The sequence below is a fragment of the Peromyscus eremicus genome, unplaced genomic scaffold (genome assembly GCF_949786415.1).
Source record: "Peromyscus eremicus unplaced genomic scaffold, PerEre_H2_v1 PerEre#2#unplaced_176, whole genome shotgun sequence".
NCBI classification, from domain to species: domain Eukaryota; kingdom Metazoa; phylum Chordata; class Mammalia; order Rodentia; family Cricetidae; genus Peromyscus; species Peromyscus eremicus.
The window spans coordinates 223151-293520 of NW_026734413.1; the positions used below are offsets into that span (position 1 = coordinate 223151).

Below are 70370 nucleotides of genomic sequence, written 5' to 3' on the forward strand. Positions count from 1 at the left end.
GGGGATGTTCCTTTTTGGCAAGTTATTATCTGATTAAATGAAAAGACATGTGTTACTGGTATAAGTTAGTTTAAATTGGATGTCCATGTTGGTTGATGAGCTATCACCTCCTCTAATTAAGAGGTTTCTCTTGTTCAAATCGAACCTTTATCAATTTTGATGGTACCCACAACTTATCTTCTCCTGTAGAAACAAAAGCAAAACCTCGTCCCCAATGTAACACATACCCTGGTTTCCATTCTGAGGTCAGCACATCCTTAAAATATATAGGCTGATTTAATTCTGTAGTTTTTTCTATTATCCAATGTCTCTCTGCAGCTGTTGTTCCTTTCTCATTGGCATTAAGAAAATTCAAAGTTAATAGAGCATTATGCAGTCTATTTCTGGGGGTTTTTGTTGCCCCTTTCTGTTTATTTAGCATATCCTTTAGAGTTCTGTTTGATCTTTCTATAACTGCTTGACCTGTAGGATTATGTGGTATGCCTGTAATATGCTTTATATTGTAATAAGCAAAAAACTGTTTCATTTTAACAGAGACATATGACGGAGCATTATCAGTTTTGATTTGTGCAGGTATACCCATGATGGCCATAACTTCTAGCAAATGAGTGATTACAGAATCAGCTTTTTCAGAACTCAAAGCAGTTGCCCACTGAAATCCTGAATAAGTATCGATAGTGTGGTGTACATATTTCAGTTTTCCAAATTCTGCAAAGTGAAACACGTCCATCTGCCAGATTTCATTCCTTTGAGTACCCTTTGGGTTACATCCTGCTGGTAATGGTGTTTGATTGTAGAAGGAACAAGTAGGACATTTCTTTACTATTTCTTTGGCTTGTTGCCAGGTTATGGAAAAATCCTTTTTTAAACCTTTACTATTGACATGATGTTTTTTATGACATTCTGAGGCCTCCAGCACATTTCCTATTAATAACTTATCAATTTCATCATTGCCTTGTGCTAGAGGGCCTGGCAGACCAGTATGGGATCGAATGTGAGTTATATATAAAGGATGACTCCTTTTCCTGATTGTATCTTGTAATTGAATAAATAATGAAGTTAATTCTGAAGCATCAGGGATAAATTCTGCAGTCTCAATATGTAATACTACTCTTTCAGCATACTGAGAGTCAGTTACTATGTTGAGAGGTTCTGAAAAATCCATTAATACCAACAGAATAGCATATAATTCTGATTTTTGAACTGAATTATAAGGACTTTGAACCACTTTACTTAAATTTTCTGATTTGTAACCTGCTTTTCCTTGTTTGTTGGCATCTGTATAAAATGTACGAACTCCAGATATGGGCTTTACCCGTACAATTCGAGGCAAGATCCAATCAGCTCTCTTTATAAGATCAATTCTATCGCTTTTGGGATATTTGCTGTTAATTTCTCCCAAAAAATTACTGCAAGCTCTTTGCCAAGGTTCACTTTCTGTCCATAATTTTTCAATGTCCTCCTTAGTTAAAGGTACGACAATTTCTGCTGGGTCTATTCCTGCTAATTGACTAAGTCTCAATTTTCCTTTCCAAATCAAGTCAGAGATTTTTTCCACATAAGTTTCTAATTTTTTGTTTGGTTTATTTGGTAAAAATATCCACTCTAATATGATATCTTCCCTCTGCATTAATATTCCTGTAGGAGAATGCCTAGAAGGTAAAATAACCAAAATGCAATCCAGCTTTGGATCAATACGATCGATATGCCCTTCATGTACTTTCTTTTCTACCAAGGCCAATTCTTTCTCAGCTTCAGGTGATAACTCTCTTGGACTATTTAGGTCCTTGTCACCTTCTAAGGTTTTGAACAAATTATGCAGTTCATCATTTTTTACCCCAACAATAGTTCGTAGATGAGAAATATTTCCAAATAATCTTTGAAAGTCATTAAGAGTCTGTAGTCTATCTCTCCTAATTTGCACCTTTTGAGGTCTAATTTTTTGTAGCTCTATTTTATATCCTAAATAATTAATAGAATCTCCTCTTTGTATCTTTTCAGGAGCAATTTGTAATCCCCAGCAAGGCAAAATTTTCTTTACGTCTTCAAACATTCTTTCTAAAGTATCTGCATTTGAGTCAGCTAGTAAAATATCATCCATATAATGATAAATTATAGATTTAGGAAATTTTTTACGTATCACTTCCAATGGCTGTTGTACAAAATATTGGCACAGAGTTGGGCTATTCAACATTCCCTGTGGGAGGACCCTCCATTGAAATCTTTTAACCGGTTGAGAATTATTATAAGTAGGCACTGTGAAAGCAAATCTTTCTCTGTCTTTTTCTTGTAACGGTATTGAAAAGAAACAGTCTTTTAAATCAATAACTATGAGAGGCCATCCTTTTGGTAACAGAGTAGGCAGAGGAATTCCAGATTGTAGAGAGCCCATTGGCTGAATTACTTTGTTAATTGCTCTAAGGTCTGTTACCATTCTCCATTTACCAGATTTCTTTTTAATAACAAATACAGGAGAATTCCAAGGGCTGGTTGATTCCTCAATATGCTGAGCATTTAACTGTTCTTCTACCAGCTCTTCTAAAGCCTGGAGTTTCTCTGTTGTTAAAGGCCATTGCTGGACCCATACAGGCTTGTCTGTTAACCATTTTAAAGGTAGAGCTGTTGGTGTCTTTGGAAGATCATCAGTTGTTGTGCCCTGTTCTTGTATAATATGGATGGCTGGTGACCACTCAGAATAATGCCTTCTAATATTTCTCTCAGAAACATGTGCTAATTTATGATTTGTTTCTGAGATTGGAGGGATGTTAATCTGAGTATTCCATTGTTACAACAAGTCTCGACCCCACAAGTTCATAGCTATGTTAGCTACATATGGTTTCAATTTTCCTCTCTGTCCTTCTGGACCTATACACTCGAGCCATCTTGCACTCTGTTTCACCTGAGATAATGTCCCAATTCCTAACAGTTGAACATTTACCTCCTGAAGAGGCCAAGTTGGATGCCAAAATTCTGTTGCAATTATGGTAATGTCAGCACCTGTGTCTACCAGACCAGACAACAAAACACCATTTATTTTTATCGATAATTTTGGTCTTTGTTCATTAATAAAAGTTTGCCAAAAAATTTTCTTTATATTTGCTCCTGAATTTTCTATTCTGTCTGTTTCATCATCCTGACCAGCATGACTTATTCCAATAGGTATTTGGTTATTTAATTGCTCTGGGTAGGGGTTTCCTCTACGACTGCAGGAAAGGTTTGAACTGGATTTGCTATTGGGGCCTGCATGAGGCCCCTCTGGGAGTTTCCCGAAGACTGAGGCAAAGGATTACCCTGTCTGTCCCTTGTTGATCTACATTCGTTGGTCCAGTGTTTTCCCTTACCACACCTTCTGCATACTCCAGAAGGAAGGGGCTTTCTGTTGCCATTGTTCCTTGAAGAAACATTGTTTCTAGGAATGACCTGTTTACAGTCCCTTTTCAAATGTCCTTGCTTTCCACATCCAAAACACCTAACATTCCTCAAACCTTTTGAAATTGCTTCTCCTACCCATGTATCATCATGCTCATGAGCTTCAACATTAACCGTATCTCTAATCCAATCTTCCAAAGGTGCAGATCTTGCCTTTAACGGCCTGATTATTGTTTTGCATGCTGCATTCGCATTCTCAAAGGCCAAAGATTCAATTATTATCTTACTAGCTTCTGAATCCGGAACCATTCTCTTTACTGCTGAAGCCAGTCTTTGTAAAAAATCTGTGAAAGATTCTTTTGGGCCTTGTACAACCTTTGTAAATGACTCAGTTTTTTTTCCTGGTTCCTCACCTCTGTCCCATGCATTCAAGGCTGCTGTTCGACATAAAATTAGGGTTTGGACATCATATAAACATTGTGTTTGTGCTGAAGCATATTGACCTTCTCCAATAAGCTGATCCTGGCAGACTTGTATTCCTTTATCCCTCCACTGCTTTTCTATGTTTTTAGCTTCGTCCTTGAACCAAGTTAGCCACTGAAGCCTTTGACTGGGTTCAAGAACACCTTCTGCCAGCTCCTGCCAGTCCTGTGGTACAATCCTATTATATGTTGACCAAGAGTTTAACATTTGCTTTACATATGGGGAATGCATACCATAAGATACTATTGCTTCCTTAAACCTTCGTAAATCTATCATATCAATTGGAGCCCAAATATTTTGTGTAGTCATTTGATCAGGTGACTGCTGTACGGTTACTGGACAAACTAAGGGTGACTGTGTGAAAACAGGCTTTCTTTCTGTAACCCTATGATCCAATCTTGAAGCAGCTTCACTGTTAGTTTCTTCTGTCTGAGTTTTTACAGGTTTAATAGGTTTTTCTAAAGCTGTCATCCTGGCACTTAAATTGACTATCTTTTTAAATAGTAAAATGAGGATAAACATAGTAATAAAATGCATAATTCGATCAACAGTAATCTTCTCATATAGCTGTTCCATTGTCAGACTGTCTAAAAGTGCAAACAAATTTTCTTTCAATGTACACAGAAAACCCATTTTTTTTTAATGTGGAAAAAAATTTTTTTTTCTTTTAAATAATTTTCTTTAAAATATCTGATATGTTAAGTGACTTACCAAGTCCTTGTAGAACAGTACCAATCCGCGGGAATTTCAAACAGCCACCTAGTGTCCGAGGTGCGAGTCCAGAGAGAGAGAGAGAGAGAGAGAGAGAGAGAGAGAGAGAGAGAGAGAGAGCAAGCAAGCGTAGCCACAAGTTCTGCCTAAGAGCTTGAATCCAGCCACGTGTTCCCGCTTGAGCCTAGTCAAGCCTTGGCTCTGGCTACCTTAAGCTCCAACCACGTGCGTTGGTTTTACAGGCAGGGGCCCTGTTCGGCAGGGCAGGCCTGAGTTGTTTGTAACACTGGCTTTAAGCAAGTAGCTCAAGGTTGGTCCGGCCTGAGGCCAAGCCGACCTGGGCCCGGGCTAGGGAGCCGGCCGCCCTGGCAGGAAACCAGACCTGCCGGCCGCCCTGGCGGGAACCCGGACCTGCCGCCAAGCCAAGTTAAGCGGTTTTAATGGATTCTTATCACGTTGGGCGCCAAATGTAGATGTAACCAACCGTCTTATTAAATAAGAAACACAGAGCCGATTCAGAGAAGAAAGCCAAGAGGTCAGAACTAAGAGCCTTACCCTTCCTGCTTCAGCTATCCTGCTTCAGCCAAGAGAGCTCTCCGAAAAAGAGGCCTACTTCCTGTGTGTACGTCTTTAAATACTCTAGATGTTCTGCCTTCTCATTGGTTGTAAACTAAACACGTGACTGCCTTGTCATTGCCTGTATGTACCGCCCTCCAGGTCCTTAAAGGCGTGCGCCACCACCGCCACGCACTTGCTATGGCTCTATAACTCTGACCCCCAGGCAACTTTATTTATTAACATACAATTAAAATCACATTTCAGTACAAGTAAAATACCACCACATGGCCTGTGTGTGTAGGAAACAGAGTTGTTTTGTTCTGAGGAAGCTCACTGTTCTGGTCATATGGAAACACACTAGAGTAGAAGAGTGCTCTTATCTCAAAAGCAGAGTGTGTTTCTTGTAAGGCAAGCAAGCTTTTGTTTTCCATTCATAAACGGAATTGAATCCCATGTAGTTTCTGGTCCTATGAGCAAGTATTTTTTTTTTCTGGTTAGGAATGTCACCATTGTGCTCTCTTTGCATTAAAAGTGCAAATAGCACTAGTGTCTTTTCCCAGCAAGTACAGTGTATTGGATTGAAGAGAAGCTACTGTTCTTGTCTTTTTTTATGCATAGTTGAAATAGATATGACCCGTGTTTGTAAGAAGTACAGTTCTTTTGTTCTGAGCAAGCTCACTTTTCTGGCTCTATGGAAACAGAGTTGAGTAGAAGAGTGCTCTTTTCTCAAAAGCAGAGTGTGTTCCTTGTAAGGTGAGCTAGGGTTTGTTTCCCATTTGTAAACGGAGTTGAATCACATGCAGTTTCTGTTTTGTTTCTACAGGAGAAGATAAGTTGTGGGTACCATCAAAATTGGTAAAGGTTCGATTTGAACAGGAGAAACCTCTTAATTAGAGGAGGTGATAGTTCTTCAACCAGCACGAACATCCAATTTAAACTAACTTATACCAGTAACACATGTCTTTTCATTTAATCAGATAATAACTTGACAAAAAGGAACATCCCCAAAATTAGTCTTGGGGAAAGGTTTTTGTTTCTGTCTTTTAGGAGAATGAAGGTTAAGGAATCTGAAGAACACTGGACAAATGAGACAACTGAAGAAAAGGGACAAATCATCTATCCCAGGAAGCAGAGTGAAACAACGTATGGGTATATATTATCTAAAAAATTTTATGTCTTCCTAAATGTTTGTTTCTGCTTTTTTCTAAAGATTTAACACTATTGGTCTTCTAATAGTCCCAGTCCAATTAAAATTTAAAGCTGTCTTTGGAGTTGGAGAACGACTCTCTCCTTCTTTAAACTCAAGCATGTTGTTAAAAGGAAAATGCAAACTCCCTGTATCATGCCAGAATTAAAGAGCCATCTTCTGCTATGGGACAGGAGAAAAGCCTAATTAATTAAGGGACTATTCTATTACTAATCTCAACTCTTTGATTCTATTTTGATTCTTTAAACTTTTCTTAAAGTATAAATTTTATATCAAAATTTACAAGATTAATATATATATATATATATATATATATATATATATATATATATATATATACATTTTAAACTTTGTTAAGATATCAATGGTCATATAGAGTACTAATTAATTCTATAAAAAGGCTTCAATTAGCTGCATATATATGTCTTTGTGTTTGAATCTCTTATCTCTTTTCTGCAGGAAATCACGGCCAGGCCTAACATCAACTGAAGTCTCCAGGAAGAAGTTGGGGCCCCACAACAACAACAATTCCACGTGGACAATAATAATAATAATTCACTAAGCTGATAAACATCATCTACAGATCAGCTTTGAACTACAAGGTGCTCAGAGCAATTTTGAGATGACTAGCTGAGATGATCCAGTCTCAAAGACTACTTGAATAAGGACTTGAGATAAATCCTGAACTTTGGCATTATACACAGAATGGATAATGAAGGATATAGTTACCTTTCCTAGAATTTGAAAATTAACCTAAAATTTTTCTTTCAGGATAAAGATAACTTCGCCCATACCCAGCAGGAAGCAATTTTAAGAATACGACGCCCACATTCCCAAAGAGGTTGTGTGAGGTGGGTGGTTTTTTGGTCTTTTTAATGGGTTTTGGGTCTGGGATAATTTTCATTGTTTAGGGGGATTGGTTACAAGTTGTTGTCAAGGGTTACGAAAAAGACTAAGCAGATTAGATTTAAGGTTCTTGTTTTAAAAAAAGAGAAAGAAAGAAGAAGAAAAAGACAATTACTAGTTTTAAATACTTTACATTGGATTGGATTGTTTTATATTGTATACAAATTACGTATATATTGAAATTGATATTGTTAGAAAATGTTATATGTATATTTCTAATTGTATTTATACCATTCATTTAACAATGCAATTTTCTGATTCTTGAATGTTATTATTACCAACTATTAGGATATAAAGAAATGAAAGTTAGTAGTTAGACATTACAATAGAACTTGTGGTCATATTAGATATGTTTTAAAAATTGAGCAGATATATTTTGGACAGGTTATCTTCAAACCCTTCAGAGATCTACAGAATATGGCATTTAAAATGTTTTAATAACTTAGAAAATTTTTGTTTTTTGTTATGTCTATGAGACATGTCGGGCTCCTGGCAGCACCAATCTACTTCAGAGAAAATATGGGCATTGAAGAAACTGCATATGAGTTAACTTTCATTGTGGCAAAAGTTAGCCACTGGACAACAAAGTATCCTCGAATCAACAGGACAAAATGGACAGACAGGACATGAAACAAAGGACTACTGATTCTTGCCAAAGCAAGTGTGGCTATGGCTTTATCAAAAGGCATCTTCTGAGGCCAGAACAATATGGCCCCATCCCTGAAGTGGCCTTCGCAATCTGGAAAAGGTACAGTGCCCTTTTCTTCGAAGACAGCTGAACAGGCAGTGGGCCGATGGCTTCTGATGTGCAATGGAACAGCTGCTGAAACAGTTATTCTTGAAGAATAACTAAGCTCACGCCTCTCAATAGTAAACTGGCATTTGATAGAGGGATGTGGAGAAGAACGGGATGCTGAGATGAAGCCATATGTACACAGCCAAGAAGAATGGACAGCTGAATTCAAAAACCATCAACAATTTCCAGAATTTAAAATCCTGAATCATGACATGAAACTAGTGGAATTCAGGTATTTCTGGTATATAGACTGCTCTCACCCAATGTGAGGTTGAACTGTTGACCTTGTGTACATCCTACTTCACAAATGAGTCTGTCAGAAATGCTAAGCCTATAGACTGAAGATGATGCCCCAGCATTGCGGAGAAACCTCAGGTGACTGAATTATTATCTCTGAATTTGTCAAATACAAATGGACTAGACATTGTTTAGACATTTTTTATTTGTATATATTGTATATAGTTACTGTACTTTTGTATATAGTTTTTCTTTTGTTAGTTATAAACTTTTTCTTTTTTTTCTTTTTATTAAAATAGAAAAGGAGAAATGTGGTTGTATTTTACTTCTTCTTAAATGTGATGTTAATTGTATGTTAATAAATAAAGTTGCCTGGGGGTCAGAGTTTTAGACCATAGCAAGTGCGTGGCGGTGGTGGCGCACGCCTTTAAAGACCTGGAGGGCAGTACATACAGGCAGTGACAAGGCAGTCATGTGTTTAGGTTTACAACCAATGAGAAGGCAGAACAGCTAGACTATATAAAGACATACACACAGGAAGTAGGCTCCTTTTCGGAGAGCTCTCTTGGCTGAAGCTTGATCTCTGAAGCAGGAAGGGTAAGGCTCTTGGTTCTGACCTCTTGGCTTTCTTCTCTGAATCGGCTCTGTGTTTCTTATTTAATAAGACGGTTGGTTACATCTACATACTGGACTGAAGAGAAGCTACTGTTCTTGTCAGTTTCCTAAGCAGAGTTGAACTAGATATGGCCCGTGTATGTAGGAAGCACAGTTCATTTGTTCTGAGCAAGCTCACTTTTCTGGTCCTATAGGAAACAGAGTAGAGGAGAAGAGTGCTCTTTCTCAAAAGCAGAGTGTGTTTCTTGTAAGGCGAGCAAGTGTTTGTTTCCCATTCCTAAACGGAGTTGTATCACATGCAGTTTCTGACCCTAAGAGAAAGAGATTTTTTTCTTTTAAGGAAAGTCACTATTGTGCTCCCATTGCCATACACAGTGCAAATAGCACTCGTGTCTGTTCCCAGCAAGTACAGTGTATTGAACCGAAGAGAAGCTACTGTTCTTGTAAGTTTTCTACACAGAGTTGAACTAAACATGGCGCGTCTGTGTAGGAAGCACAGTACTTTTGTCCTGTGCAAGCTTACTGTTTTGGCCCTAGAGTAAAAATAGTAGAGTAGAAGAGTGCGCTTTTCTCAAAAGCAGAGTATGTTTTTCTAAAGAGAAGCTAGTGTTTGTTTCTCATTCATAAACGGAGTTGAATCACATGCAGTTTCTGGTCCTTCGAGGAAGAGTTGTTTTCTGGGAAGGAACGTCACTATTGTCCTCCCATTGCCATACACAGTGCAAATAGCACTCACATCTGTTCCCAGCAAGTACAGTGTATTGGACTGAAGAGAAGCTACTGTTCTTGTCAGTTTCCTAAGCAGAGTTGAACTAGATATGGCCATGTGTGTAGTAAGCACATATCTTTTGTTCTAAGCAAGCTCAATGTTCTCGACCTATGGAAACACAGTAGAGTAGAAGAGTGCTCTTTTCTCAAAAGCATTGTGTGTTTCTCTTAAGGCAAGCTAGTGTTTGTTTCCCATTCATAAACGGAGTTGAATCACATGCAGTTTCTGTTCCTATGAGCAAGAGTTGTTTTCTGATAAGGAAAGTAACTATTGCGCTCCCATTGCCATACACAGTGCAAATAGCACTCACGTCTGTTCCCAGCAAGTTCAATGTATTGGATTGAAGACAAGCTACTGTTCTTGTCATTTTCTATATCAGAGTTGAACTAGATATGGCCCGTGTGTTTAGGAAGCACAGTTCTTTTGTTCTGTGCAAGCTTACTGTTTAAGCCCTATAGTAAAAACAGTAGAGTAGAAGAGTGCTATTTTCTCAAAAGCAGAGCGTGTTTCTCTTAAGGCAAGCCAGTACTTGTTTCTCATTCATAAACAGAGTTGAATCACATGCAGATTCTGGTCCTATGAGCAAGAGTTGTTTTCTGGTAAGGAAAGTCACTACTGCGCTCCCATTGCCATACACAGTGCAAATAGCACTCGCATCTGTTCCCAGAAAGTACAGTGTATTGGACTGAAGAGAAGGTATTGTTCTTGTCAGTTTCCTAAGCAGAGATGAACTAGATATGGCCCTTGTGTGTAGAAAGCACATTTCTTTTTTTCTGAGCAAGCTCCCTTTTCTGGGCCTATGGAAACAGTGTTGAGGAGAAGAGTGCTCTTTTCTCAAAAGCAGAGTGTGTTTTTTGTAAGGGGAGATAGTGTTTGATTCCCATTTATAAACGGAGTTGAATCATATGCAGAATCTGGTCCTAAGAGCAAGAGTTGTTTTCTAGTAAGGAAAGTCACTATTGTGCTCCCATTGCCATACACAGTGCAAGGAGCACACGTGTCTGTTCCCAGGAAGTACCGTGTATTGGACTGAAGAGAAGCTACTGTTCTTGTCAGTTTCCTAAGCAGAGTTGAATTAGATATGGCTCGTGTGTAGGAAGAACAGTTTATTGATCGGAACAATCTCACTCTTCTGGCTCTATAGGAAACACAGTAGAGCAGAAGATTGCTCTTTTCTCAAAAGCAGAGTGAGTTTCTTGTAAGGCGAGCTAGCATTTGTTTCCCATTCATAAACGGAGTTGAATCACATGAAGTTTCTGATCCAACGAGAAAGAGTTGTTTTCTGGTAAGGAAAGACACTATTGTACTCCCATTGCCATACACAGTGCAAATAGCACTTGCTTCTTTTCCCAGCTAGTACAGTCTATTGGAGTGAAGAGAAGCTACTGTACTTGTCAGTTTCCTAATAGGAGTTGAACTAGATATGGCCCGTGAGGGTAGAAAGCACTGTTCTTTTTTTATGAGGAATCTCACTGTTCTGGCCATATGGAAACACAGTAGAGTAGAAGAGTGCTCTTTTCTCAAAAGCAGAGTGTGTTTCTTGTAAGGCTAGCTAGTTTTGTTTCCCGTTCATAAACGGCGTTCAATCACATGTAGTTTTTGGTTCTTCGAGCAAGAGTTGTTTTCTGGTTGGGAAAGTCACTATTGTGTTCCCATTGCCATACACAGTGCAAATAGCACTCACGCCTCTTCCCAGCAAGTACAGTGTATTAGACTGAAGAGAAGCTACTGTTCTTGTCAGTTTCCTAAGCAGAGATTAACTAGATATGGCCAGTGTGTGTAGAAAGCACAGTTCTTTTGTTCTGAGAAAGTTCACTGTTCTGGCCCTATAGAAAACAGAGTAGAGTAGAAGAGTGCTCTTTTCTCAAAAGCAGAGTGTGTTTCTTGTAAGGTGAACTTGTGTTTGTTTCCCATTCATAAACGGAGTTGAATCACATGCAGTTTCTGCTCCTACGATCAAGAGTTGTTTTCTGGTAAGGAATGTCACTATTGCGCTCCCATTGACAAAAAAAGTGCAAATAGCACTGGCATCTGTTCCCAGCAAGTACAGTGTATTGGACAGAAGGGAAGCTATTGTTATTGTCAGTTTCCTAAGCAGAGTTGAATGAAATATGACCATGTGTGTAGCAAGCACAGTTCTTTTTTTCTGAGTAAGCTCACTGTTCTGGCACAATTGAAACACTGTAGAGTAGAAGAGTGCTCTTTTCTCAAAAGCAGAGTGTGTTTTTTGTAAGGCAAGATAGGGTTTGTTTCCCATTCATAAACGGAATTGAATCACATGCAATTTCTGTTCCAACGAGCAAGATTTGTTTTCTGGTAAGAAAAGTCACTATTGCGCTCCCATCGCCATACACAGTGCAAATAGCTCTGTCTTCTGTTCCCAGCGAGTACAGATTATGGCACTGAAGAGAAGCTACCGTTCTTTTCAGTTTCCTAAGCAGAGTTGAACTAGATATGGCGATGTGTGTAGCAAGCACAGATCTTTTATTCTAAGCAAGCTCAATGTTCTAGACCTTGGAAACACAATAGAGTAGAAGAGTGCTCTTTTCTCAAAAGCATTGTGTGTTTCTCTTAGGGCAAGCTAGTATTTGTTTCCCATTCATAAATGGAGTTGAATCCCATGCAGTTTCTGGTCCTATGAGCAAGAGTTGTTTTCTGATAAGGAAAGTCACTAATGTACTCCCATTGACATACACAGTGCAAATAGCTCTCCCATCTGTTCCCAGCAAGTACAGTGTATTGTATTGAAGAGAAGCTACTGATCTTGTCATTTTTTAAGCAGAGTTGAAATAGATATGGCCCGTGTGTGTAGGAAGCACAGTTCTTTTGTTCTGAGCAAGCTCACTGTTCTGGCATTATGGAAACAGAGTTGAGGAGAAGAGTGCTCTTTTCTCAAAAGCAGAGTGTGTTTCTTGTAAGGCGAGCTAGTGTTTGTTTCCCAGTCGTAAACGGAGTTGAATCACATGCAGTTTCTGGTCCTACTATCAAGAGTTGTTTTCTGCTAAGAACAGTCACGATTGTGCTCCCATTGCCATACACAGTGCAAATAGCACTGGCATCTGTTCCCAGCAAGTACAGTGTATTGGACTGAAGAGAAACTACTGTTCTTGTCAGTTTCCTAAGAAGAGTTGAACTAGATATGGCCCGTGTGTAGGAAGCACAGTTTATTATTACTGAAGAAGCTCACTGTTCTGCCCATATGGAAACACAGTAGAGCAGATGAGTGCACTTTTCTCAAGCAGAGTGTGTTTCTTGTAAGGCGAGCTAGCTGTTGTTTCCCATTCATAAACGGAGTTCAATCACATGCAGTTTCTGGTCCTATGAGCAAGATTTGTTTTCTGGTTAGGAAAGTCACTATTGCAATCCCATTGCCATACAGAGCAAATAGCACAAAGTTTGTTCCCAGCAAGTACAGTGTATTGGAATGAAGAGAAGCTACTGTTCTTGTCAGTTTCCTAAGAAGAGTTGAACTAGATATGGCCGGTGTGTGTAGAAAGCACAATTCTTTTGTTCAGAGCAAGCACACTGTTCTGGCCCTTTAGGAAACACAGTAGAGTAGCAGCGTGCTCTTTTCTCAAAAGCAGAGCATGTTTCTGGAAAGGCAAACTAGCATTTATTTCCCATTCATAAATGGAGTTGAGTCACATGCAATTTCTTCTCCTATAAGGAAGAGTTGATTTCTGGTAAGGAAAATCACTATTGTGCTCCCATTGCCATACACAGTGCCATTACCAATCGGGTCTGTTCCCAGCAAATACAGCGTATTGGAATAAAAATACACTACTGTTCTTGTCAGTTTTCCAAGCAGAGATGAACTAGATATGGCCCATGTGTGTAGGAAGCACAGATCTTGTGTTCTGAGCAAGCTCACTGTTCTGTCCTTATAGGAAACAACGTACAGCAGAAGAGTGGTGTTTCCTCAAAAGCAGAGTGTGTTTCTTGTAAGGCAAGCTACTCTTTGTTACCCATTCATAAACTAACTTGAATCACATACAGTTTCTAATACAACGAGAAAGATTTGTTTTTTGCTAAGGACAGACACTATTGTACTCCCATTGCCATACACAGTGCAAAGCACTCGCGTCTGTTCCCAGCAAGTACAGTGTATTGGACTGAAGAGAAGCTACTGTTGTTGTTAGTTTCCTAAGCAGAGCACAACTAGATATGGCCCTTGTGTGTAGGAAGCACAATTCTTTTGTTCTGAGCAAGCTCACTCTTCTGGCCATATGGAAACACAGTAGAGTAGAAGAGTGCTCTTTACTCAAAAGCAGAATGTATTTCTTGTAAGGCGAACTAGTGTTTGTTTCCCTTTCATAAACAGATATAAATCCCATGCAGTTTCTGGTCCTACAAGCAAGAGTTGATTTCTCGTAAGAAAAATCACTATTGCGCTCACATTGCCGTACACAGTGAAAATAGCAATCACGGCTGTTCACAGCAAGTACACTGTATTGGACTGAAGAGAATCTACAGTTCTTGTCAGTTTCCTAAGCAGAGTTGAACTAGATATAGCCCATGTGTGTAGAAAGCACAGATATTTTATTCTGAGCCAGCTCCCTGTTTTGCCTCAATGAAATCACAGTAGAGTAGAATAGTGATCTTTTCTCAAAAATAGATTGTGTTTTTTGTAAGGCAAGTGAGTGATTGTTTCCCATTTATTAATGGAGTTGAATCACATGCAGTTTCTGTTCCTATAAGCTACAGTTGTTTTCTGTTATGAAAGTCACTCTTGCACTCCCATAGCCATACACAGTGTAAATAGCACTCGCATCTGTTGCAAGCAATTACAGTATATCAGACTGAACAGAAGCTACTGTTCCTGTCAGTTTCCTAAGCAGAGTTGAACTAGATATGTCCTGTGTGCTTTGGAAGCACAATTCTTTTGTTTTGAGCTAGCTATCCATTCTGGCCCTATAGGAAACACAGTATAGTAGAAAAGTGCTCTTTTCTCAAAAGCAGACTGTGTTTCTAGTAAGACGAGTTAGTGTTTGTTTTCCATTCATAAACGGAGGTGAATCACATGCAGTTTCTGGTCCTACGAGCAAGAGTTATTTTCTGGTAAGGAAAGTCACTATTGTGCTCCCAATGCCATACACAATGCAAATAGCACTCGTGTCTGTTACCAGCTACTACAGTTATTGGACTGAAGAGAAGTTACTGTTCTTGTCTATTTTCTAAGTAGAGTTGAACTAGATATGGCCCCTGTGTGTAGGAAGCACAGTTCTTTTGTTCTGAGAAAGCTCACTCTCTTAGTCATGTAAGAAACACAGAACAGTAGAAGAGTGCTCTTTCTCAAAAGCAGAGTGTGTTTCTTGTAAAGCGAGCTAGTGTTTATTTCCCATTCATAAACGGAGTTGAATCACATGCAGTTTCTGGTCCTACGAGCAAGAGTTGTTTTCTGGTAAGTAAAGTCACTATTGTGCTCCCATTGCCATAAACAGGGCAAATAGCACTCGCGTCTATTCCCAGCAAGTACAGTGTATAGGACTGAAGAGAAATTTCTGTTCTTTTCAGTTTTCTAAGCAGAGTTGAACTAGATATGGCCCGTGTGTGTAGGGAGCACAGTTCTTTTGTTCTGAGCATGCTCACTCTTTGGGCCCTGTAGGAAATACTGTAGAGAAGAAGAGTGCTCTTTTCTCAAAAGCAGAGTATGTTTCTTGTAAGGCGAGGTAGTGTTTGTTTACCATTCATAAATAGAGTGAATCACATGGAGTTTCTGGTCCTATGAGCAAGAGTTGTTTTCTGGTAAAGAAAGTCACTATTGTTCTCCCATTCCCATACACAGTGCAAAGAGCCCTCGCATCTGTTACCAGCAAGTACAGTATATGGCACCGAAGAGAAGCTACTGTTTTTGTCAGTTTCCTAAGCTGAGTTGAACTAGATATGGCCAGTGTGTTTAGGAAGCACAATTCTTTTGCTCTGAGCAAACTCACTGTTCTGGCCCTGTTGAAAAAACAGTGGAGTAGAGGAGTGCTCTTTTCTAAAAAGCAGAGTTTGTTTCCTGTAAGACGAGCTAGTGGTTGTTTCCAATTCATAAACACAGTTGAATCACATGCAGTTTCTGGTCCTACGAGCAAGAGTTGTTTTCTGTAAAGAAAGTTACTATTGTGTTTCCATTGCATTACACAGTGACAGTGGTCACTTGGGTCTGTTACCAGCAAGTACAGTGTATTGCACTAAAGAGAAGCTACTGTTCTTGTCAGTTTCCTAAGCTGAGTTTAACTATATGGCCCGTGTGTTTAGGAAGCACAGTTCTTTTGCTCTGAGCAAACTCACTGTTCTGGCCCTGTTGGAAACACAGTAGCGTAGAAGAGTGAAATATTCTTAAAATCAGAGTGTGTTACTTGCAAGCAAGCTAGTGTTTTTTTCCCATTCATAAACCGAGTTGATTCACATGCAGTTTCTGGTCTTATGAGCAAGAGTTATCTTCTGGTAAGGAAAGTCACTATTGCACTGCCATTGCCTTACATAGTGCAAATTGCACTCGCATCTGTTACCAGCAAGTACCGTGTATTGGACTTAAGAAAAGATACTGTTCTTGTCAGTTTCCTAAGCAGAGTTGAAGTAGATACGGCCCATGTGTGTAGGAAGCACCATTGTTTTGTTCTGAGCAAGCCTACTCCTCTGGCCCCATAGGAAATACAGTAGAGTAGAAGAGTGCTCTTTTCTGAAAAACAGAGTGTGTTTCTTGTAAGGCAAGCTTGTGTTTGTTTCCCATTCATAAACGGAGTTGAATCACATGCAGTTTCAGGTCCTACGAGCAAGAGTTATTTTCATGTAATGAAAGTCATGATTGTGCTCCCATTGCCATACACAGGGCAAAAAGCACTCGCGTCTGTTCCCAGCAAGTACAGTGTATTGGACTGAAGAGAAGCTACTGTTCTTGTCAGGTTGCTAAGCAGAGTTGAACTAGATATGGTCCGTGTGTGTAGGAAGCACAGTTCTTTAGTTCTGAGCAAGCTCACTGTTCTGGGTTTTTAGGAAAGACAGGAGAGTATAAGAGTGCACTTTTCTCAAAAGCAGAGTGTGTTTCTTGTAAGACGAGCTAGTGTTTGTTTCCCATTCTTAAACGGAGTTGAATCACATATAGATTCTGGACCTAGGAGCAAGAGTTGTTTTCTGGTAAGGAAAGTCACAATTGAGCTCCCATTGACATACATAGTGCAAACAGCACTCGTGTCTGTTCCCAGCAAGTACTGTGTATTGGACTGAAGAGAAGGTATTGTTTTTGTCAGTTTCCTAAGCAGAGTTGAACTATATATGGCCCTTGTATGCAGGAAGCACAGTTCTTTTGTTGTGAGCAAGCTCACTGTTCTTGCCCTACAGGAAACACAGTAGAGTAGAAGAGTGCTCTTTTATCAAAAGCAGATTGTGTTTCTTGTAAGGCGAGCTAGTGTTTGTTTCTCATTCCTAAATGGAATTGAATCACATGCAGTTTCTGGTCCTACTAACAAGAGTTGTTTTCTGGTAAGGAAAATCACTATTATGTTCCCATTGCCGTACACAGTGCAAATAGCACTCGCGAATGTTCCCAGCAAGTATAGTGTATTGGACTGAAGAGAAGCTACTGTTCTTGTCTGTTTTCTAAGCAGAGTTGAACTAGATATGGCCCATTTGTGTAGGAAGCACAGTTCTTTTGTTCTGAGCAAGCCTACTCCTCTGGCCACATAGTAAACACAGTAGAGTAGATGAGTGCTCTTTTCTCAAAAGTAGATTGTTTTTCTTGTAAAGCGAGCAAGTGATTGTTTCCCATTCATAAATAGAGTTGAATCACATGCAGTTTCTGGTCCTACGAACAAGAGTCGTTTTCTGGTAAGGAATGTCACTATTGTGCTCCCATTTCCGTACACAGTACAAATTTCACTCGCATCTGTTCCCTGCAATTACAGTGTATGGGACTGAAAAGAAGCTACTGTTCTTGTCAGTTTCCTAAGCAGAGTTGAAATAGATATGGCTCGTGTGTACGAAGCACAGTTCTTTTGTTTTGAGCAAGCTCACTGTTCTGGCACTAGAGGAAACACATTAGAGGAGAAGAGTGCTGTTTTGTCAAAGTAGAGTGTGTTTCTTGTAAGGCGAGCTAGTGTTTGTTTCCCATTCATAAACAGAGTTGAATCATGTACAATTTCTGGTACTATGAGTAAGAGTTGTTTTCTGGTAAGGAGAGTAACTATTGCTCTCCCATTGCCATATTCTGGGCAAATAGCACTCATGCCTGTTTCCAGCAGTACAGTGTATTTGACTGAAGAGAAGGTATTGTTCTTGTCAGTTTCCTAAGCAGAGTTGAACTAGCTATGGCTTTTGTGTGTAGGAAGCACAGTTCTTTTGTTCTGTGCAAGCTCACTGTTCTGGCCCTATAGTAAATACAGTAGAGTAGAACAGTGCTCTTTTCTCAACAGCAGAGTGTGTTTCCTTTAAGGAGAGCTAGTGTTTATTTCCCATTCATAAACGGAGTTGAATCATGTGCAGTTTCTAGTCCCATGAGCAAGAGTTGTTATTTGGTAATTAGAGTCACTATTGTGCTGCCATTGCCATACACAGTGCAAATAGCACTCGCGTCTATTCCCAGCAAGTACAGTGTATTGGACTGATTAGAAGCTACTGTTCTTGTCAGTTTCCTAAGCAGAGCAGAACTAGATATGGCCTGTGTGTGTAGGAAGCACAGTTCTTTTTTTCTGGGTAAGCTAACTCTTCTGGCACTATAGGAAACACAGTAGAGCAGAAGAGTGATCTTTTCTCAAAACCAGAGTGTGTTTCTTGTAAGGCGAGCTAGTGTTTGTTTCACATTCATAAACACAGTTGAATCACATGCAGTTTCTGGTCCTATGAGCAAGAGTTGTTTTCTGGTAATGAAAGTAACTATTGTATTCCCCTTGCCATACACAGTGCAAATACAAACTACGTCTCTACACAGCAAGTGCAGTTTATTGAACTGAAGAGAAGCTACTGTTCTTGTTAGTTTCCTAAGCAGAGTTGAACTAGATATGGCCCATGTGTAGGAAGCACAGCTCTTTTCCTCTGAACAAGCTGACTGTTCTGGCCCAATAGGAAACACTTGAGAGGAGAAGAGTGAGGTTTTCTCAAAGTAGAGGGTGTTTCTTGTAAGGCGAGTTAGTGTTTGTTTCCCATTCATAAACGAAGTTGAATTACGTGCAATTTCTGGTCCTATGAGCAAGAGTTGTTTTCTGGTAAGGAAAGTCTCTATTGTGCTCCCATTGCCATACACAGGGCATATAGCACTCGTGCCTGTTCCCAGCAAGTATAATGTATTTGACTGAAGAGAAGCTATTGTTCTTTTCAGTTTCCTAAGCAGATTTGAACTAGATATGGCCCGTGTGTAGGAAGTACATTTCTTTTGTTTTGTGCAAGCTCACTGTTCTGGCCCTATAGTAAATACAGTAGAATAGAAGAGTGCTCTTTTCTCAAAAGCAGAGTGTGTTACTTTTAAGGCGAGCTAGTGTTTGTTTCCCATTCATAAATGGATTTGAATCACGTGAAGTTTTTCATCCCACAACCAAAGTTGTTATATGGTAATGAAAGTAACTATTGTGCTCCCTTTGCCGTACACAGTGCAAAAAGCACTCGCTTCTTTTCCCTGTAAGTACAGTGCACTGGACTGAGAGAAGTTACTGTTCTTGTCAGTTTCCTAAGCAGAGTTGAAATAGATATGGCCCGTGTGTGTAGGAAGCATGGTTCTCTGGTTCTGAGCAAGCTCACTCTTCTGGCCCAAAAGGAAAAACAGTAGAGTAGAAAAGTACTCTTTTCTCAAAAGCAGAGTGTGTTTCTTGTAAGGCGAGCTAATGTTTGTTTCCCATTCATAAACGAAGTTGAATCACGTGTGTTTTCTGTTCCTAGGAGCAAGAGTTGTATTTTGTTAAGGAAAGTCACTATTGTGCTCCCATTGCCATACACAGTGCAAATCGCCCTTCCGTATGTTCCCAGCAAGTACAGTGTATTGTACTGAAGAGAAGCTACTGTTCTTGCCAGTTTTCTAAGCAGAGTTGAACTAGATATGGTCATTGTTTGTAGGTAGCAAAGTTCTTTTCTTCTGAGCAAGCTCACTCTTCTGGCCTATAGGAAACACTTTGGAGTAGCAGAGTCATTTTTCTCAAAAGCAGAGTGTGTTTTTTTTAAGGCGAGCTAGTATTTGTTTCCCATTCATAAACGGAGTTGAATCACCAGCAGTTTATGGTCCTATGACCAAGAGTTGTTTTCTGGTAAGGAAAGCCACTATTGCGCTCCCATTGCCATATACAGTGCAAATAGCACTCACGCCTCTTCCCAGCAACTACAGTGTATTGGACTGAAGAGAAGCTACTTTTTTGTGAGTTTCCTCAGCAGAGTTGAACTAGATATGGCCCGTGTGTAGGAAGCACAATTCTTTTGTTCTGAGAAAGCTCACTCTTCTGGTCCTATAGGAAACACAGTAGAGTAGAAGAGTGTTCTTTTCTCAAAAGCAGAGTGTGTTTCTTGTAAGCCAAGCTAGTGTTTATTTCCCAATCATAAACGGAGTTGAATCACATGCAGTTTCTGGTCTTATTAGCAAGAGTTGTTTTCTGGTAAGAAAAGTCACTATTGTGCTCTCATTGCTTTACACATGTCAAATTGCACTCATGTCTGTTCCCAGCAAGTACAATGTATTGAACTGAAGAGAAGTTACTGTTCTTGTCAGTTTCCTAAGCAGAGTTGAACTAGATGTGGCCTGTGTGTGTAGGAAGCCCAGTTCTTTTGTTCTGAGCAAGTTCACTGTTCTGGCCCTATATCAAACACAGTAGAGTAAAAGAGTGCTCTTTTCACAAAAGCAGAGTGTGTTTCTTGTAAGGCGATCTAGTGTTTGTTTCCCATTCATAAACGGAGTTAATTCAGGTGCGGTTTCTGGTCCTATGCGCAAGAGTTGTTTTCTGCTAAGGAAAGTCACTAGTGCGCTCTCTTTGCCATACACAGTGCAAATAGCACTCTTCCAAGCAAGTACAGTATATTGGACTGAAGAGAAGCTACTGTTCTTGTCAGTTTCCTAAGCAGCGTTGAATTAGATATGACCTGTGTGTGTAGGAAGCACAATTCTTTTGTTCTGAGGAAGCTCACTCTTTTGGCACTATGGGAAACACAATAGCGTAGAAGAGTGCTCTTTTCTCAAAAGCAGATTATGTTTCTTGAAAGGCGAGCAAGTGTTGCTGGAGAATTTCTCTCCAGCTCCCGCCACCAAGTCCCGCCAGTCCCAGAGCCCACTTATAAAATAAACACACGAACTCTTACATTATATAAACTGCTTGGCCATTAGCTCAGGCCTGTCATTGTCTAGCTCTTACTCTTATATTTAGCCCATTTCTATTAATCTTTACTTTGCCACATGGCTTGTGGCTTACCGGTACTTTACATCTTCCTTGTCCTCATGGCGGCTCGCAGTGTCTCTCTCTCAGCCTTCCATTTCCCAGAATTCTTTTTCTTGTCCCGCCTATACTTCCTGCCTAGCCAATGGCCAATCAGTGATTTATTTACTGACCAATCAGCAACACACTTGACATACAGACCATCCCACAGCAAGCAAGTGTTTGCTTCCCATTTATATATGGAGTTGAATCACATGCAGTTTCTGATCCTAGGAGGAAGAGTTTTTTTCTGGTAAAGAAAGTCACTTTTGTGCTCCCAGTGCCGTACACAGTGCAAATAGCTCTCGCGTCTGTTCCCAGCAAGTACAGTGTGCTGTACTGAAGAGTAGCTACTGTTCTAGTCAGTTTCCTAAGAAGAGTTAAACTAGATATGGCCCGTGTGTGTAGGAAGCACAGTTCTTTTTTTCTGAGCAAGCTCACTCTTCTAGCCCCATACGAAACACAGTAGAGTAGAAGAGAGCTCTCTTCTCAAAGCATAGTATGTTTCTTGTAAGGTGAGCTGGTGTTTGTTTCCCATTTATAAATGGAGTTAAATCAGGTGTAGATTCTGGTCCTACAAGCACGAGTTGTTTTCTGTTAAAAAAAAGTCACTGTTGTGCTCCCATTTCCATAAACAGTGTAAATAGCACTCGTGTCTGTTCCCAGCAAGTACAGTGTATTGGACGGAAGAAAAACTGCTGTTCTTCTCAGTTTCCTCTGCACAGTTGAACAAGATATGGCCCGTGTTTGTAGGAAGCACAGTTCTTTTGTTGGGAGCAAGCTCTCTCTTCTGTCCGTATAGGAAACACAGTAGCGTAGAAGAGTGCTCTTTTCTAAAAACCAGATTGTGTTTCTTGAAAGGCGAGCTTGTGTTCTTTTCCCAATTCATAAACGGAGTTGAATCACATGCAGTTACAGGTCCTACGAGCAAGAGTTGTTTTCTGGTAAGGAAAGTCACTGGTGCAATCCTATTGCCAAACACAGTGCAAATAGCACTCGTGTCTGTTCCAAGGAATTACAGTGTATTGGACTGAAGAGAAGCTACTGTTCTTGTCAGTATCCTAAGCAGAATTTAACTAGGTATGGCACGTGTGTGCAGGAAGCACAGTTCTTTTGTTCTGAGCAAGCTCACTGTTCTGCCCCTTTAGGAAACAAAGTATAGAAGAAGAGTGCTCTTTCTCAAAAGCAGAGTGTGTTTCTTGTAAGGCGAGCTCGTGTTTGTTTCCCATTCATAAACAGAGTTGAATCACATACAGTTTCTGGTCCTAAGAGCAAGAGTTGTTTTGTGGTAAGGAGTGTCACTATTGAGCACTCATTGCTATGCACAGGTCAAATCGCACTCGCGTCTGTTCCCATCCAGTACAGTGTATTGGACTGAAGAGAATCTAATGTTCTTTTCAGTTTCATAAGCAGAGTTGAACTAGATATGGCCCTTGTGTGTAGGAAGCACTGTAGCTGGAGTTTTCCTGCCTGGCCCACAGTCAGGATAAATCTCTCTCACCTGCCAGTCCCACAGCTGCTCAGACCTGACCAAGTAAACACAGAGACTTATACTGGTTACAAACTGTATGGCCTCAGCAGGCTCCTTTCTAACTGTTCTTACAGCTTAAATTAATCCATTTCCATTAATCTATACCTTGACACATGGCTCGTGGCTTACCGGCATCTTCACATGCTGTTTCTCATCGTGGCAGCTGGCAGTGTCTCTCTGACTCAGCCTTCCACTTCCCAGCTTTATTCTCCTCCTTTTCCCACCTACACTTCCTGCCTAGCCAATGGCCAATCAGTGTTTTATTTATTTATTGACTAATTCGCAACACATTTTCCACACAGAACATCCCACAGCAAAGCACAGCTCTTCTGTTCTGAGCATGCTCACTCCCTGGCCCTATAGGAAACACAGTAGGGTAAAAGAGTGTTCTTTCTCAAAAGTAGAGTGTGTTACTTGTAAGGCGAGCTAGTGATTGTTTCCTCAGTTTCCTCAGGAGAGTTGAACAAAATATGGCCCGTGGGTGTAGGAAGCACAGTTATTTATTCTAAGCAAGCTCACTATACTGGCCCTATAGGAAACACAGTAGACTACAAGAGTGCTCTTTTCGCAAAAAAAAGAGTGTGTGTCTCATTAGGAGAGCTAGTGTTTCCTCAGTTTCCTCAGGAGAGTTGAACAAGATATGGCCCGTGGGTGTAGGAAGCACAGTTCTTTGCAAGCTAACTGTTCTGGGCCTATAGGAAACACAGTAGAGTAGAGCAGTGCTCTTTTCTCAAAAGCAGAGTGTGTTTCTTGTAAGGCGAGCTAGTGTTTGTTTCCCAATCAGAAAAGTATTTGAATCACATGCAGTTTCTGGTCCTATGAGCAAGAGTTGTTTTCTGGTATAGAAAGACACTATTGCACTCCCATTGACATACACAGTGCAAATATCATTCGCATCTGTTCCCAGCATGTACAGTGTATTGGACTGAAGAGAAGATACTGTTCTTGTCATTTTCCTCAGCAGAGTTGAACTAGATATGGCCCGTGTGTAGGAAGCACCATTCTTTTTTTCTGAGCAAGTTCACTGTTCTAGCCCTATAGCAAACACTCTAGAGTAAAAGAGTGCTGTTTTCTCAAAAGCAGAGTGCGTTTCTTGTAAAGAAAACTAATGTTTGTTTGCCATTCATAAACGGAGTTGAATAATATTCAGTTTCTGGTCCTATGAGCAAGAGTTTTTTTCTGGTAAGGAAAGTCACTATTGCGTTCCCATTGCCATACACAGGGCAAATAGCACTCGCGTCTGTTTCCAGCAAATACAGTGTATTGGACTGAAAAGAAGCTACTGTTCTCCTCAGTTTCCTCAGGAGAGTTGAACAAGATATGGCCCGTGAGTGTAGGAAGCACAGTTATTTATTCTGAGCAAGCTCACTATTCTGGCCCTATAGGAAATAGAGTAGACTAGAAGAGTGCTCTGTTCGCAAAAGAAGAGTGTATGTCTCATTAGGACAGCTAGTGTTTGTTTCTCATTCATAAACGTAGTTGAATCACATGCAGTTTCTGGTCCTATGAGCAAGAGTTGTTTTCTGGTAATGAAAGTCACTATTGTGCTCCCATTGCCATACACAGTGCAAATAGCACTCGCTTCTTTTTCCACCAAGTACAGTGTATTGTACTGAAGAAAAACTACTGTTCTTGTCAGTTTCCTAAGCATAGCTGAACTAGATATAGTCTGTGTGTGTAGGAAGCACAGTTCTTTGTTCTGAGCAAGCTCACTGTTCTGGCCATATAGGAAACACAGTAGAGTAAAGGAGTGCTCTTTCTCAAAAGCAGAGTGTGTGTCTTGTAAGGCGAGCTAGTGTTTGTTTCCCATTCATAAAGGGAGTTTAATCACATACAGTTTCTGGTCCTACGAGCAAGAGTAGTTTTCTGGTAAGGAAAGTCACTATTGTGCTCCTATTGCTATACACAGGTAAATTCGCACTCGCATCTGTTCCCAGCAAGTGCAGTGTATTGGACTGAAGAGAAGCTACTGTTCTTGTCAGTTTCCTATGCAGAGTTTAACTAGATAAGGCACATGGGTGTAGGAAGCAGAGTACTTTTGTTCTGAGCACACTCACTGTTCTTGCTCTGTAGGAAACACATTAGAGAAGAAGAGTGCTCTTTTCTCAAAAGCAGAGTGTGTTTCTTGTAAGGAGAGCTAGTGTTTGTTTCCCATTCATAAATGGTGTTGAATCAAATGCAGTTTCTGGTCCTACAAGCAAGTGTTGTTTTCTGTTAAGGAAAGTCACTGTTGTGCTTCCATTGCCATAAACAGTGCAAAAAGCACTCGCGTCTGTTCCCAGCAAGTACAGTGTATTGGACTGAAGAGAAGCTACTGTTCTTGAAAGTTTCCTCAGCAAAGTTGAGCTAGATATGGACCGTGTATGTGGGAAGCACAATTCTTTTGTTCTGAGCAAGCAAACTCTTCTGGCCATTTAGGAAACACACTAGAGTAGAAGTGTGCTCTTTTCTCAAAAGCAAAGTTTGATTATTGTAAGGCGAGCTAGTGTTTGTTTCCCATTCACAAACGGAGTTGAATCACATGCAGTTTCTGGTCCTACGAGGAAGTGTTGTTTTCTGGTAAGGAAAGTCACTATTGTGCTTTCATTGCCATACATAGTGCAAATAGCACTCGCGTCAATCCCCAGCAAGTATAGTGTATAGTACTGAAGAGAAGCTGCTGTTTTAGTCAGTTTCCTAAGCAGAGTTGAACCAGATATGGCCCGTGTGTGTAGGAAGCACAGTACTTTTGTTCTGAGCAAGCGCACTGTTCAGGCCCTATGGGAAACACAGTAGAGTAGAAGAGTGCTCTTTTCTCAAAAGCAGAATGTGTTACTTTTATCATGATCTAGTGTTTGTTTCCCATTCCTAAATGGAGTTGAATCACATGAAGTTTCTGGTCCTAAGTGCAAGAGTTGTTTTCTGGTAAGGAAAGTCAGTATTGCACTCCCATTGCCATACACAGTGCAAATAGCCCTCGCGTCTGTTCCCAGCAAGTACAGTGTATTGGACTGAAGAGAAGCTACAGTTCTTGTCAGTTTCCTAAGCAGAGTGAACTAAATATGGCCCGTGTGTGTAGGAAGCACATTCCTTTGTTCTGAGCAAGCTCATTCTTCTGGCCTTATAGGAAACACAGTAGAGTAGAAGAGTGCTCTTTTCTCAAAAGCAAAGTGTGATTCTTGTAATGCGAGCTAGTGTTTATTTCCATTCATAAAAGGAGTTGAATCTCATACAGTTTCTGGTCATACAAGCAAGACGTGTTTTCTGGTAAGTAAAGTCACTGTTGCTCTCCCATTGCCATACACAGTTCAAATAGCCCTCAAGTCTGTTCCAGCAAGTACAATGTATTGGACTGAAGAGAAGCTACAGTTCTTGTCAGTTTCCTAAGCAGAGTTGAACTAGATATGGCCCGTGTGTGTAGGAAGCACATTCCTTTTGTTTTGAGCAAGCTCATTGTTCTGGCCTTACAGGAAACACAGAATAGTAGATGAGTGCTATTTTCTCAAAAGCAGAGTGTGTTTCTTGAAAGGCGACCTAGTGTTTTTTTCCCATTCATAAACTGAGTTGAATCACATGCAGTTTCTGGTCCTACGAGCAAGAGTTGCTTTCTAGTAAAGAAAGTCAGTATTTTGTTCCCATTCTCTAATATAGTGCAAATAGCACTCACGTCAGTTCCCAGCAAGTACAGTGTATTGGACTGAAGAGAAGCTACTGTTCTTGTCAGTTTCCTTAGCAGAGTTAAAATAAATAGGGCCGGGTGTATAGTAAGCACAGTTCTTTTGTTCTGACCAAGCTCGCTGTTCTGGCCCTATAGGAAACACAGTAGAGTAAAAGAGTGCTCTTTTCTCAAAAGCAGAGTGTGTTTCTTGTAAGGCTAGCTAGTGTTTGTTTCCCATTCATAATCAGTGTAAAATCACATGCAGTTTCTGTTCCTATTAGCAAGAGTTGTTTTCTGGTAAGGAAAGTCTCCATTGTGCTCACTTTGCCATACACAGTGCAAATAGCACTCGTGTCTGTTCCCAGCAAGTACAGTGTATTGGACTGAAGAGAATCTTCTGTTCTTGACAGTTCCCGAAGCAGAGTTGAGCTACATATGGACCGTGTGTGTAGGAAGCACAGTTCTTTTGTTTTGAGCAAGCTTACTCTTCCTGCCCTTTAGGAAACACAGTAGAGCAGAAGAGTGCTCGTTTCTCAAAAAAAAAAGTTTGATTATTGTAAGGCGAGCTAGTGTTTGTTTCCCATTCACAAACAGAGTTGAATCACATGCAGTTTTTGGTCCTACGGGGAAGGGTTGTTTTCTAGTAAGGAAAGTCACTATCGTGCTTTCATTGCCACACATAGTGCAAATAGCACTCGCGTCAATTCCCAGCAAGTACAGTGTATTGGACTGAAGAGAAGGTACTGTTTTTGTCAGTTTCCTAAGCAAAGTTGGACCAGATATGGCCCGTGTGTGTAGGAAGCAAAGTTCTTTTGTTCTGAGCAAGCTCACTGTTCTGGGCCTATAGGAAAAACTGTGAGGTAGAAGAGTGCTCTTTCCTCAACTGCAGAGTGTGTTTCTCTTAAGGCGAGCTAGTGTTTGTTTCCCAGTTTATACGTATTTAAATCACATGCCGTTTCTGGTCCTACTTGCAAGAGTTGTTTTCTGGTAAGGAAAGTCACTATTGTGCTCCCATTGCCATACATAGTGCAAATAGCACTCGCGTCAGTTCCCAACAAGTACACTGTATTGGACTGAAGAGAAGATACTGTTCTTGTCAGTTTCTAAGCAGAGTTTTACTACATATGGCCCTTGTGAGTAGGAAGCACAGGTCTTTTGTTCTGAGCAAGCTCACTCTTCTGGCACTATATGAAACACAGTAGAATACAAGAGTGCTCTTTTCTCAAAAGCAGAGTGTTTTTCTTGTAAAGAGTGCTAGTGTGTGTTTCCCATTCATATATGGAGTTGAATCACAAGCAGTTTCCGGTCCTATGAACAAGAGTTGTTATCTGGTAAGGAAAGACACTATTGTGCTCCCATTGCCATAGACAGAGCAAATAGCACTGACATCTGTTCCAAGCAAGTTCAGTGTATTGGACTGAAGAGAAGCTACTGTTCTTGGCAGTTTCCTAAGCAGAGTTGAACTCGGTATGGCCCCTGTGTGTAGGAAGCACAGTTCATTTGTTCTGAGCAAGCTCACTGTTCTGGCCCTATAGGGAACACAGTAGAGTAGAAGAGTGCTCTTTTCTCAAAAGCAGAGTGTGTTTCTTGTTAGGCGAGCAAGTGTTTGTTTCCCATTCATAAATAAAGTTGTATCACATGCAGTTTCTGGTCTCAGGATCAAGAGTTGTTTTCTGGTAAGGGAATTTACTATTTTTCTCTCTTTGCCATACACAGTGCAAATAGCACTCGCGTCTGTTTCCAGCAAGTACAGTTTATTGGACTGAAGAGAAGCGACTGTACTTGTCAGTTTCCTATGCAGAGTTGAACTAAATATGGCCAGTGTATGTAGTAAGCACAATTCTTTTGTTCTGAGCAAGCTCACTCTTCTGGCCCTATAGGAAACACAGTAGAGTAGAAGAATGCTCTTTTCTCAAAAGCAAAGTGTGATTATTCTAAGGCGAGCTAGTGTTTGTTTCCCATTCACAAACGGAGTTGAATAACATGCAGTTTCTGGTCCTACGAGAAAGTGTTTTTTTCTGATAAGGAAAGTCACTATTGGGCTTTCATTGCCATACATAGTGCAAATAGCACTCAAATCCATCCCCAGCAAGTATAGTGTATTGGACTGAAGAGAAGCTACTGTTTTTGTCAGTTTCCTAAGCAGAGTAGAACCAAATATGGCCCGTGTGTGTAGGAAGCACAGTTCTTTGTTCTGAGCAAGCGCACTGTTCAAGCCCTATGGGAAACACAGTAGAGTAGAAGAGTGCTCTTTTCTCAAAAGCAGAATGTGTTACTTTTATCGTGATCTAGTGTTTGTTTCCCATTGCTAAAGGGAGTTGAATCGCATGAAATTCCTGGTCCTACATCATGCAGAGTAGGCAAGCACTCTACCAACTGAGCGACATCCCTGCACTGGCTGCTTTTGTGTGTCAACTTGGCCAAGCTAGAGTCATCAGAGAGGAAGGACCCTCAGTTGAGGAAATGCCTCCATGAGACCCAGCTGTAAGGCATTTTCTCAGTTAGTGATGAACGAGGGAGGGCCCAACCCATGGTGGGTGGTGCCATCCCTGGGCTGGTGGTACTGGGTTCTGTAAGAAAGCAGGCTGAGAAAACCAGGGGAAGCAAGCCAGTAAGCAGCTCTCCCCCATGGCCTCTGCATCAGCTCCTGCCTCCAGGTTCTGGCCACGTTTCAGTTCCTGTCCTGACTTTCTTCAGTGATGAACAGCAATGCTGAAGTGTAAGCCTAATAAATCCTTTCCTCTCCACCTTAGTTTTTGATCATGGTGTTTTGTTGCAGCAATGGAAACTCTTAACAGACAATCTCCAGCTGCAGATGACTTTTAAGTGTATGATTTAAATGATTCATCATAATTTGGTATACTGTCAACATTAAATTACAGTTACTTTGGAGTATATTTATTCATGCCAATTACTTCTTCATGTACAGGTGTCTTAGTGACTTTTCTATTGCTGTGCAGCCACTACGACCAAGGCAACTTATAGAAGGGGTTATCAGGGTCTTCGTTTCAGAAGGTGAGTCCATGACCATCATAGTGGGGAGCATGGCATCCGACAGGCAGGCAAGGCCCTGAGGCAGTAGCTGGTAGCTTACACCTTGATCCATAAGCATGACGTAGTGATGGGGTGCAGGGAGGGGGGGTGCACCAGCCCCCAGTGACACATCTCCTCCTACAAGGCCACACCTCCTAATCCTTCCCAAATAGTCCCACCAACCGAGGACCAAGTATTCAAATGTATGAGCCTATGGGTTCATTTTCATTCAAACCACTAAAAGGTTTCTTCACTGTAATTTTAAGTTATTCAGATCTGAATTCACTACTTCAGAGCTTATCATGGCCCGAGAAGATAAAAAGAATGCAACCAGATGCTTCAACGACATACAGATAGATAGATAGATAGATAGATAGATAGATAGACAGACAGATAGATAGATAGATAGAAATAGAGATATAGATGACACTGCATGGAATGTAACTGTAAAAGTGTCAGCCTTTCTGCAGTGGCATAGTGTAAGAAACCCTGCTTTAGGAAGGTGTCATTCCTCTTACTCATGCTGCAAGCTAAGAATTTTGACACTGCCAGGGGCTGGGGAGATGGTTTAGTGGGTAAAAGACCTGCTGAGCAAGCGCAAGTTCAACTCCCAACACCCTTTTCTTTTCCATTCTCCAGTTGTAGACTGTTGCTGTGGTTTACAGCTTGTCTGTGGGGTGGGGCTTCTTTTAAGCTCTAATAAAATTGTCCTTGTGCTTCCATGTGAGTTCATTCTTAAATTATTTTATGAATGAGGCTAAGAAGGGAAGCTGGATTTCCGCTGTATGGTTCTCCTGCAGTCCCCAGGGTGGAGGACAACAGTCCGGCCAGCGTCCGGCCTCCAGCGGCCTGAGTCCGCGCACACTCCGTGCAGGCCGGACCCGCTTCTTTAAAACACCGGGATGCAGAGGTCAGGGCGTGCACCTCCGAGGTCAGGTCCCTACCGGAGCCCAGCGAGCCCCAGCTCCACCCCACTCCCCGCGCTCCGACCGAGCGCGTCCAGCAGCCTCTGGAGGGGAGGGGCGGGTCTTACCGAGCGTGACGCACGGCGCGGAGAGCCCACACTTACCGGAGGGGCGGGGCGCATGCGTCATCCCCGCCGGAGATTGACGTAGGGGGCGGGGCTCGCCGGAGCGTCCGGGAGAGGCGGACTGGGGGGCGGCGGGCGGCCGGGCTATGGACCGCTACGCGGGCGCCGGGGACGAGGCTGCGGACCGGGCCAGGCAGCAGGAGCGGCACTACCAGCTGCTGTCAGCGCTGCAGAGCCTGGTCAAGGAACTGCCCAGGTTCGGGGCCGGGCCGGGGGCCGTCGGCCAGGGGCGGGGGCCGTGGACCAGGGGCCGGGCGGCTGGGGTTATCGGGGACCGGGGAGCGGAGGCCGGGGACCGAAGGGAGGTGGGCGGGGGGCGGGGAGCGGAGGCCGAGGGGGGAGCCCGGGGGGCGGGGACCGGGGAGAGGAGGCCGGGGGTATCGGGGGCCGGGGAGCGGAGGCCGGGGACTGAAGGGAGGTGGGCGGGGGAGCGGGGAACGGGGGCCGGGAGGAGGGGACCGGGGTGGGAGGCGGGGACGGAGGGTTAGGGGCCGTGAGCCGGAGCAGGAGCCGGGGTCCGGGTTGGGGGTCGGAGCGAGGGACAAGGGGCTGGGGGCTGGAACGGGCACGAGGGTCCGGGTTGGGGGCCGGAACGTAGGCGGGGGTCCGGGTTGGGGGTCGGAGCGTAGGCGGGGGTCCGAGTTGGGGGTCGGAGCGGAGGCGAGGGTCCGGGTTGGGGGCCGGAACGTAGGCGGGGGTCCGGGTTGGGGGTCGGAGCGGAGGCGGGGGTCCGAGTTGGGGGTCGGAGCGGAGGCGGGGTCCGAGTTGGGGGTCGGAGCGGAGGCGGGGGTCCGGGTTGGGGGCCGGAGCGGAGGCGGGGGTCCGGGTTGGGGGCCGGAGCGGAGGCGGGGGTCCGGGTTGGGGGCCGGAGCGTAGGCGGGGGTCCGGGTTGGGGGCCGGAGCGGGGGCGGGGGTCCGGGTTGGGGGCCGGAGCGGGGGCGGGGGTCCGGGTTGGGGGCCGGAGCGGGGGCGGGGGTCCGGGTTGGGGGCCGGAGCGGGGGCGGGGGTCCGGGTTGGGGGCCGGAGCGGGGGCGGGGGTCCGGGTTGGGGGCCGGAGCAGGGGGCGGGGGTCCGGGTTAGGGGCCGGAGCGGGGGCGGGGGCCGCGCTCACCCGGCGGTCTGCCCGCAGCTCCTTTCAGCAGCGCCTGTCCTACACCACGCTCAGCGACTTGGCCCTGGCACTGCTCGACGGCACTGTGTTCGAGATCGTGCAGGGGCTTCTGGAGATCCAGCACCTCACCGAGAAGAGCCTGTATAACCAGCGACTGCGGCTGCAGAACGAACACCGAGGTGTGTGTGTGGGGGGGACCTTCCCAGGGCGTCTCTGGTCGCAGGAGCATTGGGTGGTGCAGAGCCTGTCTATGCTTGCCCTTTTAGCCCGCTGCTCAGAAACTTCTTACTTGGGTCCCCAGGTCCCCGCATTCTCCTAGACAGGATGGGCCTTGCTGCTTGTAGGTCTGTTGACAGGTCTGTGGTACCGGTTAGATAGCCGGTTATTCGTAGCTCCTTCCTATAAATTATACTAGGCTGCTCCCGTTGTACCTTCAGGTCTCCCTCCCATTTTATTTGATCCGAGCTTGACTCGGTTCACACAGTGTAGGAAAGATGAAGTCCTAGTGTGACAGTGTCCCCGTGCTCTCCACTAATACTTCGCTCTAGATCTTTGGGCTTTGTTATTACTTTGGATTTTGATACTGAGGACTGAACCCAGGGCCTCTCAACATGCTAATCAAGTTTTCTGTATTGAGTTACATTTACATGCAAACATTCCCAGCCTTTCTGGGACAGGTCGTGTCTGTGTGCTGCCAGACAGGAGTTCCCCCATTAGAAATGTGTGTTGCGGGCGGCGGTGGTGGTGCACGCCTTTAATCCCAGCACTCGGGAGGCAGAGGCAGGCGGATCTCTGTGAGTTCGAGGCCAGCCTGGGCTACCAAGTGAGTTCCAGGAAAGGCACAAAGCTACACAGAGAAACCCTGTCTCGAAAAACCAAAAAAAAAAAAAAAAAAAAAAAAAAGAAAAAGAAAGAAAAAGAAATGTGTGTTGCATTTTGTTAAAACCTTTGCAGTTCCTATGGAGATGATCAGGTGGCTTTTCTGTTACTACAGTGAGTGGCAATGATTTTTCTAAATTCCTGACATGAACTGCATCCTGGAAATCCGTTCTGTATAGCCATGATGTATTTTTCTTTTCTGTATGTTGTTTTTTAAATTGTGTGTAGGTCTGTGTGTAGTGTTCATGTGGGTGTGTCCACGTATATGTGTACTCATGCATGTGGAGGCCAGAGGTAGGCATGATGTCCTAGGTAGGGTTACTATTGCTGTGATGAAACACCAGGACCAAAAGCCACTTGAGGAAAGGGTTTATCTTACACTTCAGCATCACTGTTCATCATCGAAGGAAGTCAGGGCAGGTCTTGGGGACAGGAGCAGATGCAGAGGCCATGGAGGGGTGCTGCTTATTGGCTTGCTCCTCATGGGTTGTTTGGTCTGCTTTCTTATAGAACCCAGAACCACCAGGTTCTGGTGGCACCAGAGGTGGCACCATCCACAATGGGGTTCGCCCTCCCCCATCAATCACCAATTAAGAAAATGCCCTACAGGCTTGTCCACAGCCCAGTCCTATGAAGACATTGTCTTAATCAAGGCTTCCTTCTCTCAGATGACTTTAGCTTGTGTCAAATTGACATAAAAGTAAAGCCGGGTAGTGGTGCACGCCTTTGATCCCAGCACTCAGGAGGCAGAGGCAGGTGGATCTCTGTAAGTTCGAGGCCAGCCTGGGCTACAGAGTGAGTTCCAGGAAAGGCACAAAGCTACACAGAGAAACCCTGTCTTGGAACTAACCACACAGCAACAAATGTCTTCCTCTGTTTCTCGCCGCCTTATTTTTTTACACCAAACCTGGAGCTCACAGATTTGATCCTGTGGCTGGCCATTGAACTATAGGGAGCAGCCTGTCCCTGCCTCCCCAGTGCTGAGCCTACAGAGCACGCTGCTGTGCCCAGCTCTTGACATGGGGGCTCATTTATTGACTGAGTCACTTCCCATCTTGGTCTGTTGAATTTGATTCATGAGAATCTTAGGCGTTTTGCCTTATTCCTGATAGACAACAACATTTCCAATTTTTTTGTAATATTTTTGTGGGTATGAAGATAATGCTTGCCTCAGAATGATTTAGAAGTCTCTTCAGTTTTCCAAGAGTTTTATTTCTTCACCAAATGTTGGAGTGGCTGTGTCTTTTTGTTAATGTTTTGATAGAGGTATATGGTGTATCTAGTTCATAAGTACATGACTCAGTTCATTATTTTCTTTGCTTTCTTGGTTTACTAAGACAGTGTAGTCTAGAATTGGCAGTCCTCCTGCCTCAGCGTCTCCAGTGCTGGGATGCCAAGTCTGGGCTAGGCCCTGCTTTGCTCACTGTTTTCAGTGTCCTGACTGCCTTGTGTGACCAGTAGGAGGCTTTGCCTGGCTCCTTCTCTTACATCCATCATTCTTCCAGCACTTTCCTTCTGGTACCAGAAAGGAAAGACCTCCACTCTTACTTTTAATTGTTCTCCCCCGACTTGATCTGGAATTGGCCATTACTCTGCGGAGCCCCTTTATCTGGAATGTTTTGGTACCTGCCTCAGGCCTTCGCCATTTGTCTTTCAGAAGGCTTGGCCCAGGCGCAGGTGCACCTGGCAGTGCGAGCCTCCGCGGCCTTCAGCCAGATCCAGAAGGTGGTGATGGGATGGGCACCTTGATTCCCTTGGTCATTACCATGCCCAGGCCCCTCCTGAGCGAGTGGCCAGAATGGACTCTGGGGATTGGCCTGGGACTTGTAGCAGTGTTGGCTGAGTGACTGAGGGACGTGTCATGCACGTGCCCGTTGCCACAAGCCGTGTGTCTACCTCTTGTTCGCTGCAACCAGATAATCAGGCGGCCTCTTTCCTGTCCTTGTGTTGGTACTTATATTGAGGTGCCCCTCATTTTCAAACAACAACGATGCGTGGTGTCACTGAAGTACGTACAAAACGTACAGAACGAGGGCACTGTAGAGGCTCAGACTCAAGGCGCCTACCTGAAGAGAGCTGTCCTGTGAATCTCCTCTAGGAGTAGGAGTGTTAGGTTTTGAGTTTTCTCAGGGCCAGCCAGCCACACTCCCATTTTATGTGCAGACTGGTGTGGTACGTTCCACTTTGTGATGGCAATTCCATGTCTGTCTGTCACTGTTCCCATCAGGGCATGTAGTTTGTACATGTCCATACGTGTGGCACAGTTGATCAGGGACCAGGTACTTTGCCTGCTGGTAGAGGGTAAAACAACAGACTTCCCAGTGCAGGACCCTGCTGGCTCACAGTATGAGCCTGTGCACACCCTTCACCTCTGCTGGCTGCTGGGCAGTGGCTGCTCTGCTCACCTATAGGGCAGCACCAAGCTTGATTTGACACAGCGGCACCACTGGCAGACAGAGCCCCTTCCTTCTCTTATGGGCTTCTTTCTGGCTCTTTAATACTTCCGTAGGTGTCCTTGGGTGATGTCCTGTGGATGGTGTTCAGGATAGCACAGCTAGAACTGTGCCGCCTGAATCCAGCGACTGGCTGCCTCAGGCACCTGTGTGCCTCCTGTCCCTGCCCTGGGTGTACTGAGCTCTGCGGTCATTGCCATCCCTGCCTAACGTGCAGCCCTCTCTTAGCACCCTGGAGGCGAAGGACTTCTTAGACTAGGCCTCTAACCCTGCCCCCTCTTCCCACCGCCTCTCTTGCTGACAACTCTCTTTCCCTCCTAGTGCTCAGGCAGGCTCTGAGGCAGAAGCATCTGGAAGCCCAGCAGACCTGCCGGCCCCACAACTTGCCAGTTCTCCAGGCAGCTCAGCAGCGCGAGCTGGAGGTAGGAGCTGGGGCGGGAGAGCTGGGCCTGGCTCCGTGGAGGGGCTGAGGGGGGTTCAGGAGCGGAGCTCATGGCTTGCTGGAGGCTTGGTGAGGTCCAGCTCATGGCTTCTCCCCATGGGGACTGAGATACCCTAGCTGAGAGGAGTCACAGCCCATCTGTCACTCCTGTTCCTCCCAACAAGCATCTCTGTGGACTGGAGCCTACATAAGCAGTCACTGAGTCAGGGTGCTGAAGTGCAGTGGCTGGATGGCCAGAGCAGTCGGGGAAGATCTGGGGTCAGCTGTAGACCCACAGGCCAACAGGCCATGGCGTTAGAGTGGTGGCCCCAAGGGGCTGGGACTGTTGGGTAGCCTTATGGAGCCCCTCTGCTGGGCCACAAGCAAGGATGCCATGGCCCTGGAACCAGAACCACCTTGGGTGGGCAGGGTAGCCAGGAAGAAGGAGCAGGCAGGGATGTTTGAGGCATCCCTGGGCAGAAGCCCTAGCAGGAGCCACCCTCACTCAAGACATGGCAGGCCATGGAGCATCGAATCCGGGAGGAGCAGCAGGCCATGGACCGCAAGATTGTCCTGGAACTGGACCGGAAGGTTGCTGACCAGCAGAGCACACTGGAGAAGGCAGGGGTAGCTGGTTTCTACGTGACCACGAATCCTCAGGTCAGCACCTAGGCCGGCCCTACTGAAGCCTGTGTCCCTGGCCCCTGAAGGTTCGGTTCTACCTGGAGCTTGTTTTGTTGGTGTATTGCTTGTTTTGTTTGTATTTATTTACACTTTTGGGGGACAAGGTCTGCTGTACTGCTCACGCTGGCCTTGAACCTGAAGTCCTCCTGCCCTGGCTTCTAAGCATGGGATTACAGGCATATGTTAATACACCAAGTCCCTGGAGTCTTGGCACATTGGTTCTTCATGAAGCTTAGTTAGTGGTGGGCAGAGGTGAGGTGGAAGGCCCTGGGAAGGGCGTGGAGGTAATGCCCACCTGTCCAGCCTTGCAGAGGCTTCCACCTACCTCCTGCATGCTAGCCTCCTGTGGCCACTCTAAGGAAGCCAGTCAGAGACTGCTGCCCTAGGTGCCAAGGGCCAGATTCTCCCTCTGCCTGGCCATAGCCACCTTCCCCTTAGCCTTACTGCCTGACATCTTCTAGGCTCTTGTATGTCTCAGGCCAAGACGAAAGGGCATGGGGTGTCGGGTTGGCCCTTACAGGGCCTCTCTTACATCCCAGGAGCTGACGCTGCAGATGAACCTGTTGGAACTCATCAGGAAGCTGCAGCAGAGGGACTGCCAGGTGGGGAAGGCAGCCCTGTGACCAGGAGGGCCCTGCTGTCCTCCACTGCCTGGGACAGCTGGCAACACTGCCTTGTCACAGTTGCCAGGACGCTTCCAGCTGTCAACAGGTCTGTCTTGGTGAGGAGACGCTGGTTAGATGCTGGCTGCACCTGCAGCTGTCCTCGGTCCAGATTTGGAGGAGGGGTCCAAGCAACAGGAATGGTATCGCGAGGTCCCATGACTGAATGTTGAGCCTTCCCCTCTGGGCATACCCACATTCCCTCCAGGCTTGGCTTTTGCTTGTTCTGGTGTGGCCCCAGCTCTGGGTAGAAGCTCCGGAGCCCAAGTCGTGTGTGGCCTAAAAAAATAAAGACTCCAGCACATGCTTTGTGTCCACGCTAGCTAGGATCCTCTCCTAGTGGCTCTGGCCATGCTGGAGCCAGCAAAGAGGCAGAAACCATGGGCAGTGGCCTTCTGAGATACCCAGTCAAGCCCTTATGCCTTTCACTGTCAAGAACCCACCTCCAAGCTGCTGCGTGAAACTGGAGAGCTTTAGCAGGAGGTGGGGGACCTGCCACAGAGCCAGCTAGGGCTTGAGTTTCTGGAGTGAAGGGCAGAGGGACAGGAGGAGAGGGGAGCTGGGCCTCGGCCTTTGTGTGCTGCCTACACTCATCCACAGCCTGGAATGCAGGTGGTCGGGTGTCCCCAGTGTCTGGATTAGAGTGGCCTCTGGAACTACAGGTAATAAATGTTCCGTCCAGGCCAGCCCCTCTGCTGCTCAGAGCTGACTTCATGTGCAGTCACTAACGGAAGGCAATGTTCTCAGTTACAGCATGATTTATTGACTAAACAGGTTTCTGCCCTCCACCCACCGCGGGGTCTTGGAAGATGGGTTAGACCCTGGCAGGTATTCTGGACTGGGGCTCTGTGGCCTGCGGAGGTGATCAGTGCCCACTTAGAATAGTGGGGTGGCTCCCAGTGGCTCTGGCCAACCCCATACCTGAGTGTCTGCTCCTGGAGGTGCAGGATGTCCCGGGGGCAGCCCCCACCTCAGCACCTCAAAGACTTGGATATAAGGTGAACCCTGTTGGGGTAGGTTAGGCTAAGGAATCCCAGCCCACCCAAAGCCGTGCCCTGCCTGAGGCCCCAGAGCTAACAGGTTGAGTGGAGGAGGTGTGGGCATGGTTCCTGCAGTGACTAGGCCGGGTGGTGGAAGAGGTGGCCAGTGCGCAGCCGCCTGCGGAGTTCCTGCCACAGCAGCTGCCTCTCTCGCTGGGCGCCTTTCATGATGCTGCTGTTCTCCAGGGCACGGCGGGACAGGTAGGGCAGCACCTCCATCACGGGACCATAGGGTACATACTTGTACACGGGAAATCCTGCCTGGCCTGCACACACACAGCTATGAACGCCCACGCTCACGATGCCTCCCACCCCCCTGCACACACCCAGGACAACCCAGCTCACCTAGTGGGAAGCTAATTTGGTCGCACATCCCCAGCAGCTGTCCGAAGCTCACCTGGCCATCATCAGGATGCAGGCCTAACTCCTCCATCCTGTGAAGGGGGCCATGCTCGTGAGGACCCACCCCAGGACACAGGCACCCTGATGTAGCTCTGAGGCCCTCTTCACCGACATTCTAGCCTGTCTCCAGTGGGCTGGGGCAGGGATGTGGGCTCTGCTCTACCTATCTAGGTCTTTCCCACAGGGAGAGCCATCCCACCCCACCCACCCACCTCCGACACCCCTTCTCCACCTCCAGTGCCCCCTGTAGTGCTTTGAGCCTTGCTCTAGTGACTGGCACTTCATTCTCCCCTGCTGGGTGCACAGCTCTCGTTTGGTCTGAATGGAAAGCAGAGATGTACTACGGCTATCACATGCTATCAACATGTTGACTCAAAAAATAAAATCATTTTTAACTTGCCTACTAGAAAATCCAGTTATGACTATGGATTACATTGCATTACATGTACGTGTGCTTAGTGTTCATGCGTGTACATGCATGTGACTAGAGGACCACTTGGGTAATGTTCCTCAGGAGCCATCCATTGATTTTTGAGACAGTCTCATCATCCCAGGGCTCACCACTTTGACTGTTCCTCCTGTGTCTGGCTCCCAGTGCTGAGGTTACAAGTTCTTACCCCACACCCGGCTTTCTTACGTGGGCTCTGTGAATCAAGCCACAGTCCTCATGCTCACACGTCAAGCCCTGGGAAGTCACTTGTGCTCGACTGGAAGGTGGGGCAGTTGTCTCCACAGGATCTGACTGCATATTCCTAGTTTAAATATCTGCACGGTGATAACTACCTCATCTCATCTCCAGCTTCCTAGCTCCAGGCAGCACATTGAGCACATTCCTGAACTCAGGGCCCCACCTCAGGACATAGGACCCTGGGTCTCCCCGCACCTATTCATGGCAAGGTCTGGGATTTCCATCCCTTCCCCTAACACTGAGTTGGTTCACATCATCTCAGTCCTGACCCTGTCCCAGGCTGGCTGGAGCATGGCAGAGCTCTGCAGGGGACTGCTCTCCCAGGTCTTTCTCCCCAAACCAGGCTCCACTGTCCACATCTTAGGTGGCCGTGGAGTGTGTGCAGAGGCCTGCTGACCTCTCCCTCACCGCTATCTCCGGACAGCTGAGGGGCTTTGTGATGTCAGGCTGTGAGAAGCACCATCCTGAGCAGACTGCATACAAGGCCCCCAGATGACGTTAGAGCTGGCAGGTAGGAGTCTCCCCGACCCACTGCCCAGCCCAGCCTTTCAGCTTCATTGCTCCTTTAGGAAGCCCCACAGGGTGGCCCAGCCCGGGTGTAGGCTAGCCCACTGTGCCGTGGAGCCTGAGCCTGATTCCTGGGCTGACTCAGCAAGACCACTGTACAGGGTCTACCAGATTTTATGCATTCAAATCCAGAAACATGGAGATGGGGAATGGGGGTTATTGGGGCCCTGGTAATTACAGGAAATGTACTAGACTCTCCAAGACTTTACTTATTTCTGTATTTGACTTGTTAGAACTCTACCAAAGTTGCACTCCTTGGGATAAGTATTCAAAGAGAAAAAAAAGATTACATTAAATTCCAATGCAGTTTAAAATGCTACAGGAAACTTGGTAAACAGGAAGGCCACACTTGGCAAGGCTTCCCAGGGCCCTGGGACCTACCCCTGGATCTGTCTCTTAGCCATTTTTTTGTCACCTAACAAAATTTATTTTTGAACTTGATAATTGGTATTTCAAAAACTAGAGTAGGAACCTCATAGAGGGAAAGGTCAAGAATGACGGACAAGCCTGGTGCCTATCGGCATCTATAGGCTTCAGCTGTGTCCGCTCATTCCACACGTTACCACCCCCCAGACACTCGGCACACTTAACAGGTCGCGTGTGTTCCCTCAGCCTGGTACCACCTGCCACCCACAAGCCACCGAGAAGCCCCCAAGTCCAGCTGGCAGAACCCACCTACGGAGTGTGAAGCGTACTGTGTCTTCATTGTGGGAAGCCACCATCACCTCTGCCCTGGGGCTGCGCTTCAGCTCCTCCAGGATGTAGTTCAGGCACCTGGGACAGGGACGGCCCCACCTAAGCTTGGCTCCAGGCCAACCACCCCCTGAACCCCTCGTGGCTCTGCAGGCCATGGTTGCAGCTGTGGCCAGGGCCAGAGCCTCAGAAAGGAGGGCCTCCCTAGGTGGTGATTGTGAAACCTTCCTGCCTGGAAGGAGGGAGGCTCCTAAGGTTCAAGAAGATAAGGACATCTGCATAGGAACTCACTGCTCAGTGTAGGAAACCCAGACCGTTAGATTGACAAGCCCCTCCCACAGATAGAAAAACATAAAAGCGGTAAGGTAAGCAACTGCTGGGGCAGAGACTCCGTGGAACTGCCTGCAGGGTGGTTAGGGAGCTCCAGGGATGCAGCTTCTATTGAACTGTCCTCTCTGCTGGGGTGAGCTTTTCACTGATGCCACTGCGTGAGTCGCCCCCATCATGTAACGCCCATATATTCCATCGGTTAACTACACTAGATTTGGATGGTACCAATCCGTCCTGGGTGTTCTATCGGGAATCATTAGTTCACATCTCCGCAGCAGTAGTGCTCTGAAAAGGAAGGACTGATAGGATCCTACCTATCAGTGGCTTGGCTTCTGGGCAGGGGCCTATAGCACACTCGTGGAGGCCTCAGGTAGGGTGGGTATCCCTGAGCACCAGACACGTGCTCTCTGACCAGAGGTCAGTTTCTAGGATCATCCCCCAGCTGTGCCCTATGACTGCACGTGCTTACAGCAGGAGGGCAGGATGGTCAATGAGTCCAGTACGATACCCAGAAAAGGCCATGGGCCTGAACATAGCCTTGGGTGTCCTGTCCTGGTGTCTGTGCTGAAATAGGAGATGGAGTCATTAAGAGGCAAGGGGCAGAGGGCAGCGTGTGCAGCGTAAACATTGGCATGTGGCACTGCCTGGATGTGCAGCAGACTCTTGAAATGGAACAGGAAGGAGCTGGAACCCAAGGTTTGCAATAAGCAAGCAGAGCCTGGGGGAGGGGCGTGAAGCTGGACTGCATGCACCGGCAGTATAGGTTATGTGGGTAAGCGGTCACATGCTGTTTGAGTTCCTTGAGACGCTGGCCCTAGAAGTGGGGTTGCCCCCACACTCCAGATCACAGCGTATTCTGTCTGAAGTCCACACTCACCCACACCCATTACGTCAGGCTAGCCCCTTGGTTCTGTCACCATGAGAGCGACGAGCAGTGGGGACATCTTTAACAGCTAGATGTCAAAAATCCAAAAGTTGACATTGTTTATGTCACAAAATGTTTCCAGTAGGAAAGGCAAAAAGCTGGTCCTGCGGAGCAGACGGCTGTCCCCGGACTCCCCATCAGGAGCTCCGGCATGACTGTCTGTCTGGGTGGGGCTACCCCGACACTCCAGCTATCTGCTTGACCTTATGGGCCCATGACTCGGTAATGTTCACTATCTGCTGCTTCTCTCCGTTAATCCTTTTACTTTTGCTTGCTGTACACTTAATAAACCCATCCAGAACTGAAGGCACAGCTAGCCTAGATCATTCTTCATAACGTCCAGAACAACTGCACAAGAGACCCCAGTCAGAACCGGCAGAAAGAATGGGTGTGCCACCGTCCCTGACTGCCATGCTGAGCTGAAAAGCTGACAGGTTGAGCCTGCCACGTGGGGCAAGCCAGGCACCTAGGATGGATCTCTTTCTCCTTACCCCCTCCCCTCTCTCATTCAAGCATGACTTTGAACTACTGATCTTCCTGCCTCCTCCTCCTCCCAAGTGCTGGGATTAAAGGTGTCCACAATCAATCAGGCCTGGTTTATGTGGTGCTGGGGTTCAAACCCAGGGCTTCAGGCATGTTAGGCAAGCACCCTGCTACATGAGCTGTATCAGTTGTTTCAAGTGTCAGCAGAAGCCAACTGGAGGCACAGAGGCCAGTACTTACTTATCCATATTCAAAAGAGGAAAAATCTGATGTTCTGGAAAAATGGTGACAGTAGCAGAAATAGCACCTTTGCCCTCCGGAAACTGGCTCTGCCTGAATGGGGCCATCACACTCGGGGCCAAGGTTCTCTTGCATCATTCCAAGAAGGCACAGAAGGCCCTCTCACCTGTGGTACATGGCATTGGTGGCCTCATATGTAGGGTTGACGGGGTCCTCATAGCCGATCTCCACAGCCCTGGCACGCTCTTGGGCCATGTATGCACCGCGTACCAGCTTGGCCCCAAAACACCAGCCCTCACGGCGAGCCAGTTCCATATCCATGGTCACATTGTCATAGGCATCCTGCAAGGCCAAGCTCAAAAGTCACAGGGAGCCCCACTGGTCAGAGCACTGGGACTGCCTGCTTCGTGTGTGCCTCAGCTTAAAGCACCCAGGCCAGCCAGGGGTTACCTGAGGGACGCACCCCTCAAAGCATCTGGGAGACAGATGTGGATGAAGCTGGGCCTCCAACCTCCAACCCCAAGGAAAGGTGACGGACAGTGGGGCCATCTAAGCCTCCTCTGTGTAGCCTGAGATGGCTCTTGTGGGTGCCAACCCAGATGCCTGGAGTTACCGTGTATTTCAGAGTCACCTTGGTCAGTTAGGAGCAAATTGCCACCTGTCTGGGACTGCCCCCACATACACTATGTCCTCTTGGTGCCCAGCAACTTAGGAACCTCAGGCTGCCAGGCTCGACTTGGGGTTTTTCTGGGCTCCCAGATCTACTTCAGCCCTGTCAATCTTCCAGGGGAGTCTGGTGATTTTTTCAGATTCTTAAGAGGATCCTGTGCTAATAATGGCAGTCAGCTATGAGTCTTCCAAGGAGCCCAGGAACATCCTTGTCCTCTGTCCTCATGCACTTTTGTTTGCATTTTGTGTTAGTACTGTGGGAAGGTGGTCTGCAGGGCACTGTCATGCACATGTGGAAATCAAGGGAAACTTAGAAACTGGCTCTCTCCATTCACCATGGATCTAGGGTTCAAACTCAGGCTGGCAGGCTTGCATAGCAAACGTTTTCATTGAGTCATCTTGCCAGACCACATGTACACTCTTGACTGGGTCCTGGACAGGGTCCCAGGTAGTCTTGTTTCCTCCTTTGCAACTGGCACCAACCCAACCTCTCCTGCAAGCCTGGGTGTGGCCACTGGGCAGGGCCTGTTTCCTACACAGCTGAACTCAGTCTAGGGTTAGCAGCCTGCGCATTCCTTTACCTCTGCTTCTCTGGCCTCTGCACAAAGCAGGGCCAATCAGATACTGCATGGCGCCATAGAAAGGCAGATCCCTGCGAGGTGGTGGGTCGCACCACCTGAGAGAGTCTCAGCACCGCAGTCAGACACTGGAAACAGGCAGGGAGATAGGAGGCAGGAGGCGAATGGCTGTACCTTGAGGTAGCACTGGAATGTGTTGAAGATGAGCGGCTTATCCACATTGAACCTGCGCTGCATCTCCAGGGTCAGGCGGCTGATGGCCGGCTGGAAGTAGCTCTGCTCAGCATCTATCATTAGCCGCACGCCTGAATCTCTGGCTTTCTGAGAGGCACATAGGGAGGAAGAATCTATGGTTGAAGGTTGGTGATGCCTTCCCTCTGCTCGGGTGCTGGGGCCCCTAATGCTCTGTATCCCCCACCACTACCACACACACACACTGGTAGGGCTGCTCACACCTTGGCCAGCACATCCATCGTCCCCATCCTCCCCTACGCCCCCTCCCATACACACACAGGGAGTTGATCACACCTTGGCCAGCACGTCCATCCTCACCCGTTACACACAGCTGCTCACACCTTGGCCAGCACATCCATCCTCCACCACCACCACACACACACACACACACACACACACACACACACAGCTGCTCACACCTTGGCCAGCACGTCCATCCTCCACACACACACACACACACACACACACACACACACAGAACTGCTCACACCTTGGCCAGCACGTCCATCCTACACACACACACACACACACACACACACACACACACAGCTGCTCACACCTTGGCCAGCACGTCCATCCTCTGCAGCATCCTCTTCATCTGCTGCTCCTCCTCCTCGGTGAAACGTGACAGCAGAGGCTCTAGCTGGCCTGTCTGAGAGTTACAGCAGAAGTCAGGCCACTGTGGGCCACAATGCTCCACCTGAGGCGAGTCACATTGGAGCAATGCTGTCTTCTGCCCACCCTCCTGCCCTGTCAGGGACCAGAGTACCTCTCAGTACCTTGCCTTAAACCAGTTAGATACAATGACAAAATGGCCCAAACTGAGAGCCAGCCCACTCACTGTCCTATGTGAGGAAAGCTGTGCCTGTGTAAGCTGCACCAGGCCTAGGCCTGTATCCCCAGGAGTTTATTTCTATGGCTCCCTTCAATCCTGAGATCAGTAGGGAACCATGCAAAAAAAAAAGGCAGAGGAAGAGAATCTTGACCCCAGTCAACCAGAAGGCTCCATGGGGATAGAAAAGTCTCGAGGGGAGGAGCCATTGGCTATGGGTTACTACTAACTTGCCGCCTGGGACCAAAATGTGGCTTTCAAGGAGCCGAACAGGTCATTGGTGGACTGGTGAGAACTGGCAGGATGCACCAGAAACTCTAGGTCTGCCCCTCCTCCTACAGCCCCAGCCCAGGATGCTCCTGCAATGCTAATAAGCCATCCGTTCACTGATCCCAGCAGCACACTGAGCACAAACAGCATGTGCCAAAGTCTGTCGGTGACCTTGGAACGGAGACGTCATGAACATGCTGCACCCTGAGGTTCCAGGACAGTGGCTCAAAGTTTGGGGTGGACCCTCAGTCTCAGGGGCTGGGAACACAACAGAAGAAACAACCGCAGGTCCCTTGGCTGCTACTGCCGTTCCTCCTTCAGAACCCAGAGCAGGGGTATTCCACACAACACTTTCCCCCTGAATTCAGGCCACACTAGCAACTTACTTTGCCAAGCTGAACTTGGCGTGACTTCTAAGGCCAGGTTGCAAAAGTCAATGCAGCTTCTGCCTGGTCTTCATCTCAGGGGACACTCATTCTGGGAACCCAGCCACCATGTTTGGAAGAAAGCCCAGGTGGCGGTCAGCACCACCTTCCACACGTGTGCAGGGTACCTCCATGACCTGTCCCTGCCTGCCACCCTCTGAGTACAAGTGACTAGGAGACCCCAGATGAGAGCTACCCAGCTGGACCCTGTTCAGCCCTAAAGACTTGTGGTGACCCAACACACAAGACTAGGTGGGCTGGGGAAGACCTTCTCAAGACACCCATCCTCTCCTTGTGTGTAGAGGTCCACTAAGCACTGTGGACCCTGGGTTTGTCTTTGTGGTAGGGTGAGAAAGAATGGCACCTCAATCACAGTGAGTCCCCTGGGTGGGCAGACACATGGAACTGGGGGATACCTGCACATTGGGGACCACCAGGTGCCTGGAGAGCTGGGTCCTGCTGTCAATGAGGCTGTTCCAGTTCAGCAAGTCCACAGTGCTGAGGGATGAGGTACATCAGCAGAGCAAGCAGCCAGAAATTCTGGGTCCAACCACCTGGCTATACTCCCAAGTACTAGGGTTGTTTGGGGGTCTGACACACACCAGCCCATTCCTCAAATGACTACTTCCAAACTCAGCCTTCACAAAGCCCACCCCAGTGTTTGATTTTAAAGATTAAATACTTCTCTCGATTTAAAAAAAATTAAAACCAAATCATGACCATTTTTCCAATGTGTCAGTATCAGTAAAAACACAAAGTATACAGAGAATTCCACAGCCAGGTCAGGCTTAAGAGCCAACAGTGTAAGGCTAGGCAGGATGCAGATGTCACTTCAGGGGGCTGGAGATGCCAATGGGCAGGGCTAGCCAAGGGCACCTGAGAGCCAGTAGCTCTACCTCAAGCCAGCATTCTGACTTGACTTGGGACTCCTGGTGACATTAGTCCCAGCCTCTGTCCCTAGGGATGGGACATGAGGTGCTGACTTCACCCGCCAGTGTGGCTCTTAGGAAGATGCTCTGGGACCAGGGTTGTTTTCTAAGAGTCTTGTGCCCATGCTGCCTGTCCCCCAGGACTCCCAGCTCACTATCAGTTCCTGTCAGTAGTACCCCTGACACTGTCATTCCCATGGCTCATCCTTTCCTGGAAGGTGACCAGGAATAGAAGCCACTGGGGCTCGGCTGAGACCATGACTGTACCGGGGTGGATGTCAGCTCTTACCCAGACACTCCCAGCGTCTCTGGTGTGAACCACCCCTTGATCTCAGCCCTGGACGCGATGCCCATCTTTGCGATGCTTTCCTTGAGAATGGAGAAGGCAGAGTCAGTTGGCGTCTCTCGCAGTCCATTAACACCCATCCCCACCACGACTCTGAGAGTGTCACATCATCTATGATAACAGGACTCATTTCAGGGTCATTTCTGTTCCTGGTGGCTGTGGTACCTTTTCCATCTTTGCCGTTTCCCACATCAGCTATCTGCTGAGCCAACTCCCTACCCCCATAGCCATACACTTTGTCGACAGTGGAGCCGTCCAGAGTTCCTACCACAGCACTGTTCCCCTCTTTCCCCGCTACTGCCCCGGCTACACCTCCAAACATCTCCAAGACCCCACCTTAGACCACTGCACAGTTCCAGGGGAAGGGGAAGGGCTGCTCACCTGGAGCACCACCACCTCCAGCTTCGTGTCTACAGCAGCACGCCCAGACTGTCCCTGCTCTGCAGCCATTTGATGAAAGAACCGTCTCCACCTGGTCAGCACATCTGAGAACTGCAGCTGCCAGTGCAGGTGTGAGCCCCATTGCAGCAAGTGCCCAGCTCCTCCATCCAGTCCTGGGGCCACCTCTGTGGCCCCAGATCGCAGCTACCAATCTGAGCCTCTCCGTGCACCTAGCAGCCCCAGGTCTTAAAGCCTCTGCAGATCCAATGTGCCACCACTTACCAGAAACTGCGGTCTTCCCAGTGCAGTGAGCTTAATGGCCGAGAAACCACCGTCACTGGCTCCACCTGTCAGAAGCAAAGGAAGAACCATGAGTGTCTCCAGGGAGACGGATGGCTGAGTCAGAGGGACCAAGTACACCTTGCAGTTCCCTGGCCTTTAAAACCAGCCCTGTAGCCAGCTCCCACCCATAGTGAGACCCAGTCCCCCAAATGCCCTTGCCCATGGCTGCTCCAAGGACAGTGCTACAGAGGTGGAGAGGGCTGATGAAACAAAACAGCCTTTGAACTGCAAGAAGACACCAGGCAAAGAAGCCCAAGGGATCTGTACTGCCGGCGGCCTCCTTGGCTGTTTCTTCCTTACGCCTTCAGTACTGTAGGCCATCCATGTATGGGCCACAGAGCACAGAAATGCCAAGTGGAACAGGGACTGCACAGAACCCCAGGGAAAACAGTCAGAGGACAAGTGGATGCCTCTCACCAAAATGCCAAGACGCCAGAGTGCCATGATCACACAGGCCACCCTGCCGTGAGGTAACTGCTTACCAGTGTTACACCCTGTGGAGTGCGATGCATTTAAAGGTGTGGGGCCCCGCTACCACACGAGCAGGACCCCTGGGGCCCGAGGGCTCGATGGCCCCATGACTTAACTGGCCTTCCCATCCCCAATCCTCTTACAAGGAGGAGCTGCAGTCACAGAGGCTGGGTCATCAGCTCCCAGATCTGACCCTCAATCTGAGGGGTGCGGATTCCAGAACTCAGTGTCAGGACACCATATGCAGGTGCAGGCCCAGGGGCAGGAACGTGCACAGGAACATGGGCTTGTCAGGGGGTCCCCCAGGAGCTGTCAGGACCCTTCGCTGCAGCCCTGACCTCCTCCACAAGGCTCTGCCGAGCAGCTAGCGAAGCGGGGACCCCACCTGAGGCCTCGATGGTTTGCAGTAAACTCTCCATGTAGTTGTCACACTTGGCTTCGTTGGCATAGAAGTAGGTGCGGGCACAGATGACCCCATCTCTGCGGTCTCCAAAGGCAGGGTGGACCTGATATTGTTTCTCCCTCTTATTTGTGCCTGGGAAGGTAGAGACATGGCCTTTTTAGAGATGCTATCCTGGTTCAGAACTTCCTCTTCAATGTCCTGCCCATCCCAGCATAGGCCAACATCCCAGAGCTGCAACCCTCCAGACGGGCTCCAAACAGGACTTGCTGAGCAGCCTGAAGCTGCCCTCCTGACAGCCCGAATGCCTTTGCCACTTGGGTCCCCCGGCTAAACCTCGTGATGCAGCAGATCAGGCCAGGAAAGTAGAGCCTCCATGGCAAAGGCTTGGACGGTGGCCTGCTGAAGGCCAAGGTGACTGAGCCTTCCTAGAACTGTTAAAAATACCAGGAGCCTGTATCTCACTAGGAGCCCTCAGGTGGGTCGGGTACAGAGCCAGGACCATAGCTCTGTCTACAGGATGCAGTCTCTGGCTTTGACTCCTGCCCAAAGGCTGGCCCAGGCCGGAAGCCCAGGTGCCTCCTGGGCCACCAGACTGTGCGCTGGCGTGAGGAGAGTACCCGTTCCTAAACTCACCACTGCTGTCTCTCTCTGCTTCAGAAGTGCATGACCTGCAGGACAGAGGAGGAGGCAAAGGTCAGGTCACCAGGAGGCAGCTGAGCCTTGGACTAGACCATGAACCTGATGGAAGACTGACTCAAGGAAACAGACCAACTTGAGTTAACCCAGCCCTTCCTCAGGCCTGGCATGACCACCTGGGCCAGAGAGAGGATGCCCAGGCTGCCTGTGGGTAGAGCCTTTCTTACTGATGAGGCCAGGCAAGGAGAGGAACAGGGGCCACCCTGTACAAGGGCTCCTCCGTTCCAGCAACAATGCCCCTTGCTCTGGCCTGCACCCCTAACATCTATGGTCTCCAGATAGAGTCCCACACACCCCGGCTACTCTCACCCTATGGCCCCAGTCTCTACTAAGACGCTTAGGCTTATTTTCCAAATAGCGACCAGAAATTTTCTTAGAAGATGTAAATGAGACCTTAATATCACGTCATTGGAAACCTCCCCAGTCCCCATCACACTCGGGGACATCAAGTCCTCCACAGGGCAGGGTGCCGAGGCACATCACAGGGCAGAACACTGCTTCATCAAGGAACCTCACTACTCGAGCAAATCTGGGCCACCAAGCAACGTGCCAAGAAGTCTTGTCCTGGGCCCTCCTCTCAAGTCCCAGGACCCTTATTCAGATGTTTTGAGCCAGAAACTATGGGGGGGGGAAGGCCGTGTCCTTGGGTGTCTGGGGCTCCCCACAAGCCCCTCAGCCCACAAGGCCACAGCCCAGGGGACAGAAGCTAGGCAGACAGCTACTGCTCCATCTAACCCATGCTGACAAGATGTAACAAGAAAGAGGGTGAAATGCCATTTGTAACAGTGTTCTGAGTCTGTAATGAGGAGGCAGACAGTCCCCATGCATCACCTTCCCTCAGAGACAGACAGCCAAGGTCCCTGGAGGATATGGGTTCCCTAAGAGCAGTGTAGGTCAACCAGACAAAAGTCCCCAGGGCTATCAGTGCAGGGAGGCAGGCGCAGGGATTCCCGAGCAGAATCGCTGTCAAGGAAGGAGACTTGGCTGCTCAATGACCCCTGATGGGAGGTTGGTTAAATAGCCCCACAGCCCAGAGTTTAGATGGTCTGGTCTCCACGCTTTCTGTGCCTTTTTCCATTAGCTAGGGACAGGCCTCATCTCTGGGTCTGTAGGGCTGCTCACTTCTGGTCAGGTGCAACCAGTGGGCCCTGTGAGCTCTTTGCCCTGCTGGGAGGCAGCATGTGGAGATTGCCAGCCTCCCTGTTACAGACTCAGAACACTGTCAGAGTGGCATTTCACCCTCTTGTTAGTACTTTGAAGGCACAGACATCAGCAGCAGAGCTGGACCCACATCCCCACCACTTGTTGGCACTGGAGGGTGGGCACTGTTAGGTCAGGAAAGGTCTATTTCTGATGTCCCGGAGCCCAAGCAAAGCTCCCGGAGACAAGCAGCCATGACAAGCTGAGCAGCCAATGGACATGCACAGACAGGCAGGGAGGGCGGGCCTGCCACCCAATCTCACAACAAGGCCGCTTGGGTGAGAGCACTCAGTGCTCACTCTATCTAGGCTGAGGCCGTGGAATCCATTTAGTTATTCACCAGCAGCCTTAGTAAAGGCTTGCAGCCAAATCCTGAGGTTCACAGGGGATGCAGGGGCTGGGTCACCCCGCCTTCAGAATGGCCAATCACTAAGCCGGGGCTGGGCTCCCAGGCTGAGGCCAGGCTTGGACATTCTGTTCTCTGGGCCAGCAGCCTCACATGACTGCCTTTCCCCAGCCCCTCCTGCAAGCCACCTGGGGAGGAGCAGGGTAGAGTCAACGGCCTGACAAGGCCCATCCTGAGCTTCACACGTGTGGAACCCCTGCAGCCAGAGACCTAGGACCCAAAACCCAAGCAAGGGCCCGTTAGGGAGGGTACAGGCCTCCAGAGAGTCAGCTGCCACCCCGGGGGCAGAATAAGGCCACTCTGTCCTGCTGCCAAGGGGGCAGTCTGTGAGCTGTGCTTTCTACTCATGGCCTGGGGAAAGTCCCTGAGGCAAGTTGGTGCCAGCAGGATACTCCAAGCTGCCTGTCACACCACACTGCTTCCTGCTACAGTTCTACTGACCATGAGTGTCTGGCTAGGCCCAGTCTGCAAAGCTCTACACCCTGCAGGCACAGCCATCTGCAGATTAGGAAACTATTTGAGGACTAGTTGGAACCTGCAGGTCCAGTCAGTGAGTCGGGAATCCTTGGAAAGAGAGATTGTAGACTGTAGCAGAGCAGGAAGCCGGGCACCACCAAATGTTTCTGTGAATGGCTAAGTCTCAGCCTTAGAGGCCACACACTTACACCACTCTGCCCTTGCAAGTTGCAAAGGCAATCTGAATTTTAAATAGTTTTGTATCACAAAATATAGTTATTGTCCTGATAGTTTCAACCACTCAAAATGTAAAACTACAGCCTCAGTACTATGTGATGAGCTGGACATGCCAAAGGCCAGTTTGCAGATCTATCGGTCAGCCCTCTTCTGGTACAGGCTCACAAAAGCACAGCACTCTGGTCTGCAAGAAAGAAGAACTCTAGCTAGGCACATCCCATGAGGGCTGCTGACAATCAGACCAAAGGCTCTCCAAGTCTTGGCCACCACCTAGCTGAGGCCCCCACAGCCTGGTGCACCTCAAGGTTACAGCTGGGCCTTATAACACCAGAAAGACAGGCCTTACTCCATCTCCTTGTGCTCTGCCTCCTCAGGGCTCAGGTCTTCCTCCAATCCATAGTCCAGTATGGAGCCAACACCGAAGGCTTTGTTGTGCTGGATCAGAGGCCTGATAGACTCCTGGTCCTCGCCAGCCACAAAATGGCCATAGACGGTCATCTTCATTAGTCTGTCGAACATCCTCTGCCCCAGAAGCTTCCTGGCAACATGGAACAACTGAAAGGCAAAGGGAAGCAGCTGTCTGGCCATCTGTCCGGCCATCCTGGCAAGACCACTGCTGACTCCTCCCATTTCACCCCAGTGCCACACTGTGCATGGTTTTGTTGTTTGTTTGTTTGTTTGTTTTGTTTTTCGAGACAGAGTTTCTCCGTGTAGTTTTGGTGCCTGTCCTGGATCTCGCGCTGTAGACCAGGCTGGCCCCCAACTCACCGAAATCCGCCTCGCTCTGCCTCCCGAGTGCTGGAATTAAAGGTGTGCGCCACCTCCGCCTGGCCTGTCCGTGTTTTATAGAGACCACTTGACGCAGTCCTGATCCAGGGCAGCATGGGAGAGGCTGTGCTACTTCTCAAGCTGCTGGCTCTATGAAACTCTGAGCACACTGTTCCCCTAAGGACTCTGCCCCAAGGGGGCTGGCTCATGGAGCACCCCAGGACACCAGGGTTGCCTGATCACCCCTTGGTGGGGAACAGTGGATCCAGCCAATCTCCGAGGGACAGAAGTTGGCATTTCTGCGACATTTAGTGGTCTTGGGGGCGGTACAGAGGTAACTCTCTAGAATGATCTCTCTCACGATGGATGATTTGTTCTCTCGTTCTAACCCACCAGAACAGGGCTTGGTGTGAGGCCCTCCAACAGCTGCTGAGCAGTGGCTACACACAAAATTCAAATGTCTGGAGAGAGGTCTGTCTGTCTACAGGACACCATGAAATGGGAGTCCACTTCACAGTCTCATCCAGCGCTGACCAGCTATGCTGACAGATGTGCCCCCACTAAGATAGCTGCATGCAACCAGCCACTTTTTCTCTGTCATATCTCACTCCATCTCACATTACTGTAAGCATTCCTTAAGCCTGAGGGGAAAGGGGGAAGGAAGCAGACAAGAGAGATGCCCAAGGGGAAGAAGCAACAAGGTCACTCCTCACATAGCTAAGGCAGAGACAGTATTGTGGACAGGGATGAGGGGTATTTGCTAACCTAGAGTCAGGAAAGAGGGTGCTCCACAAGGCAAGAAGGTGAAGTGGGGAGCACGAGGAAGAGTTCTCGCAGTAAGGAGTGGTGACAAGCAGGCCCCAGGTGCTCAGAAGCAACCCCACACATACACACTGTAGAAGCCCGTGTTTACTCCTGCCCACCCAACTCAGCTCCAAGAAAGGAAATGCCTGGGGTTCCCCAAGCCCCATGGACAATGAACCCCTTTCTATGTGGGGAGCTCACTCTTAGTCTAAACATTCACAAGTCAAACACCTTCCCTATCAGGCCCTGCCACTCTATGATGGGTACCACGGAGACGCCGCTAGACAGCACCTCATGCAGTTCTGTTCAGGACCTGGGATGACTTCTGCATTGTTCGTTTATCAAGAGTTATAATCTCTAATTTAAAAAAAAAAATCCTGACACACTTTACATGGGAGGCGGTAGATGAGGGAATGGCCACCTATGACAATCACATGCTTTCTCACCCTGGTCACCGAGAATGGTGGATACACACACACACACACACACACACACACACACACACACACACTAAACATTAAAGCAAGAAAATGGACAGCACCCGAGGAAGCACACCCAAGTGTGTCCTTGGGCTCCCATACATGCACGTGCGCTCATACACACAAAGGAAAGTCTCAAACGATGTCCAGGAAATGACGACAGTAAAACCAACTCCCTCCTCTGGCCCGAGAACCACTGCAGTTTACACCCAATCTCTTCAGCTTAGGCTCACAGTCAAAAAGTGATAGCCTGCCAGGTGTGGCGGCACACGCCTTTAATCCCAGCACTCAGGAGGCAGAGGCAGGTGGATCTCTGTGAGTTCGAGGCCAGCCTGGTCTACAGAGCGAGTTCCAAGATAGACAGGGCTACACAGAGAAACCCTGTCTTGATGACAAATAGGCTGCTTCATGGTCCCCAACAAGGCTCCAAACCCAGGCAGCATTCCAATCTCAGTTCCTTAGTCCACGGCTCCTCGTTTGGAACAAGTCTGGTTGCCCACTACCTCAGCTAGAGCTCACAGCTGCAAGGCCTGGGTCGACGGTCCTCAGTCTGGCCGTCAGTCTAGGATCTGGAAAGCAGATCTTCGGGGCAGGACCTGGCTTTGAACACCATTTCCTTCAACACTAGTGTGACAGCAGCACAGATCTCCCAGAGAGGCTCCCAGGGTACAGGATAGACAGGTGGAGCCTGGGTGGGGGTGGGGTTTGCTGCTTCCTCCAGGAAGCCATAGCACATCCCTGAGCACTACCCAGCACTACTCAGAGCAGGCTCCAGAGAGCCAGAGGAGATGGCATGCCCTCCTCCTGGTCACCCACAGTACCCTGATTGGCATAGAGGTGCAGGACTCACCCGCCTTAGAACCAACCCTCAGGCCCCCAAGGACGCTGCTGGGCAGCTGGGGAGCTGGTAGTGAATCTAGGGGAAGCACAAACCACTGCTCATCCTGTCCCCAAAGCAAAAGCAGTCACCTATTGCTACCTGAGGGGATGGTCCAGTTCCTGCTCTGCACAGAGACCCGGTAGTTAACCATTGTAAGTCATTCTTGCCCAGCTTGCTCCACCCCCCCAACCCCCCCCCCCCCAGCTGCCTGCTACTTGCTGAGACTTCACAAAGTCCTTGACTCTTGACTCCCCCCAGCTGGGGCTCCTTTTCCTGTGTTCCCAGCTCCCCTACCGGGCGTTATTTCCTTGCATCATGGCCCTGCCCACCATTACTACTCCACAAACATACCTGGCTCCCACACTTTGTTTTACCCCCAGGCTCCCATGCTTACAATGCGGTTGTTCCAAGGGATCCCGGCAGCACTTCAATTCCATCTTGTGGGGTGTGACTCACCTCCTACCTGCTGTGGCCTCAGCTAAGTGCAGCTCCAGCTCCTCCAGTCTCGCTGGAGAAGTCACTTCCAGATCTGTATCCTTGCAAACATCACCGGGTCACCTTGAGATAACTAACTTACACTAACCTTTCAAGACTGGCTGAAGCGGTATTCTGCTTTCCCCCAAAGGCCCTCACATTTCTCAAAGTTACCATGTTGCAGTTTAAAGTTGCATGTTTCCTAGTCTCTGAGAACCTTCAGCTTCTACACTGCATTCCAGTTTGCGCCTTCCAGTTTGCGCCGGGTAGAGATGAGTTACCCTCCGGCCAGTAATCAGAGCACTTGGGAGGTGGAGGCGGAAGGATCAGAAGTTTCTGAATCTAGGCTCTTCGACTGTATTTACAATAAATTTAAACATAAGAAACAAAACGTTGGGAGTTTGTCCCATTTCCCATAACTGTTCGGAGTAGCTGTGTTTGGGAGCGGCTGGTCACACTGGTGGAATTCTGGGGTCCTAGCCTAGATAAGCCGTTCAAGCTGGTCAAACCTGGGAGCTGCATGGAGGAGAGCAGACTTATCACGGGTGACGGCTGCATTCCTACACACCGTACATAGTTCAAACACTATCGGCCCTTCTTCCTAATTGGTAGTGACTGCAAGTAGGAAATTTCACGAAGTCCGGCAGCACGCAGGAAACGGCCCTCTTTCTTGCCTGCCCAGCCTCAGGCCATGCTTGAGTGGCTCTGCCTGACACTTCCGAACTCGGTAACCCGCTGGCCGCGCCGATGTCCCCGCGTGGCTCCTGCCCACGGGGCCACCCACCCGCGCACCTGTTCCTCTTAGGAAAGGGAAATAAATAATTATGGATAGACATGGAAGCTGGAATGAAAGGATTAAGTGGGGAGAAAGAGCGAAGAGGAGCACAAGGGATAGAATACAGGGAGAGAGAGATAAAATTTAAGGGCCATTTGAGGGGTAATGTGGAAACCTAATACAGTAGAAGCTTCCTAAAATATAGACATATATGAAGGCAATCTTAACTGAAATTGCCAAATAATGAGAAGTCAGAGCCTCAAATAGACATCTCTTGTCACCAAATGAAGTTTCTCATCTGAGTATTGGGTTACATCTAATTGAGTTGTGGCCAAAGGGATCCTATGGGAATCTCCAAACAAGCCAGGCTGTTGCCAAGACTATAGGTTGCTCTCCACTAACTGATGGCAAGGCTGCATTGCTGGAGACAACACTTACACAACTCACAGAACATTGAGAAGTAAAGCTAGTGTCTACATAGAGCCTTCACCCCTACATTCTAGAGTCTTTGACACAGGAAGTTACTCTGCATGCTACCAAAAGACAAATATAAACATCAACCCAACTACAAACTCTTTGATCTACAATGATGTCCTGCCTGCAAGTTATTCTAGTGCAATGGTGGCACAAAGCTGTGGGAGTAACCAACAATATCTGTTGGATTTAAGGCCCATTCTAAGAAACAGAACCTGTACCCAACACTGGTTGGATGGCCAAGAACCAGAGACTGGATAGTCCAGAGACCTAGGGTAAAACCAAGTACTACTGATCTTAAAAAAGGCAACAATAGACTTATTTTTTTATTTATCTACAAATATTGTTTGTTGGACACCTCTGTCAAATATAACTGGCCTGTGACATCTGTTAGTGCCATTGACCTGCAAGACAACTTAGGTCCCACTGTGTTTGAACAGCCTCATCTTCCTCATGATAGCCTAAATGGGATGATCTTTAACTGGATTAATTGTTTTCTTGATGTCCAGTTTTTTTAATTCTTTACATATTTTAGATACTATCCATCTATTATGTGTGTAGTTGGTAAAAAATCTTTCCCCATTCTATAGGTTGTCACTTTGTCCCAGTGATGGTGTCCTTTGCCAAACAGAAGCTTTTCAGTTCCATGAGGTTCCACTTATTAATTATTGTTTTTAGTGACTATGCTATTGGTGTTTTGTTCAGGAAGTCCTTTCCCATGCCTGAGTTCAAGACTATTCCCCACTTTCTCTTCTGTTAGGTTCAGTATATCTGGTTGTATGTTGATGAGTTCGATCCACATGGAGTTGAGTGTTGTGCAAGGTCATAAGTATGGATCTATTTTCATTGTTCTACATACAGCCATCCAGTTTGACCAGTACCATTTACTCAAGTTCTCCAGCATGTATTTCAGACTTTCTTAAAAATCAAGTGTTTATAGGTGTGTGGATATGCGTCTGGATCTTCAATGATTCCATTGGTCAACATGTATGTTTTTGAGCCAATAACATGCTGTTTTTATTTTTTAACACAATACAAATGAATTGTGCATATACAGTACAAATATATACATATCAGTATGTTTTATATATTCACATTTATATATGATGAGTCCTTTGTATGCTACAATAATAAAGAAGAGGTCATGATTTTAGAGGAATCACTTTGAGTTTCTCTCCATTTAATTTGATGTTGTGTGTTGGCTTGCTGTAAATTGCCTTTATTATGTTTTAGGAATGTTCCCTGTATTCCTGATCACTCCAAGACCTTTATCATGAAGGGATGTTGGATTTTGTCACAGGCCTTTTCGGCATCTAATGACATGATCATGTGGTTTTTTTTTTCTTTCAATTTGTGTATATGGTGTATTACATTGACAGACTTTCTTATGTTGAACCAACCTTGCATCTCTGGGATGAAGCCTACTTGATCATGGTGGATAATTTTTTTGATGTGTGTTTGGAGTCTGTTTGACAATATTTTATGGAGTATTTTTGCATCAATGTTCATGAGGGAAATTGGTCTGTAATTCTCTTTCTTTGTTGCATCTTTGTTTGGCTTGAGAATCAGAGTAACTGTAGCCTCATAAAAGGAGTTTGGTAATGTTTCTTCTGTTTCTATTGTGTGGAACAATTTAAGGAGTATTGGTATTAACTCTTCTTTGAAAATCTGGTAGAATTCTGCATTGAAACCATCTGGTCCTGGGGGTTTTTTTTGGTTGGGAGACTTTTAATGACTGTTTCTATGTCCTTAGGGGTTATTGGTCTATTTAAATAGTTTATCTTGTCTTGATTTAACTTAAGTTTGTGGTACCTATCCAGAAAATTGTCCATTTCTTTTAGATTTTCCAATTTTGTGGAGTACAGGTTTTTGAAGTATGACCTGAAGATTCTCTGGATTTCCTCATTGTCAGTTGTTATGTCTCCCTTTTCATTTCTGATTTTGTTAGTTTGGATGTTCTCTCTCTGCCTTTTGGTTAGTTTGGACAAGACAAGGCTGTCCACTCTCCCCATATTTATTCCATATAGTACTTGAAGTTCTAGCTAGAGCAATAAGACAACAAAAGGAGATCAAGGGGATACAAATTGGAAAGGAAGAAGTCAAACTTTCACTATTTGCAGATGATATGATAGTATACATAAGTGACCCCAAAAATTCAACCAAGGAACTCCTAAAGATGATAAACACGTTCAGTAAATGTGGTGGTATACAAGATTAACTCAAAAAAATCAGTAGCCCTCCCATGTACAAATGATAAATGGGCTGAGAAAGAAATCAGAGGAACATCATACATTACAACAGCCATAAACAACATAAAATACCTTGGGGTAACTCTAAATAAGCAAGTAAAAGACCTGTATGACAAGAACTTTAAGTCTTCCAAGAAAGAAATTGAAGAAGATATCAGAAAATGTAAAGATCTCCCATGCTCATGGATAGGAAGGATCAACATAGTAAAAATGGCAATCTTACCAAAAGCAATCTATAGATTCAATGCATTCCCCATCAAAATCCCAACACAATTCTTCACAGACCTGGAAAGAATAATACTCAACTCCATATGGAAAAACAAAAAAACCCAGGATAGCTAAAAGAATACTGTACTATAAAGCAACCTCTGGAGGCATCATGATCCCTGACTTCAAGCTCTACTATAGAGCTTCAGTAATAAAAACAACTTGGCACCAGCATAAAAACCAACATGTGAACCAATGGAAATGAATTGAAAACCTTGACATTAATCCACACACATATGAACACCTAATTTTTGACAAAGAAGCCAAAACTGCACAATGGAAAAAAGAAAGTATCTTCAACAAATGGTGCTGGCATAAAATGGATGTCAACATGTAGAAGATTGCAAATAGATCCATATCTGTCACCATGCACAAAACTTAAGTCCAAGTGGATCAAAACCTCAACATAAATCCAGTTACTCTGAACCTGATAGAAGAGAAAGTAGAAAGTAGACTTGAATGCATTGGCACTGGAGATCACTTCCTAAATATAACACCAGTAGCACAGACACTGAGAGCAACAATTAATAAATGGGGCCTCTTGAAACTGAGAAGCTTTTGTAGGGCAAAACACACAGTCAATAAGACAAAACGACAGCCTACAGAATGGGAAAAGATCTTCACCAATCCCACATCCAACAGATGACTGATCTCCAAAATATATAAAGAATTCAAGAAACTAGACATCAAAATACCAAGTAATCCAATTAAAAAATAGGGTACAGAGCTAAAGAGAGAATTCTCAACAGAAGAATCTCAAATGGCTTAAGACATTTAAAGAATTGCTCAACATCCTTAGTCATCAGGGAAATGCAAATCAAAATGACTCTGAGATACCATCTTATACCTGTCAGAATGGCTAAGATCAAAAACACTGAAGACAGCTTATGTTGGAGAGGATGCAGAGCAAGGGGAACACTCCTCCACTGTTGGTGCAAAATGCAAATTTGTACAACCACTTTGGAAATCAGTATGGCAGTTTCTCAGAAAATTGAGAATCAATCTTCCTCAAGACCCAGCTACACCACTCTTGGGGCATATACCCAAGGAATGCTCAATCATACCACAAGGACACATGCTCAACTATTTTTATAGCAGCATTATTTGTAATAGCCAGAATATGGAAACAACCTAGATACCCCTCAACTGAAGAATGAATAAAGAAAATGTGATACATATACAAATGGAGTACTACTCAGCAGAGAAAAACAATGACATCATGAGGTTTGCAGGCAAATGGATGGAACTAGAAAATATCCTGAGTGAGGTAACCTAGACTCAGAAAGACAAACATGGTATATACTCACTCATAAATGGATACTAGATGTAAAGCAAAGGACAGCCAGACTGCAACTCACAGCTCCAGGGAGGCTAGCTCGTAAAGAGGACCCTAGGAAGGACACATGGATTGCCTAGTGATGGAGAAATGGATGAGATCTACATGAGCAAACTGGAGATGAGGAGGGTAATGGAGGGCAAGGGACGGGGATGAGAACTTAGGGGAGCAGGAGGTTCAAGCTGGAACAGCAACAGAGTGGGAGAGCAAGGAAAGATATACCATGATATATGAAGGCACCATGGGAATAGGGAGAAGCAGAGTGCTAGGGAGGTTCCCAAGAATCCACAAAGATGTCTCCACCATAGACTACTAGCAATTATCAAGAGGGTGCCTGAGATGACCTACCCTGGTGATCAGATAGCTGAATACCCTAACTGTTATCATAGAACCCTCATCCAGTGACTGATGCAAGCAGATACAGAGATCCACGGCCAGGTTCCAGGCAGAGCTCCAATCAATGAGAGAGAGGACAGATTCTATGAGCAAGAGATATTGAGACCATGATTGGAAAAAGTACAGAGACAACTAGCCAAACTAGTGGAAACACATGAACTGTGGACCAATAGCTGAGAAGCCCCCATGGTATTGGACTAGGCCCTCTGGATAAGCGAAACAGTTGTTTAGCTTGAACTGTTTAGGAGGCCCCCAGGCAGTGGGATCAGGACCTGACCTTAGTGCATGAGCTGGCTTTTTGGAGCCTAGTGCCTTTGGTGATACACTTTGTGCAGCCTTGGTGCAGGGAGGAGGGGCTTGCACCTGCCTCAACTGAATGTACCAGGCTCTGCTGACTCCCATGGGAGACCTTGCCTTGGAGGAGGTGGGAATGGGGGGTTGTTTGGGGGGGAAGGCTGGGAGGGTGGGAGGAAGGAGGGCAGGTGAATCTGTGGTTGATATGTAAAATAAATAGAAAATCTCTTAATAAAAAAAATAAATAAAAACTGGCATATCCATGGGGAAAAAAAGGTCATTTGAAAGGGAGTAGGGGGTGTGGGAAGAGTTGGGGAGAAGACTGAAGAGACAAATGATGTAATTACAGTTCTCATGCATGATATTCTCAAAAACATAAAAATTTAAATTAAAAATCCTTACAAGGAAAATACAGATGGTATTATAATTCCTATGCTAAAGTAAAAACTATGAAAAAACGATCTGATTTATAAGTCATGTATTTAGTCAGCATTGTACCTGGGTCTGGAATCAGTTATTGCTTAGGTTTTAGATTCAGTATTTGCCCAGTGTGTTACATATGTATTAAAGAATACCTACAGGAAAAATAAACTAGCAAAGTCACAGATTTTAATAAAAATCTGATTTATAAACCAAAGAAAGAAATTTCAAACAAAACCTGAACCTAGTTTACCAAATTTATACTGTTTATTCCTCACTACTCATTTTTCTTTTCATAAGATCTTGTAATTTTCAAGGACTTTTGTATTTTCTTCCTTCCTCCCTCCCTCCCTGTTTCCCTCCCTCCCTGTTTCCCTCCCTCCCTGTTTCCCTCTCTCCCTCCCTCCCTTCCTTCCTCTCTATCTCTCTTTCTCTCTGTCTTTACATTGTTTTTCATTTTACATACCAGTTCCAGTTCACTCTCCCTCTCCTTCTCCCACTCTACCTCCATCTTTCCCCATCCCCCCCATTCCACCATTCCATTCCTCAGACAGGGTAAGGCTTCTGTTGGGGAGTCAAAAAAGTCTGGCATACTACGTTGAGGCTGGACCAAGCCCCTTCCTCCTGTATCAAGGCTGAGCAAGGTATCCCACCCTAGGGAATGTGTTTGAAAAAGCCATTTCATGCACCTGGGATAAGTTCTGATCCCACTGCCAGGGGCTCTCTAAACAGATCTAGCCACATAACTGTTGGCCACATTCAGAGAGCCTATTTAGGCCCCATGCACGTTCCCCAGCTGTCTATGAGCTCCTACCAGCTTGAGTCACCTGTCTCTATGGTTTTCCACATTATGATCTTGACCTTGCTTGCTCCTGAGATCCCTCCTCCCTCTCTTCAATTGAAGTCGAGGAGCTCAGCCCAGTGCTTGGTTGTGGATCACTGTATCTGCTTCCATCTGTTACTGGATGTAGTTCTGTGATGACAATTAGGGTAGTCACTAATCTGATTATAAGGGAAGATAAGTTCAGGTACCCTCTCCATTATAGCTAGGAGTTTTAGCTGGAGTCATCCTTGTGAATTTCTGGGAATTTCTCCAGTACCAGGTTTCTCCCTAACCCCCTAATGGTTCCCTCTACCAGGATATCTCTTTCATTGTGCTCCCTCTCTGTCCCTCCCTCCACTTGGCCATCTCAGTCACTCCTGTTCCCATCCACTATCCCTTTCCATCTAACCTCCCTCCCAGTTTACCCAGGAGATCTTAACTATTTTCCTTTCTTGGGGCTCTCCATGTGTGTCCCTCTTAGGGTCCTTTTTACCTAGCTTCTCTGGGGTTGTGGACTGTAGCCTGGTTATCCTTTGTTTTGCATCTAATATCCATTTAAGAGTGAGTACATACTGTGTGTGTCTTTCTGGGTCTGAGTTACCTCACTCGGGATGATTGTTTCTAGTTCTATCCATTTGCCTTCAAATTTCATGATGTCATTGTTTTTTGTTTTTTGTTTTTTTAACCACTGAGTAATACTCCATTGTGTAAATGTACCACATTTTCCTTATCCATTCTTCAGGTGAGGGGCATCTAGGTTGTTTCCCGGTTCTGGCTATTACAAATAATTACAATAATTCTGCTATGCACATGGTTGAGCATGTGTCCTTGTGGTATGAGCATCGTTTGAGTACACGCTCAATAGTGGTATTGCTGGGTCTTGAGGTAGATTGATTCTCAATTTTCTGAGAAACTGCCATACTGATTTCCAACATTGCTGTATAAGTTTGCACTCCCACCAACAGTGTAGGAGTGTTCCCCTTACTCTACATCCTCTTCAACATAAGCTGTCATCAGTGTTTTGATCTTAAGCATTCTGACAGGTATAAGATGGTATCTCAGAGTCATTTTGATTTGCATTTCCCTGATGACTAAGGATGTTGAGCAATTCCTTAAATGTCTTAGCCATTTGATATTCTTCTGTTGAGAATTCTCTGTTTAGCTCTGTACTCTACTTTTAATTGGATTATTTGGTATTTTGATGTCTAGTTTCTTGAGTTCTTTTATATATTTTGGAAATCAGCCCTCTGTCACATGTGGGGTTGGTGAAGATCTTTTCCCATTCTGTAGGCTGCTGTTTTGTCTTGTGGACCATGTCCTTTGTCTTACAGAAGCTTTTCAGTTTCAGGAGGTTCCATGTGTTAATTGTTGTTCTCAGTGTCTGTGCTACTGGTGTTTTATTTAGGAAGTAGTTTCCTGTGCCAATGCATTCGAGACTACCTTTTACTTTCTCTTCTATCAGGTTCAGTGTATCTGGATTTATATTGAGGTCTTTGATCCTCTTGGACTTGAGTTTTGTACATGGTGACAGATATGGATCTATTTGCAATCTTCTACATGTTGACATCCAGTTATGCCAGCATCATTTGTTGAAGATGCTTTTGGTTTTTCATTACATAATTTTAGCTTCTTTTTCAAAAATCAGTTGTTCATAGGTGTTTGGATTAATGTCAGAGTCTTCAATTCATTTCCATTGATCCACATGTCTGTTTTAATGCCAATACTAAGCTGTTTTTTAATACTTTAGTGCTAGGGGATATTTTTCTGTACATTGTAAATATATGTTGTTCCCATTGGTTAATAAATAAGCTGCTTTGGCCGTGGCAAGGCAACTTAGAGACAGTTAGGAAATCCAAAGAGAGAAAAAAAGAGGGGGGGGAGGTGGAATCTAGGGAGACAGCAGCCATCACTGAAGGAAAAACAAGATGCCAACAGACCAGTAAAGCCACAGAACACATAGAAAAACATAGATTAATAGAAATGGGTTAATTTAAGATATAAGAGCTAACTAACACGGGGTTTGCCATAGACCATATAGTTTGTAAATAATATTAAGCCTCTAAATGATTATTTTATTAGTGGTTTCAGGACTGCAGGGCCAGGCAGGATGGGAGAAACCACTGGACTATACTATAGCTCTACAGTAGAGCTTGAAGTCAGGGATGGTGATGCCTCTGAAAGTTCTTTTATGGTACAGGATTGTTTTGGCTATCCTGGGTTTTTTGTTTTTCCATATGAAGTTGAGTATTATTCTTTCAATAATTATGTTGGGATTTTGATGGAGATTGCATTGAATCTGTAGATTGCTTTTGGTAAGATTGCCATTTTTACTATGTTGATCCTACCTATCCAAGAGCATGGGAGATCTTTCCATTTTCTGATATCTTCTTCAATTTCTTTCTTGAAAGACTTGAAGTTCTTGTCATACAGGTCTTTTACTTGCTTATTTAGAGTTACCCCAAGGTATTTTATGTTGTTTATGGCTGTTGTAATGTATGATGTTTCTCTGATTTCTTTCTCAGCCCGTTTATCATTTGTACATAGGAGGGCTACTGATTTTTTTGAGTTAATCTTGTATACCACCACATTACTGAAGGTGTTTATCATCTGTAGGAGTTCCCTGTTAGAATTTTTGTGGTCCTTTATATATATACTATCATATCATCTGCAATTAGCAAAAGTTTGACTTCTTCCTTTCCAATTTGTATCCCCTTGATCTCTTTTTGTTGTCCTATTGCTCTACCTAGAACTATGAATATTATATTGAATAGATATGGAGAGAGCAGACAGCCTTGTCTTGTTCCTGATTTTAGTGGAATCACTTTGAGTTTTTTTTCCATTAAGTTTGATGTTGGCTGTTGGCTTGCTGTATATTGACTTTATTATGTTTCAGTGTGTTCCTTGTATCCTCATCTTTCCAAGACTTTTATCATGAAGGGGTTGGGTTTTGTTGAAGGCTTTTTTCAGCATCTAATGAGATGATCATGTGGTTTTTTTTCTTTCAGTTTATCTATATGGTGGATTGCATTTACAGATTTTTGTATGTTGAACCATCCCTGCATTTCTGGGATGAAGCCTACTTGATCATGGTGGATGATTTTTCTAATGTGTTCTTGGATTCAGTTTGCCAGTGTTTTATTGAGTATTTTTGTGTCAATGTTCATGAGGGAGATTAGTCTGTAATTCTCTTTCTTAGTTGTTTCTTTTAGTGGTTTGAGCATCAGGGTAACTGTAGCCTCATAAAAAGAGTTTGGCAATGTTCCTTCTGTTTCTATAGTGTGGAACAACTTGAGGAGTACTGATATTAGATTTCTTTGAAATTATGGTAGAATTCTGAGCTGAAAATTCCCATCTGGTACTGGGAATTTTTTTTTTGTTGGGAGACTTTTGATGACTGATTCTATTTCCTTAGAGGTTATAGGTATATCTAAATTGTTTGTCTTGTCTTTATTTAATTTTGGTATGTGGTAAATTTCTATCCAGAAAATTGTCCATTTCTTTCTTTCATATTTTCCAATTTTGTGCAGTACATGTTTTTGAAGTATGATCAAATGATTCTCTGGATTTCTTCAGTGTCTGTTATGCCCCCTGTTTTCATTTCTGATTTTGTTGATTTGGATATTCTCTCTCTGCCTTTTGGATAGTTTGGATAAGGGCTTGTTGATTTTCTCAAAAAACCAACTCTTTGTTTCATTGATTCTTTGTATTGTTCTCTTTGTTTCTATTTTATTGATTTTAGCCCTCATTTTGATTATTTCCTGTCATCTACAGGGTGAGTTTGATTCCTTTTGTTCTAGAGCTTTCAGATGTGCTGTTAAGTCACTAGTGTGAGATCTCTCCACATTATTTATGTAGGCACTTAGTGCTATAAACTTTCCTCTTAGCATTGCTTTCATAGTTTCCCATAAGTTTGAATATGCTGTGCATTCATTTTCATTGAATTCTAGGAAGTCTTTAATTTTTTTTCTTTATTTATTCCTTGACCCTGTGGTGATTCAGTTGAACATTGTTCATTTCCATTATTTTGTAGGCTTTCTGCCATGAGTGTTGTTTTGAATTCTTTAAGCCATGGTGATCTGATAAGATACAGGAGGTTATTCCAATTTTTTTTTGTATCTGTTGAGGTTTGCTTTGTTACCAAGGTTGTGGTTAATTTTAGAGAAAGTCCCATGAGGTGCTGAAAAGAAGGTATTTTGTGTGTGTGTGTGTGTGTGTGTGTGTGTGTGTATGTGTGTGTGTGTGTGTGTTTGGGTGAAATGTTCTATAGATGTCCATTTGAGTCATAACATCCATTAGTTCCCTTATTTCTCTGTTACATTTCTGTCTGGCAGACTTATCCAGTGGTAAGAATGGGGTGTTGAAGTCCCCCACTATTAGTGTGTGTGGTTTGATGTGTGATTTAAGCTTTAGTAATGTTTCTTTTACAAATGTGGTTGCTCTTATATTTGGGGCATAGATGTTCAGAATTGAGACTTCATCTTGATGGATTTTTCCTGTGATGAATATGAAATGTCCTTCTCCATCTCTTTTGATTGATTTTAGTTTGAAGTCTATTTTGTTAGATATTAGGATAGCTATACCAGCTTATTTCTTAGGTCCATTTGATTGGAAAATCTTTTCCCAACCTTTTACTCTGAGGTGATATCTGTCTTTGAGGTTGAAGTGTGTTTCTTGTATGCAGCAGAAGAATGGGTCCTGTTTTTGTACCCATTCTGTTAGCTTGTCTTTTTATAGATGAATTGAGATAATTGATATTAAGAGATATTAATGGCCAGTGATTGTTATTAATTCGTGTTAATTTTGGTTTTGGTAGTGGTGGTGGTAGCGTTTGTGTGTTTCCCTTCTTTGGAGTTTGTTGGTTATCTATTGCCTGTGTTTTTGTGGGTGCAGCTAATTTCCTTGGGTTAGAATTTTTTTTTAGTAGTACTTTCTGTAGGGCTGGTTTTGTGGATAGGTATTGTTTAAATCTGGCTTTGTCATGGAATATCTTGTTTTCTCCATCTATGATGATTGAAAGTTTTGTTAGGTATAGTAGTCTGGGCTGGCACCCATGGTCTCTTATTGTCTGCAGAACATCTGTCCAGGACCTTCTAGCTTTCAGAGTCTCCACTGAGAATTCTAGTGTAATTCTGATAGGTCTGCCTTTATACTTGGCCTTTTTCCTTTGCAACTCTTAGTACTCTTTCTTTTTTTCTGTATGTTTAGTGGTTTGACTATTATAAGGCAAGGGGACTTTTTTTTTTGGTCCAGTCTATGTGGTGTTCTGTAAGCTTCTTGTACTTTCATAGGCTTGTCCTTCTTTAGGTTGGGAAAGTTTTCCTCTATGACTTTGTTGAATGTATTTTCTGTGCCTTTAAGATGGAATTCCCCTTCTTCTATCCCTATTTTTCTTAGGTTTGGTCTTTTCATGGTATCCCAGATTTCCTGGATGTTTTGGGTTAAGAATTTGTTGGATTTAGCATTTTCTTTAAACAATGTATCTATTTTCTTTATCGTATCTTTTACACCTGAAATTCTCTCTTCCATCTCTTGCATTCTGTTGGTTATGCTTGCATCTGTAGTTCCTGATCTTTTACCCAGGTTTTCCATTTCCAGAATTCCCTCTGTTTGTGTTTTCTTTATTGCCTCTATTTCCATTTTCAAATCTTGAACTGTTTCCTTCACCTGTTTTTTTCTTAGCTTTCTTGAAGGGGTTTATTGATTTCTTCCAACTTTTTTGTCTTTTCCTCCATTTCTTAAGGAAATTTTTCATTTCCTCTTTAAGGGCCTTTATCATCTTTATAAAGTTATTTTTTAGGTTGTTTTTTTCTGCTTTTTCTACATTGGGGTGTTCAGGTCTTGCTGTTGTAGAACCACTAGTTTCCAGTGGTGCCGTATTGCTCTTTACGTTGCTGAATGTATTCTTACACTGTTGTCTACTCATCTCTTCCTCCACTTGGTGCAGGTGGGACCCGTGGCTTAGGTGGTTGCTCTTCTTCTGGGTGCAGTTGGGGCCTATGGCTCTGATGATCTCTGAGCCTCAGGTGATGTTTGTGGGTATTGGGAGGCAGCTGCCAGGTCACTGGGGCTTTGATGTCTGAGGGTGAGGGAGAGGCAAGAGAAGTACCCCTGGGGACTAGAGTCTAGGGAACAGGGCTGTCCACCTGGGTGCCCAGACACTCACATCCTCCTCTAGGTGCAGGTGGTTCCTGTGGTAGCTCCTCCTCCAGGTGCAGGTGGGGCCCTAGTGGTCACTGATGAGGCTGGGATGGCTAGAGGTAAGTAGATGCTGCTGTAGTATCTCTGGGGCTTAGGTGTCAGTATATAGGGTAGAGACAGGAGATGTGCCCCTGGAGGCTAGGTCCTAGGGAGCAGGGCTATCCAGCTAATGTTATTTTTCAAGCTGTTATTTTTTAACAGCTGAGTAATAATCCATTATGTAAATGTAGCACATTTACTCTATCTATTCTTCTGTTGAGGGACATCTAGGTTGTTTCCAATTTCTGGCTACCATGAAAAGCAGCAATAAACATGGTTGAACATGTTTCCTTGTGGTAGGATGAAGTGTGATTTGAGTATTTGCCCAGAATGGTAAAGCCTTTTGTGTTTTCTCTATTGAGAATTCTGTTTAGATCTGTAACACATTTTTAATTGGGTTGTTTGGTTAGTCTTGAGATTTTTATATAATTTGGGTATTAAACTTCTACTAGATGTGGAGTTGTTATAAACTTTTCCCATTCTGTAGGCTGTCACTTTGTAAGAATGATGGTGTCCTTTGTCTTACAGAAGCTTTTCAGTTTCATGAGGCCCCATTTATCAATTGTTTAATTTTGTGTCCACACTAACAGTGTTCTGTTCAGAAAGTCATCTCTTGTGTCTACAAGTCAAGACTATTCCCTATTTTCTCTTCAGTAAGGTGCAGTGTATCTGGTCTTATGTTGAGGTCTTTGATCTATTGGGAGTTGTTCTGTGAAGGGTTGTAAGTATGGATCTATTTTCATTCTTCTACATGCGTTCATCCTATTTTACCAGAACCATTTGTTGAAGTTGTTCTTTTTTCCAAAGTGTATTTCTGGCTTCTTTATAAAAATCAGGTGCCAAAAGAGTGTGGATTTATGTGTGGTTCTTCAATTCTGTTCCATGCATCAACACATCTTTGTTTTTTATGCCAATACTATATGGTTTTTGTTAATATAACTTTCTAGTACAACTTAAAATCAGGAATAATGAGATCTCCAGCAGTTCTTTTATTGTTCAAATTGTTTTAGCTATCCTAGATTTTTGTTTTTCAATATGAAGTTGAAAATTGTCCTTTCAAGTTCTATGAAGAATTGTGTTGGGAATTTTGATGGGGATTACACTGAATCAGTAGATTGCTTTTGGTAAGATGGCCATTTTTAGTATGTTAATCCTACTGATCCATGAGCATGGGAGATCTTTCCATCTTCTAATATTTTCTTCAAGTTCTTTTTTCAAAGACTTTAAGTTTTCATCATATAAATCTTTTGCTTTCTTGATTAGAGTTACCCCAAGATGTTTTATATTATTAGTGGCTATGGGGATAGGTGTTGTTTCTCTGAGTGTTTTCTCAGTCCATTTGTCATTTGTATATGGTAGGGCTACTGATTTTTGTGGGTTTATTTTGCATCCAATTACTTTGCTGAAAGGTTTATCAGGTGTATGAGTTCCCTGGTGGAATATTTAGGTTCACTTATGTATACTATCATATCATCTGCAAATAAAGATTCATTGACTTCTCTCTTTCCAGTTTGCATCCCTTTGATTTCCTTCAGTTGTCTTATTGATGTAGTTAAGAGTTCAAGTAGTATGTTGAATAGATAGAGAGTGGACAGCCTTGTCTTGCTTGTGATTTTAGTGGAGTTGTTTTGAGTTTTTCTCCATTTAAGTTAATGTTGGCTACAGGTGTACTGTGAGCTGCCTTTATTATTTTGAGTATGTCCCCTGTACGCCTAAACTCTCCAGGATTTTAATCATGAAAAGGTGTTAGATTTTTTCAAAGGTCTTTTCTCCATCTACTGAGATGACTGTGTGTAGTTTTTTTTCTTTTAGTTCTTTTATATGGTGGATTACATCTATTGATTTTCACGTTGTTCCATCTCTGCATCTCTCAGATGAAGCCTCCTTGATCATGGTGGATGATCTTTTTGATATATTCTTGGATTTGGTTTTCAACTATTTTATTGAGTATTTTTGTATCTAAGTTTATAAGGGAAAGTGGTCTGTAATTCTCTTTCTCTGTTGGGTATTCATGTGGTTTGGGTATCAGGAAAACTGTGTCCTCATAAAATTAATTGGGCTATGTTCCTTTTGTTTCTATTTTGTGGAACAATTTACAGAGTATTAGCATTAACTCTTCTTTGAATATCTGGTGAATTCTGCACTCAAAACACCTGGCCCTAGGCTATTTTTAGTTGGAATACTTTTAATAACTGTTTCTATTTCACTAGGAGTTATGCACCAGTTTAAATTGCTTGCCTGATCTTAATTTAACTTAATTTAAGTGATACCTATTCAGAAAATTATTCATTTCTTTTAGATTTTTCAATTTAGTGGAGTACAAGTTTTTAAACTACACCTTCACGATTCTATGGATTTCCTCTGTCTGTTGTTATGTCCTCCCTTTCATTTCTGATTTTGTTACTTTGGACATTCTCTTTCTGACTTTTAGTTCATTTCAGTGAGGGTTAACTATCATACTGGATTTCTCAAAGAACCAATCTTTAATTGATTCTTTGTATTGTTCTCTTTGTTTCTATTTTAATTGATTTCAACCTTGGCTTTGATTATTCCTTGCCATTTACTCCTTTGTGTGTGATTTCTTCTTTTTGTTTCAGGTGTTCTGTTATATTGCTATCATGAGAACTCTTCTGTGGAGTCCTGCCCCACTGGGAACCTAGGTCCCCTGAGAAGGGAGCCCTGGAACTGAGGAAAGGTAAATGCACTGCTCACCAGCCTCCCTTTTACCCGGGAGACAATCAGATGCAGCAAAAAGCCAAGTCAGGTAGGGATTCGTTTATTTAAAAACAACAAGTTCCTTTTAAAGCATAAAGAAAATGAGACCGGGACGGGGGAGGGGCAAATGCCCCATTGTGTGGATCAGCTTAAAGGTTACCCAATAACGCACCTGCCTAGTCTACAGAATTTACAGTGTTGTCTATGAGGGAATTATG

The 70370-nt window shown here is 45.3% G+C and overlaps 2 protein-coding genes across 7 annotated transcripts; one reads left to right on the top strand and one right to left on the bottom strand.

Moving 5' to 3' along the window:
• The first annotated feature begins 30314 nt into the window (after positions 1-30314).
• On the top strand, positions 30315-36824 carry LOC131901638 (protein DGCR6). Of its 6 annotated transcripts, none has more exons than XM_059252744.1 (6): positions 30315-30504; positions 31438-31598; positions 35073-35173; positions 35665-35832; positions 36396-36458; positions 36558-36824. In XM_059252744.1, the coding sequence occupies exons 1-6, from the start codon at positions 30395-30397 to the stop codon at positions 36579-36581; spliced, it is 627 nt and encodes a 208-aa protein (XP_059108727.1). In that variant the 5' UTR covers positions 30315-30394; the 3' UTR covers positions 36582-36824. The 6 variants fall into 6 exon arrangements, with proteins under 6 accessions (XP_059108727.1, XP_059108728.1, XP_059108729.1 ...); XM_059252746.1 differs by having other exon boundaries at positions 30316-30504; positions 35683-35832; XM_059252748.1 differs by having other exon boundaries at positions 30318-30504; positions 35692-35832.
• Positions 36825-37258: 434 nt separating this feature from the next.
• Positions 37259-51313, bottom strand: LOC131901639 (proline dehydrogenase 1, mitochondrial). Its single transcript, XM_059252750.1, has 13 exons — positions 51108-51313; positions 48400-48434; positions 47749-47898; positions 46833-46897; positions 46551-46667; positions 46113-46192; positions 45311-45392; positions 43927-44019; positions 43308-43454; positions 42053-42228; positions 39891-39989; positions 37904-37992; positions 37259-37824 (listed from the first exon to the last, which is right to left on the bottom strand). The coding sequence occupies exons 1-13, from the start codon at positions 51278-51280 to the stop codon at positions 37637-37639; spliced, it is 1494 nt and encodes a 497-aa protein (XP_059108733.1). The 5' UTR covers positions 51281-51313; the 3' UTR covers positions 37259-37636.
• Positions 51314-70370: the final 19057 nt, after the last annotated feature.

Bases quoted from the DNA above. Each gene is read 5' to 3' on its own strand.
- LOC131901638 (XM_059252744.1), top strand. From the start codon at position 30,395: ATGGACCGCTACGCGGGCGCCGGGGACGAGGCTGCGGACCGGGCCAGG. The intron at 31,599-35,072 runs GTGTGTGTGTGG...TTTCCCTCCTAG, and splicing joins GCTGCAGAACGAACACCGAG to TGCTCAGGCAGGCTCTGAGG. The intron at 35,174-35,664 runs GTAGGAGCTGGG...AAGCCCTAGCAG, and splicing joins CTCAGCAGCGCGAGCTGGAG to GAGCCACCCTCACTCAAGAC.
- LOC131901639 (XM_059252750.1), bottom strand. From the start codon at position 51,280: ATGTTCGACAGACTAATGAAGATGACCGTCTATGGCCATTTTGTGGCT. The intron at 46,898-47,748 runs GTGGGGTCCCCG...TGCTTCTGACAG, and splicing joins GCAAACCATCGAGGCCTCAG to GTGGAGCCAGTGACGGTGGT. The intron at 37,825-37,903 runs GTGAGCTGGGTT...GTGTGTGTGCAG, and splicing joins CCAAATTAGCTTCCCACTAG to GCCAGGCAGGATTTCCCGTG.